The sequence below is a fragment of the Heteronotia binoei genome, chromosome 19 (assembly GCF_032191835.1).
Source record: "Heteronotia binoei isolate CCM8104 ecotype False Entrance Well chromosome 19, APGP_CSIRO_Hbin_v1, whole genome shotgun sequence".
Taxonomy (NCBI): Eukaryota; Metazoa; Chordata; class Lepidosauria; order Squamata; family Gekkonidae; genus Heteronotia; species Heteronotia binoei.
This window is the reverse complement of record NC_083241.1, coordinates 6,736,760-6,801,255: the sequence shown is the minus strand read 5'-3', so window position 1 is coordinate 6,801,255 and position 64,496 is coordinate 6,736,760. Positions and strand designations below refer to the sequence as shown.

At 48.2% G+C, this 64,496-nt stretch overlaps 2 protein-coding genes across 2 annotated transcripts in view; both read right to left on the bottom strand.

Annotated features, from left to right (window-relative positions):
• LOC132587955 (alpha-2,8-sialyltransferase 8B-like) overlaps nt 1–367 on the bottom strand; it is a 10,071-nt gene extending 9,704 nt beyond the window's left edge. The window contains exon 1 of the mRNA XM_060260369.1: nt 6–367. Coding sequence (XP_060116352.1) covers nt 6–367 — 362 coding nt within the window. The remainder of the gene's footprint in view (nt 1–5) is intronic.
• A 10,465-nt stretch (nt 368–10,832) lies between these two features.
• LOC132587954 (alpha-2,8-sialyltransferase 8B-like) lies at nt 10,833–39,119 on the bottom strand (the record flags this gene model as incomplete). The annotated part of the gene is made up of 5 exons (XM_060260368.1): nt 10,833–11,529; nt 23,135–23,428; nt 32,106–32,363; nt 35,601–35,729; nt 38,992–39,119. Coding segments are annotated over 5 exons (1,095 nt in total), but the record flags the coding sequence as incomplete, so codon positions are not given.
• Nucleotides 39,120–64,496: the final 25,377 nt, after the last annotated feature.

The window sequence follows — 64,496 nt, the reverse complement described above, 5'->3', positions numbered from 1 at the left end:
GGAACGGCTCGTGGAAATCAGAGTGGACTTTCGCCTTGGCCCCGGCCTCCACATCCACGGAGTCACCGGGACCATCACGGTTCAAGTGCACTATTTTGAGGATGGCAACGTCCATCTGACTGTCACACGGGATGTGGAGGAGACGCTGTTGGTCACAGACGAGGCCCAGACTGCTCAAGACTTTGTGAAGCTCGTGAAGAAAGCAGAGAACCAAGTCCAGAACGGGCTGATGGAAGAGTATCAGAAAATGAACGACACATATGTGAAATCTTTCCGGAGGCAGCTGCCCATCATCCACACCACCCTGGACTGGGAGAGGATGACGACGGCGAAGATCGTGGAGGCCCATGGGATCCAGTGAAACCATATCAGCAGGATGGATGGGGAATCCCCTGGGAAAGGGGGACTGTTGGAATAATCTCACAAAAGAAATAGTAAAGGGGGAGGGAGAAAAGAAACGGAGGAGAAGAGTGCAATAAAGAGGGATCGTGATTGTGGCTGCGTAGCTCTTTTGAATGTTCACAGCACCTCCTAGGGTTGCCAAGCCTCCGGGTGGGGCTGGAGACCCCCCACTTTTCCAACTGATCTCCAGCTGGCAGAGATCAGCTCCGCTGGAGAAAATGGCTGCTTGGAAGGGGTGGACTCTGTGGCATTGGAGCATGCTGAGGCCTCTCCCCTCCCCAAACCCCACCTTCTCCTGCATCTACCTCCAAAGTTTCCAGGTATTTTCCGACACAGACCCGGCAACCCTAGTTGATGAGTACCATGGACTTGAAGGTAGTAGAAAGATCTTTTGTAGAAAGATCTGCCTCATCTGTTCAAGGCTCCCAATTCCAAATTTAAGTATCTACAGAGCTGGCTTTTAAAGGTATCTGGCAAGGACAAGGAGATAGGGTTGCCAGCCTCCAGGTGGGGCCTGGAGATCTCCCTCTTTTACAGCTAATCTCCAGCTAGCAGAGATCAGCTCTCCTGGAGAAAATGGATGCTGTGGAGAGTGGACCCCACTGAGGTCTCTGTCCTCCCCAGACTCTCCCCCGCAAAATCTCCAGGAGTTCCCCAACTTGGAGCTGGCAACCTTTGACAGGGGTGGAATTCTAGCAGGAGCTCCTTTGCATATTAGGCCACACTCCCTGAAGTAGCCAATCCTCTAAGAGCTTACAGGGGTCTTAGTGCAGGACTCAAGGAGGATTGGCTACATCAGGGGGTGTAGCCTAATATGCAAAGGAACTCCTGGACATATGAACATATGAAGCTGCCTTATACTGAATCAGACCCTTGGTCCATCAAAGTCAGTCTTGTCTACTCGGACTGGCAGCAGCTCTCCAGGGTCTCAAGCGGAGGTTTTTTCACGCCTACTTCCCTGGACCCTTTTTTGGAGATGCCAGGGGATTGAACCTGGGACCTTCTGCTTACCAAGCAGATGCTCTACCACTGAGCCACTGTCCCTCCCGCTAGAATGGATGTCCTGCTAGAATTCCACCCCTGAAGTGCCGAAGAAGATGAGCTACATTTTCCACCTCTCCGTTATAAGCCGCTTTACCCAGCCAATCAACCAACCACCTACATCCTTTACACCTCTTCTGCCTGTTTCTTCCTTTTTGGTAGGGTTGCCTTGGAGGGGGGGGTGGGAAATTGGCCTGCCCTGTTAAATAGAAGCTTCATGGACGTCATTTTTCAGCTGATTTTAACGACCTCTGTGCCATGAAAATTGTCACATTTCCACATCTGAAGCCTCTAAAGGAGACGGGATTTTTTTTTTTCCAACTGGGTGCTCACAGCCTTACCTTTTAACAAGCAAGATTTTTTCTCCCATGACACCTGGAAGCTACAGACCTTTGGGGAATCGAACACACGGTGGGAATGGACCAGATCTAGCTCCTTGACTGTCTTTGCCCACAGCCCCGACAAATTCTGGAGGAGTCACTCCAACAGAGCTCAGGGTCTGCGGTGAGTCTCTCCAAGAAAGACCAGCTGTTCACAGTTCAACTCCTACGTATCCTGGTTCCTAATTCATCTTGGCAAGACGCAGTGGAGTGACTCGCCTCCTCTTGAGAAGGGTGGAAATGGGCACCGGTCTGCCATCAGTCTCTTCCTGCGTTTGCAGCCATTCAAAATGGCTGCAGTCACTTCTCTCTTCTGGGAGCCCTGGTCGGTGTCCCAGTTTCGCCAGTTTGGTGTAGTGGTTCAGAGCAGCAGACTTGAGATCCTGGCTTGATTCCTCACTCCTCCTCCCCCATGATGCCAGCTGGGAGACCTTGGGTCCGTCACACTTCTCTCAGAGCTGTTTCTGCTCAAGAGCAGTTTTCTCAGAGCTCTCTCAGTCCCACCTTCCTCACAGGGTGTCTGTTGTGGGGAGAGGAAGAAGAAGAAGACGACGACGTTGGATTTATATTCCGCCCTCTGCCCTGAATCTCAGAGTCTCAGAGCGGCTCACAATCTCCTATATCTTCCCACCCCCCAACAGACACCCTGTGAGGTGGGTGGGCCTGAGAGGACTCTCATAGCAGCTGCCCTTTCAAGGACAACCTCTGCCAGAGCTAAGGCTGACCCAAGGCCCTTCCAGCAGGTGCAAGTGGAGAAGTGGGGAATCAAACCTGGTTTTCCCACATAAGAGTCCGTGCACTTAACCACTACACCGAACTGGGAAGAAGATTGTAAGACTCCAAGTGAAGGGCAGGGTATATATCCTCCTCCTCTTCCCTCCTCCTCCTCCTCCTCCTCCTCTCCTCCTCCTCCTCCTTCTCTTCTTCTTCTTCTTCTTCTTCTTCTTCTTCTTCTTCTTCTTCTTCCTTCTCCTCCTCCTCCTCCTTCTCCTTCTCCTTCTCCTTCTCCTCCTTCTCCCTTCTCCTTCTCCTCTCCTCCTCCGGCTCAAAATGTTTGTCTATACTTAGGATGCTCTGGCACCCACAAGTTCAACTCCACTCTTGTTCACCTGTTGCAAAGAGAGATCTGGTTTTTCAGCAGACTATCTCAGGGGTCCCAGACCTTTTTGAACCTGTGGGTCCTTTGGAATTCTGATGCAGTGCTGGTGTGTGCAGCCATGACATGGCTGCCATGACACGGTGGCTGCAGGAGGTGGAGCCAGCCACAAAATGGCTGCCTCAGCTTCGCTTCAGTCACACAGTGAAGATCTTTGCGCAGTTATGTCAGCGGCTGCCAAAGCAATTAAAAAAAAATCTGTACAGCCAATCAAATCTCCAGTGGCCTACCAGAACCCTCACTGGGCAAAAGCCCCACATGGTCTTGCCCACTTTCTAAACACCAGGGGTCATTTCATAGAAAAAGAGGTGCCAGAGCTCATTAGCACAGCGTCATTTGCATATGCCGCACACCCCTGACATCACCAGAAGGTGGACTCAATTATTGTCAGTTCAGCATCTCCCTCCAAATGCTTCTTGAATTAGAATTGTCATCATAAAACCGTCCATGAATGCACAGGAACACACGGGAATGCAGTTCTGACTGGCTTGGCGTCTGTCAGGCTCTGTAACTCTCTCAAGCTGAAATTATAAAATACTAACCAAGTGGACTTTTCTATACTAACACCTAGTCCACGTGCATATCAAAGGGGAACATTTGAAGTGCTAACTATGTTTAGGTGAAGAGGGAGCAAAGGAATGTAGCCGTTATTAGATACGGCTGCTGGCTAGCATCTTCCCAGGGGCCAAAAGATAAGCAGGAGCTCTCGTGTGAAAGTTTGCACCTCTACTCCCTTTTGTTTTGAGAATAATGTCTTTGTTTAGATACCGCTTTGATGTAGATTCCATAAGACCCAGAAACACTCATACCCAGGTATTAGTCTCAATCTTTGTTTCAAGCTATGCGTTTCCAAGAAAGTATCACATTTTTAAAATGAATACAGCCTTAAGTCTCCATCGCCTGACAGCGTCGAGGAGTGTGGCTTAATATGCAAATGAGTTCAATGCTGGGCTTTTTCTATGAAAATGCCCTGTGCGAAACAATGGTGATGTCGGGGGGTGTGGCCTAATATGCAAATGAGTTTCTGCTGGCTTTTCCCACAAAAGTGCTTTGCGTGAAACCAGGTGATGCCAGGGGTGTGTGGCCTAATATGCAAATGAGTCCCTGCTGGCCTTTTTTTCTACAAAAAAGCCCTGTAAACACTCGTCCCGTTCTTTTTTCCTGTCTTCGGTATAGGTAGGAATCGTTCCTTTTTTTGTAGAAAAAAGCCCAGCAGGAACTCATTTGCATATTAAGCCACACCTTCTGACATCACCATTGTTTCGCACAGGGCTTTTTTTGGTAGAAAAAGCTTAGCAGGGACTCATTTACATATTAGGCCACACCCCCTGATGCGGAGCCAGCCGGAACTGCGTACCTGCGCAAAAAAACCCCCGAGTGTTTAAAAGGAGACAGAAAAGAGCTTGTGCCTTTGGCCATGGAACTCCCGTGGCCTGCTCATCTTCTCTGTACCTAACCAACCTCACAAGATCCTTGTGAGGAGAAAGTAGATTGCAGTCACTTAGGGTTGCGAGGTCCAACTCTGGAAATATCTCCAGGGAATGGATGCTTGAAAATTTGCTACCCCCCCGTTGAAGGATTTTGATGGATTATATGCCTCGCTGCGGAGATTCCTTTAAGAACGACTCCACGGGTCGACGGTTTTTGTTAGAGGTTTGAATACATCCAGAGACGTCAACCCACAAGAATTCATTGAAAGTGACGTTGAAAAAAGACAAGATGCTGTTTAAATTTTTTTTATTTGTACTTTAAAGAATCAGCACCAGCACTGTCGCTGAGATTGGAATATATTTGAAGGATTGTTATTTTTGCACTGGAAAGAACTTATATGCACTGCATTTGGAGTCACTGAAGGACCGTTACTTATGTACTGGAAAGAGCTATATGCATTGCATTTGGAATAATTATGCATACTGCACTTTATTATTCACCGTGCTTATAATGTATTGGTATGAACTGTTCTAGTTCATATTGAAATCGATATAGAATGCATTTGCTATTCGTATTCACAGCTGATTGTTTGGGTGTATTTTCTCCAGGGGAGCTGATCTCTGCTAGCTGGAGATCAGTCGTAAAAGCGGGAGATCTCCAGGCCTCACCTGGAGGCTGGCACTCTCAAAAGCTCTGCATGTTCTACTATATGCCCCCCGAAGTTATCCATTCCGGCGGAAGAAAGACAGGTGGTCCCCTTTCTGAATCCCAGTGCCGGCTTCTGAAATGTACGCTTCAGACAAAGCACTTGTGAGCACAGGCTATTTAGAATCAATGCTGAAACAATATGGTTTAGAGAATGAAACCTTTGTGGAAAAATACAAAATGGTGTCCAAGGTTGTTCCTCATTTCACCTAAGCTTTTCTCAAAACCACGTATTGTTGCCAGAGAAGAGGATTGGAGGACTCAGTGCCTGAGGAAAAAACAGCTTAATGGCTAATACGTTCTAGAAATCATAATTGAATTGGATTTTGTACGGCTGTACCTTGTAAATAAGCTATTTGTTGTCTGAGGAAATTGTAGTTTTGATAAAAGCGAAGCTGGAACGAGGAGCGACCTTGGGCTACCTGCAGCCGAAGCCAAAGTTTAAAACGGAGGACATGTTCTATCGAAGTCGAAATTTCCAATCTAAAAGCTAATTGCTGTGAACAATATTGTGGACTTTATAATTCATGGTGTTTGGCTATTGTAAAGACTGAATGCAAGAGTACTCTATATTTAATAGGAGATACTTTTTAAAAAGGTGTTTTAAAAACCATTGTGTATTTTTCATAAAGGGTTCATTTTCATGTAAATTTCATTGCTTCCGGTGGTTTTTCTGTTATTTCCCTGGGAGAAAATGGCTGCTTTGAAGGGTGGACTCTATGTCAGGGGTGTCAAACATGTGGCCAGGGGGCTGAATCAGGCCTCTGGAAGGCTCCTATCAGGCCCCCGAGCCAGCTGGCTATTATCTCCTTCCTTCTCCCTATCTCTTGCTTCCTTCTACATAACAGCTTGCTTTGCAAGGCTTGCTCTATCTCACAGGAGCTACAGAACAAACCTATTTTCTCCATTGGCAGAGGGGAAGGCAGAGCTTGTTTTTCCAGGCTCTCTCAATCACACAGCAGAGCTACTGAGCCAAGCCACTCTTCCTTCCCGCCTCCTGGTCCCCTGGGGAAGGAAGGAAGGAAGGAAGGAAGGAAGGAAGGAAGGAAGGAAGGAAGGAAGGAAGGAAGGAAGGAAGGAAGGAAGGAAGGAAGGAAGGAAGGAAGGAAGGAAGGAAGGAAGGAAGGAAGGAAGGAAGGAGCTTCCTTTGCCCAGTTCCCTGGATCCCATAGAAAGCACCTTTAATGCCAACAAGTCCTAAAGTTTCTAGCATGCCCCCCCCCAACGATTGAGGTCATTTTAAATATGTTTAAGGGTTTTTTTTAAAAGTAATTTTGTTTGTCTGTGTCCTTCATCAAGTTTATATTTCTGCTACCTAATCTTAAATAGGTATACACTTGGCCAGGCCCGACATGGCCCAGCCCAACTAACACGACCTGGCCCGACAAAGTTTCATTTAGATCAGATCCAGCCCTCATAACAAATGAGTTTGACACCCCTGCTCTATGGCTCCTCCCCTCCCCAAACCACGCTCCTCCTCTGGCTCCACCCCCAAAGTCTCCAGGTATTTTCCAACACAGACCTGGCAGCCCTGGGCTCCAGTCACCCTCCCGGAGCACAAGGGGGGAAAAGGAAGAAAAGATTTTAAAAGTCAGCTTCTGGAAGGGGGAGGGTCACCTTGACCAACTAGCTCCTCCCTCCCTTCACGCACGAATCCCCAAGAAGGCTGCTCTTTGAATGCCCGTTAATGAAATCATTAATTCCACGGTCTCGCTGATCATTACATGGCAAGGAGTTTTGGTGGCCGTTCGCATCGTTTTCATTGATGTTCCTCCTCTGCTCCGCAAACATGCAATCCATCACGCTCCAGCTGCGAAGACTCAAGGTTGCCGTAAACTCACCTCAACGGGGAAGTTGACTCAGTCAACAAAGCCGGATGGTAACTTTTTGTTCAGCTGCTGCTGCTGCAGGCGTGTGGGCATCGCCAAAGGTTGCCAGACCCCGGGTGGGGCCTGGAGACCTCCCAGAATTACAGCTCTTCTCCAGTTAAGATTCGAATCCGGTACTTCTAAGGGGCTACTGGGCTTGAATTTAATTGCCCTACCGCAGACTGACATGGCTACCCTCTGAAATTCTTTTCCAGACTGCAGAGATCAGCTCCCCTGGAGAAAATGGTTGCTGTGGGGGGGTGGGGTGGAGTCTATGGCATGGTACCCTTCTGAGGCCTCCCTCCCCAGCCCCCCCCTCCCCAGGCTCCACCCCCAAATTTCCAGGCATCTTCCAACTTAGACCACGCAACCCTCGTTGCCCATTAAAACACTCCTCCAGTTAAAGAATCATCCCTGCGTACAGATGACGAGCAAGACAGAGAGCGTTGTGTGCCTACAGTTTTCCTTGGCGTGCTACTTTTCTGCGTGCAGGGAAGGGAGGGTCGGGTGTAAACAATTCATACCCACAACTTTTGCCCACATGTAGGCTGAGCTGGAATTGACAGGAAAAACACTGCTCTGTTATCCCTACATCTTTCCCATCTATGTGCACTGACAGGGCTTTTTTAATAGCAGGAACTGATTTGCATATTAGGCCACGCCTCCCCGATGTAGCCAGTCCTCCAAGAGCTTACAGGGCTCTTCGTACAGGGCCTACTGTAAGCTGCAGGAGGATTGGCTACATCAGGGGTGTGCGGCCCAGGGACAGTTTTCTAGCAAGAGCTCCTTTGCATATTAGGCCACACACCCCTGATGTAGCCAATCCTCCAAGAGCTTACAGGGCTCTTCTTACAGGGCCTGCTGTAAGCTGCAGGAGGATTGGCTACATCAGGGCTGTGCGGCCCAGGGACAGTTTTCTAGCAAGAGCTCCTTTGCATATTAGGCCACACACCCCTGATGTAGCCGATCCTCCAAGAGCTTACAGGGCTCTTCTTACAGGGCCTGCTGTAAGCTGCAGGAGGATTGGCTACATCAGGGGTGTGCGGCCCAGGGACGGAATTCTAGCAAGAGCTCCTTTGCATATTAGGCCACACACCCCTGATGTAGCCAATCCTCCAAGAGCTTACAGGGCTCTTCGTACAGGGCCTGCTGTAAGCTCCAGGAGGATCGGCTACACCGGGGATGTGTGGCCTAATATGCAAAGGAATTCCTGCAACAAAAAAAGCCCTGTGTACTGGAGATGTCAGATCCAGGGTGCCAAGAAACAAGGGTCTCCTCGGTTGATGGGAGATCCCAAGCAAGCACAAGTCCCGAGGGAAATATCAATGCTATTGATAAATATATATTATCACCATGGAACAAGATCAGAATGCACAGCGCATATCATTAATGCACGACAGTTCCAACGATATAGAACATAACAATCCTAAATCCACTCGGAGACAAGGGCGATGAGACCGTGACATCTGCTTTCATTTTCTTGTCTTCTTGGGTCTGGTGTTTTTGGATCCTGACAGGGAAGAATTATAGCAGGAGCTCCTTTGCATATTAGGCCACACACCCCGAGGTAGCCAATCTGCCAAGAGCTTTCAAGGCTCTTTTTCGTAAGCTCTTGGAGGACTGGCTACATTAGGGAGTGTGGCCTAATATGCAAAGGAGCTTCTTCTAGAATTCCACCCCTGGATACTGATGTTTCTGGAACTTAATTTTTTACACCTCTGGACTCATGGTCAAAGACCTTGTTTGTCTCTGTGTGGATTTAGGGTTGTGTGTTCTATATTGTTAGATCCAGGATGCAGCCAAGATGGCGTTCGAAGGGTTTGCCGCCCTTCTTCCCAGCCTCCGTTTTGCTTAACCTAAGAATTTTTAAGGAGAAAAAGAGTCACTTACTACCTGAAAGTTTCCATTAAAGAATGAAGAAGAAGAAGACTGCAGATTTATACCCCGCTCTTCTCTCTGAAGCAGAGGCTCAGAGTGGCTTACAATCTCCTTTGTCTCCTTCCCCCACAACAGACACCCTGTGAGGTGGGTGGGGCTGAGAGAGCTCTGACAGAAGCTGCCCTTTCAAGGGCAACTCCTGAGATAGCTATGGCTAACCCAAGGCCATTCCAGCTTGTGTGTGGTGATAAAAATCACACCACACATGCCATCTTTGAGGGCTGCCATCTTTGAGAAAGTCTTGGGAATTTGGGCAGTCTGGGGCGGGGGAGTAGAGTGACCTCAGCAGGGTATAATCATACAGTCCATCCTCCAGAACAGACATTTTCTCCAGGGGATGGAATGCAAAAACAACTGTATGAATTCCAAATAAAACTTCAATTACAAATGAATCAGTCATTTTCATTCCTGTACAACCACAGCTGCAGAACATGGAATGCTCCAAAATATACAATGCAATATTCACAAAAATGAACAGATTCAAGGTAAGTAACAAAAAAGGTCGGTTTGGATGAGAACTAGGTCCAACAGCAATAGAAGCATTGGATGCTTAAAAGAGAATTTGGACTTTAAAGTTCCATCCATTATTAGACTTTGGATTTTGGCTACTGTGGACTATCGGTTCTGCCATTTACCTTGAACTTATTCATTTTTGTGACTATTGTATATTTTGGAGCATTCCATGTTCTTTCGTTGTGGTTGTACAGGAATGAAAATTACTGATTATTTGTAATGGAAGTTGTATTTAGAATTCATACAGTTGTTTTTGAATTCCATTGTACTTATACTGTGTGGCCACTTGTGATTGTTCTTTTCTTCAGGGGAGCTGATCTCTGAGAGCCAGTTTGGTGTAGTGGTTAAGTGTGCGAACTCTTATCTGGAAGAACCGGGTTTGATTCCCCACTCCTCCACTTGCACCTGCTGGCATGGCTTTGAGTCAACCATAGTTCTGGCAGAGCTGTCCTTGAAAGGGCAGCTGCTGTGAGCGTCCTCTCAGCCCCACCCACCTCACAGGGTGTCTGTTGTGGGGGAGGAAGATAAAGGAGGTTGTGAGCCACTCTGAGATTCGGAGTGGAGGGTGGGATATAAATCCAATATCATCATCATCTCTATCATCTGGATATAAGTTGTAATTTGGGAAGATCCCCAGTTCAGACCGTACCCTCCCCCCTGCCTCCCCGCATAGTATTAGAACAGGAAAAGGAAACAATGGCCTCCTTGACCACCACCACCCCATACCAACAGCCCCCTGCCCCCAACTATGATCTTCAGGGTACCTACAGGTTGTTCCCACACAAAAGAAAAACAGAACGCTCAATTAAAACTATCTGGTTTATTAAGAAACCAGTCAAACCACAATAAATCCAGTCAGTTGTAAAATGAAAAAGAAAAATCGGCTGGTTTTCACCTTTGAGGTTTGGTTCAGCTCTGAGCGGTATCAGAAGAATAGTCTCCATCGAAGTCGAAATCCTTGATACCAACAGCTTTGGTTGGCAGCCTCCAACTTCCTAGATCCATAAGGACGTTCCCAGTTCCTCCTGCCCCGCAAGACATTTCTTAACAAGGGAAAAAATTCAAAAGCCAAGCTACAGTCTTAAATCCTTTAAATCTTTTTTTTCTTCTTAAAAGTCATAGTTTTCTTGAGGTCCTGACGTTTTCTCTCATCGTAGATATATATAAAAAAGACAAACTCGTCTCCGGTTGTCTCTCTCAACCGAAAAAAAATGGTAGCCAGTCTCAGAAAGAAATGTCACTGTCCGCGGAATGTTTCTGAAACAGTTCAAAACTGGAGTTGTGTGATTCAGCGGATGCCTCAGGAAGCAAACTCTTCCAGAGAATAGTCCCCAGCTGCTTTCTCGTGAGTCCAGTCCCTCTTTGCTTTTTCGCCGGATTACGGAATCCATCCCACCACCCCCAAGTCCCTCTTCAATACCACTAAGCAAGAACACAACACGAGCCGGAAGCCCGGCTTGCCGGCCAAACGGATCCTAGCTACCAATTCTAGACCACTCACAACACGGGCCTAACATTAACTCGTCACGCTAAAAGTACCCATACAGACCACATCGACTTTCCAAGCTTCGGGGGAAGGCCGCAAGAACCGAGTTCTTCTCCTGCACCAAACCGCCTTCCCTCTCCTGGGCTGCGTCCCCCTGGCTCTTCCCTTTATGAACCCCAAAGACGTACAATGGTACCATGTCTATATACTTGGGTCCCCATTCTCTGTGTCACGAAAACCATTTCCACCCATCACTGCTCCCTCCGGGCTCCCCCTCCTCAGACCTCTTGTCAAGAAAAGCGAGCCCCACGTGGACCCCATCTCTACGTGGCCCCCTCGCACTCGCCCACTGTGAGTTTCAAAGCGCCCTGTTGGTGCAGGGCCTTCAAAGCTTTGAACTCCAAGGGCATGGTGTGCGGGCTGGCTTGCGACGTGTAGCCATATTTCAAGCTGTCGTAGTAGTGGTATTTGACGGGGTTTTGGTCTTGGTCCCGGGGAAAAGGCCAGAAGCCGTAGAGGTGAATCCTGTTACAGAAGCGAGTCGCCAGGGTGTACATCAGCAAGCCGGTGGTGGGGCGTTTAATATACACTTTGTTAGTCAGCCAATACCTGTGAGGGGAAAGCAAACACAACATCAGGGGGAGTGGAGTTCTGCTAGCCCTGTGTGCCCCCAACAGCGGAGGGCATCCTACATTCAGTCAGTCAGTCAAAAATTTATTGTGTGTTACAAAACAAAACAGAACCCGAACAACCAAGTTCCCAATTAACACCTTAAAAGTCCCGCAGAACGGCCAGCCTCAAGAAGTTACAGCATTTTATATTACTCTTGCTCTTATCTTCTTAGCTGCAAGGGCAAACGAAGAGACTCTATAGGACACGTGAGCATCATTGTCAGATAACAGAAATACAGGAGTCAAGTTGTACCTTTAAGACCAACCACGTTTTATTGAGAATGTAAGCTCTCGTGTGCTCCCTAAGCACATTTTATCAGACGAGGGGATCAGGTAAGCTGACGTTCTCAATAAAACTCGGTTGGTCTTAAAGGTACAACTTGACTCCGGCTTTGTTCAACTGCTTCAGACCAACACGGCTGCCCTCTTGGATCTAGATAACAGAAATATAATCTTTTCAGTTTCCGAACGTGCTTTTAAGGAGGTTAGTACTCCGGACAGAAATTTAATTCTGGGGGCAATTGTAGAGTGGACAGGATAGAATATAATGGGGGAGGTCCGCTATCACAGGTGAACCACAATTGCAAAAACACGGTTCTGTTGGGAGGTGGGAATATCGACCAATTAACAGAGTTGTTTGCATAGTCTGAAAGTGGAGAGCTGTGAAGGATGTTCTGATTTTAAATCTGAAAATATTAACCAGGTATGGGGATCTCAGATGATCAGATTTGATTAGTCTGAACCGGGGGCTACTTTAGATTTTAAGATTAGAGAATGATCTAGTAACACATCTGAAAAATATATCCACTCCCTAAACTGAGAATTGTCATTTTGGGCATCCTACATACATCTCCATGTTTGTACATGTGAGGTTTGCAGAGGTCTCCACATTTGCCAAAAGAGTGGTAAAAAGGTAAAGCACCAGTGGTTTTCGACTCTGGGGTGATGTTGTTTTCACGGCAGACTTTTTATGGGGTGGTTTGCCATTGCCTTCCCCAGTCATGCACATTTTCCCGCCAGCAAGCTGGGTACTCATTTTACCGACCTCGGAAGGATGGAAGGCTGAGTCAACCTCGAGCCGGCTACCTGAACCAGCTTCTGCTGGGATCGAACTCAGGTCGTGAGCAGAGAGCTCGGACTGCAGTACTGCGGCTTCACCACTCTGTGCCACGGGGCTGCTGTAAAAGAGTGGTACCCTTCAGTATATTTTATTTTTGATTTTATTTAGGAAATTAATTGGGTTAGAACAGATTAAAAAGTCGGGTTAGAATGGACAAAAGAAAGTACGACTTCACCCAAAGAGTGATTAATACATGGAATTCACTGCCACAGGAGGTGGCGGCAGCTATATGCATAGACAGATTCAAGAGGGGATTGGACAAACATCTGGAGCAGAGGTTCAACAGTGGCTATTAGCCACAGCTTATCGTTGGAACTCTCTGTCTGGGGCAGTGATGCTCTGTATTCTTGGTGCTTGGGGGGCACAGTGGGAGGGTTTCTAGTGCCCTGACTCCACTGGTGGACCTCCTGATGGCACTTGAGTTTTTTCGGACTGTGTGACAGAGTGTTGGACTGGATGGGCCACTGGCCTGATCCAACACGGCTTCTCTTCTATTCTTCTGTTCTTATGACTTGGCAATTTGAGAGAAACATCGGAGGGTTTCCTGCCAGGGGCCTGCCTCTCCAGGAGAGCCAGTTTGGTGTAGTGGTTAAGTGTGCGGACTCTTATCTGGGAGAACCAGGTTTGATTCCCCACTCCTCCACTTGCACCTGCTGGAATGGCCTTGGGTCAGCCATTGCTCTGGCAGAGGTTGTCCTTGAAAGAGCAGCTGCTGGGAGAGCCCTCTCCAGCCCCACCCACCTCACAGGGTGTCTGTTGTGGGGGCGGAAGGGAAAGGAGATTGTGAGCCGCTCTGAGACTCTTCGGAGTGGAGGGCGGGATATAAATCCAGTATCTTCATCTACCTCACAGGGTGTCTGTTGTGGGGGAGGAAGGGAAAGGAGATTGAGAGCCGCTCTGAGACTCTTCGGAGTGGAGGGCGGGATATAAATCCAATATCTTCATCTACCTCACAGGGTGTCTGTTGTGGGGGAGGAAGGGAAAGGAGATTGTGAGCCGCTCTGAGACTCTTCGGAGTGGAGGGCGGGATATAAATCCAGTATCTTCATCTACCTCACAGGGTGTCTGTTGTGGGGGAGGAAGGGAGAGGAGATTGTGAGCCGCTCTGAGACTCTTCGGAGTGGAGGGCGGGATATAAATCCAATATCTTCATCTACCTCACAGGGTGTCTGTTGTGGGGGAGGAAGGGAAAGGAGATTGTGAGCCGCTCTGAGACTCTTCGGAGTGGAGGGCGGGATATAAATCCAATATCTTCTTCTACCTCACAGGGTGTCTGTTGTGGGGGAGGAAGGTAAAGGAGATTGTGAGCTGCTCTGAGACTCTTCGGAGTGGAGGGCGGGATATAAATCCAATATCTTCTTCTACCTCACAGGGTGTCTGTTGTGGGGGAGGAAGGGAAAGGAGATTGTGAGCCGCTCTGAGACTCTTCGGAGTGGAGGGCGGGATATAAATCCAATATCTTCTTCTACCTCACAGGGTGTCTGTTGTGGGGGAGGAAGGTAAAGGAGATTGTGAGCCGCTCTGAGACTCTTCGGAGTGGAGGGCGGGATATAAATCCAATATCTTCTTCTACCTCACAGGGTGTCTGTTGTGGGGGAGGAAGGGAAAGGAGATTGTGAGCCGCTCTGAGACTCTTCGGAGTGGAGGGCGGGATATAAATCCAATATCTTCTTCTACCTCACAGGGTGTCTGTTGTGGGGGAGGAAGGGAAAGGAGATTGTGAGCCGCTCTGAGACTCTTCGGAGTGGAGGGCGGGATATAAATCCAATATCTTCATCTACCTCACAGGGTGTCTGTTGTGGGGGAGGAAGGGAGAGGAGATTGTGAGCCGCTCTGAGACTCTTCGGAGTGGAGAGCGGGATATAAATCCAATATCTTCTTCATGCAACGCAGGCACACGGGGAGGCAGAACGTCTCAGGTTGATCATGGAAACAGGGCATAAACTGCCGCAAGATTGCTTTCTCCACTCTCGGGTCAACTGTGACAACATCTGCCCCGCCTCCCAGCACGCCGCCTTCTGTTTTGCAACCCAGCCGGGGACCGTAACAAAATCTGATTAATTCTGCAAACTGAACTAAGGTTGCATTAAGTGCACGCGAGATGCCACATTAGCGGCGCACCTACAGCGTGCGAGACTCCGGGTTTTAATTAGAAGGTGAGGCAATCTTGAGAAAGGCCGTAATTATGTTTTCTCTCTCTCTCTCTCTCTCTGCCACCAAATTGGCGACACCAATCGGCTTCGTTATTAAGGGCACGATTTGTATGGGCTCAGGCAGGCATGAAGAGCAAACAGACAAGCCCATGACTTGGTAGCGCTCTGTAGAGAGTCGGAGTGCCAGACCAGACCAACGAAACAGCACTCGCGGAAAGAAATGTTAAGGCAGGGATCTAACCAGGGGCTTGCAAGAGATATTGTAAGGAGCAGGGGAGAATACAATGAAGAGGGGGAAAGTATCTTGAGCGGGGACCATTTTGTAGAAGAATAGGTGGCGGAGTTCATAAGCATAACTCGTTAGCATATGCTGCCACCCCCCACCAGCCAAAAGCAATCTGATGCAAGGAAGGAGAGCCAAGGGCGAGCGAGGCCTGCTTGAGCTAGCTAGAGCTCTAGCCAGCCTAAGCAGGCCTCGCTCACCTGGGGCTCTCTTTGGCCACCCACCCCGCCACAATCAAAAGTTCAGCAAGCCACCTGCCACCTAAAATCACATAAGAAGTGGTGGTGCAGGCTTCTCCAAAGGTTAACGAGGGCTGCTGGGGGCGTGGCTGGCTGCCCGCTCTCCTAATCCAGGGATTGTTATGAAGCTGCACCGACTATTCAATGAACAAGGTAGGTGCGGAGGAGGAGGGGGGTTATCAGAGAAGTTGAGAAACTGTGCTCCTGTAAGCTCCTGCTGAATCTGAGGCCTGATCCTGAAGCTCAAATGATATGGGACAAAAGCATGGGGAGGGACGGTGGCTCAGTGGTAGAGCATCTGCTTGGGAAGCAGAAGGTCCCAGGTTCAATCCCTGGCATCTCCAAAAAAGGGTCCAGGCAAATAGGTGTAAAAAGCCTCAGCTTGAGCCTTGAGACCCTGGAGAGCCGCTGCCAGTCTGAGCAGACAATACTGACTTTGATGGACCAAAGGTCTGATTCAGTATAAGGCAGCTTCATATGTTCATATGTTCACGCTTGCCTGTTGAAACTCAGGTCTGCCTCAACAAAGGTGGGGGAATCCAATTTTAAGACAAAAAAAGGGACAGGAAGTGAGAAGATCCCAGCTGTGGAAGGAGCGTGGCTCAGGCATAAAGCATCTGCTCGGTGCACTGAAGGTCACAGGTTCAATCCCCGGCATCTCCAGATGAAAGGACTAGGCGATGAAACAAACCACAGCCTGACACCCTGGAGAGCTGCTGTGGTCTGAGTAGACCTTGATGGACCAAGGGTGATTCATTTTGACATAGCTTTATTGTGTTTACGTATTTTTGGAGGGTTTTCACATGATGTGTTATAGCTTTGATATTGGTCTATGACTGTAATAAAGTTTATTCATTCATAGCTTTGTGTGATGAGGAACCCATAAGATCACCGTTTATGTCAGGGGCATCAAACATGCAGCCCGAGAGCCGGAGCAGGCTCCTGAAAAGCTCCTATCAGGCCCGCGAGCAACTAATCTACTTCCTTCTCTCTCTCTTGCTTCCTTCTGCCTCACAGCTCGCTTTGCCTTGCTTCCTCAATTGCGCATGAGACACAGAGGAAAGCCTCTATTTTCTCCATTGGCTGAGGCTCCTCCCTTGGGGAGGAGGGGCAGCTCGGTTTCCCAAGCTCGCTCAATCGCACAGCAAGAGCTGCTGAGCCAAGCCTCTCCCCCATCTATTGACTGAGGCTCCTCCTTCTCCTGGTCCCCTGAGGAAGGAAGGAAAGAGCCAGAGCTTCCTTTGCCCAGTTCCCTGGATCCCATGGGAGAGATAAAAAGAAAGCACCTTTAAGACCAACAAGTACTAATGTTTTAAGCATGTTTTAAGATTTGCTTTTTTGAAACAAAAAATCTTTTAATTGTGTTTGTCTGTGTCCTTTATAAAGTTTATCTCTCTGCTACCTAATCTTAAATAGGAACACACATGAAGAAATGAAAATTAGTAAAGGTACTAGACAAGGTTGTCCGCTTTCACCATTGTTGTTTATAATGACTCTTGAAATTTTATTGATGCAGATTCAAGAAGAAAAAGATATGGAAGGTTTACGAATAAAAAGATGTACCGTATTTTTCGGACCATAAGACGCACTCCCCCCCCCCCCAAAAAAAAGTGGGGGGAAAAGTGTGTGCGTCTTATGGTCCGAAGGTACGTACCTTCCGGGGGGGAGGGCGATCCGCTGCCTCTTCCTCCGATCCGGCACTTCCCCCGCGCCTGCCTGCCTGGCTCCATCTTCTTCAGGCAAGCGCTGGGATCGCTCCACGTGGCCCCACCGCAAACCCAGCACTTCGCAAGCGCCGGCTTCTTCCTTGCCTGTGTGCCTAGCTTCAGCTGTGATGTTTAAAGCAAGCGCTGGGATCGCTCCCTCCACCCTCCGATCCCAGCGCTTGCTTTAAACATCACAGCTGAAGCCAGGCACACAGGCAAGGAGAAAGCACGCTGCCCTCTCCACAGCCGGCGCTTGCTAAGTGCTGGGTTTGCGGTGGGGCCACGTGGAGCAATCCCAGCGCTTGCCTGAAGAAGATGGAGCCAGGCAGGCAGGCGCGGGGGAAGCGCCGGATCGGAGGCAGAGGCAGCAGATCGCCCCCCAGGAGGAAGGTGCGTCCTATCCTCCGGAGCGCCTTATGGTGCGAAAAATATGGTACTTACAAATATAGAGCATTTGCTGATGATATAATGTTTATAAATGAAAACCCCATACAAGTTACACCTTTGTTGTTAATGAAAATACAAGAATATGGGGAGTTGGCGGGACTTTCTATAAATAGAAAAATCAAAAATTTTGTGTCAGAATATGCAGTTGAATAGACAACAAGAATTACAAAGATTAACAGGCTGTGAAGTTACCTCTAAGGTAAAGTACCTAGGGGTGGAGATAACAATGAAAAACATTGATCTGTTTTAAAAAAATTATGAGAAGTTATGGCATAAAATGGATGAAGATATGCTAAAATGGAACAAGCTTAATTTGTCATTGCTGGGTAGAATAGCTGCAATAAAAATGAATATTCTACCAAGGATAATGTATTTGTTTCAAACTATTCCTATTGTGAAGGATGCCAAACAATTTGATAAATGGCGTAGGAAAATTTCAGAATTTGTGTGGGCCGGGAAGAAGCCAAGGATTAAAATGAAAATTCTTTCAGATGCAAAAGAGAGAGGCAGATTTCAACTACCAGATTTAAAATTATATCATGAAGCAGTTTGTTTAGTATGGATGAAAGAATGGATAACACTGTTAAACAAAAAACTTTTAGTGTTGGAAGGCCACGGAAATAAATTTGGCTGGCATGCATATTTGTATTATGGAAAAAAGAGGATGGATGGTCTTTTCTCTCACCATTATATAAGGAGCAATTTATTAAATACATGGATAAAATATAAGAAATATGGAGATGAGAGAAGACCTTTATGGATTGTGCCAGCTGAAGTGATAAAGATAACGGATAAGGCAGGCGAAGAAAAATGGCTGTCATATAATCAATTATTAAAAATACAAAATGGGAAAATAGAACTGAAGACTGCTGAAGAATTGAATCATAAATATGATTGGTTTCAAATGCAACAAATAAAAAGCTTGGTGGAGAACGACATCAAAACTGAAGGAATAAGGAAAGAACAAACAGAAATGGAAAAAGTTCTGCTTGGAGACAATGAGAAACTAATTTCAAAAGTATATAAATTACTTTTACAATGGTCTACAGAAGATGAAGTAGTGAAATCTCAAATGATAAAATGGACAATCAATGTAAATAAAGAAATAAAGATGGACTCTTGGGAATATTTGTGGAAGAACTCTATGAAACTCGCAACATGTCAAAGTATTAAAGAAAACTGTTTTAAGGTGATGTATAGATGGTATATGACTCCTAAAAAATTAGCAAAAATGAATAACAAGATGCCAGACAGGTGTTGGAAATGTAAAAAGCATGAAGGTTCTTTCTACCTTATGTGGTGGAGTTGTGAAAGAGCTAAAACGTTTTGGCAGATGATCCAGCAAGAGATGTCTAATATCTTGGGATATGAGTTTAACAAAGTTGCAGAGACTTTTCTGTTGGGATTACAAATGGGAAAAATTTCCAAAAGAAGATAGAACTTTAATCTGGTACTTGCTCTCAGATGCTAGGACATTGTATGCGCAGTTGTGGAAGCAAGAAAAAATACCAGAGAAATGGGACTGGATTATAAAAGTTATGTCATGGAGTGAAATGGACAAATTAACAAGAATATTAAGAGACTATGATTTAGAACTTTTTAAGTTGGAGTGGAAGAAGTTCAGAAGATACGTAGAAAAAGAGTAGAAAATAAAGGGACGCTGGACAATCTTTGATAATGATTAAGTTTTTAAAATAAGAGTATAACTTTTGGTTCTTTAATAGTTAAGGGTACCTTTAATATTTGTTTTTCCTTAAGTAAATAACACTGGCGGGGGGTCAAGTAACGAGGGGAGGGGTGGGAGAAAAGTAAGATATGGGGTAGATACATTTTTCTTTTTTAAGTTGTAAGATATAGATATAGTTTTGCTACCATATGTTACTAATAAAAATTGTGTATAATTAAATAGGAACACACATGGCCCAGCCCAACCTGACATAGCCCAACCCAACAAGGTCTCACTCATGGCAGATCCGGCCCTCATAACAAATGAGTTTGACACCCCTGATTTAGGTTGTCCTGAGCTTCATGTGTGCCTGCAGAACAGATGCAGAAGTCTGGGGAGGGGCCAGTGGTCTGGCGGCAGAGCGTCTGCTTGGCATGCAGAAGGTCCCAAGTTCTGAACGCCTCCAACGTGAGACAACATGCCACAGTTCCCGGTCTGCCCCCTCCATGTTGGAGGGCTGCGCAGGGGAGCGGGGCAACGTGTAAGATTGGCAGTCAGGATTTGTGATGACAATTCTAATTCAAGAAGCATTTTAAGGTAGATGCTGAGCTGATATAACTGAGTACACCTCCCGGTGATATCAGAGGTGTGTGGCCTATAGAAATAAGTTAAGAACATAAGAGAAGCCATGTTGGATCAGGCCAGTGGCCCCTCCAGTCCATCACTCTGAGTCACATAAGAACATAAGAGAAGCCATGTTGGATCAGGCCAGTGGCCCCTCCAGTCCATCACTCTGTGTCACATAAGAACATAAGAGAAGCCATGTTGGATCAGGCCAATGGCCCATAAAGTCCAACACTCTGTGTCACATAAGAACATAAGAGAAGCCCTGTTGGATCAGGCCAGTGACCCATCCAGTCCAACACTCTGTGTTGCATAAGAACATAAGAGAAGCCCTGTTGGAACAGGCCAATGGTCCATCCAGTCCAACACTCTGTGTCGCATAAGAACATAAGAGAAGCCATGTTGGATCAGGCCAGTGGCCCATCCAGTCCAATACTCTGTGTCACACAGTGGCAAAAAAAAAATATTTATATACACACACACACTGTGGCTAATAGCCACTGATGGACCTCTGCTCCATATTTTTATCTAACCCCCTCTTGAAGGTGGCTATGCTTGTGGCCGCCACCACCTCCTGTGGCAGTGAATTCCACATGTTAATCCCCCTGTGGGTGAAGAAGGACTTCCTTTTATCCGTTCCCAAGTTATGCAAATGTCATGCTAACGAGCTCCAGCACCTCCTTTTCTACAAAACGACCCTGGACTCCTCTATAGCTCAGTCTGGCATACAGAGGCCAATGCTCAGCATGACAGACCCCGCCTGCCTTACGCAGCTACCTAACAAGCAGAAGCTCTTCCTGACCTTCGCGTCGCTTAGCGTTGCCCTTGCAGTTTCAGAGTCCTCTGGCTGAAACCGCGGCAGCCTCTTGGTGGCTGGGAAGCAGCCTTCCCTGCTCATTAATTAACCATCATAATTCCGACTGTCCCATCTGGGGGAAGAGCGCTCCGTGGGGCGAGCCATATGGCCGGTCAGCCTATGGCCTTTTTGGCTGACTGCTGGAGCCTCTCCGTGGCTTAGAGCTATCATGGAATCTGTGCCGCTCGGCACCAGCTGTTGACTCTCTCTTTCTGTCTCATTTGCTGCAGCAACACGTGTCTTTAGAATGGAACAATCCTCCGTTCATCTCTTATCGCGTGACCTGGACACCTGCACACCTCCCCGCTCTTTTGAGCAAATCTGCCAATGAACCAAAAAACCTTCCACTCTGTAAGGCAAAAAAAAAAGCTAGTCCCCTGTGCAAGCACCAGTCGTTTCCAACTCTGGGGTGAAGTTGCTTTCACAACGTTTTTACGGCAGACTTTTTACGGGGGTGAGGGGTTGCCCTTGCCTTCCCCAGTCATCTACGCTTTCCCCCCAGCAAACTGGGGATTCCTTTGACCGACCTCGGAAGGATGGAAGGCTGAGTCAACCTCGAGCCGGCTACCTGAAAACCCAGCTTCTGCCGGGGATCGAACTCAGAGCAGAGAGCTCAGACTGCAGTACTTCAGTGAGCATTTGCCAATTTAAGCTGGTTATGGTGCCCCCAAAATTCCCAAACTGGATGCAGAAAACCAATCTTGTGCTGCTAACTTTGCTGGCTGGTATAGTTCCCAAAAGTAGGAGGGGAGGAGGAGGAGAAAAAGAAAAAAGAAAAAGAGGAGGAGGAAGAAGAGGAGGAGACTGGATTTATACCCTACCCTTCACTTGTAGTAGTTTACAATCTCCTTTCCTTCCTCTCCCCACAACAGACACCCTGTGAGGTAGGTGGGGCTGAGAGAGCTCTGAGAGAACTGAGACTGACCCAAGGCCATTCCAGCAGCTGCAAGTGGAGGAGTGGGGAATCAAACCCGTTTCTCCAAGATAAGAGAGCTCTGGCCGACCCAAGGCCATTCCAGCAGCTGCAAGTGGAGGAGTGGGGAATCAAACCCGTTTCTCCAAGATAAGAGAGCTCTGGCTGACCCAAGGCCATTTCAGCAGCTGCACGTGGAAGAGTGGGGAATCAAACCTGGTTCTCCAGATTAGAGTCCACTGCTCTTAACCTCTACACCAGACTGGCAGAAATAAAAAAAGGAACTGTCATAAGAAAAGATTCCACACTTGAATTTTATACCAACCGCTCTTATAAGCACGGAAGTACTACTAGAAAAGAAACCGGTATACCCTCGTCAGTATGTACTGTAATTTTTACCCTTTGGCTTGGCAACCGCTCCAGAATGTTTCCAAAACTTTTGTTGTTGTTGTTCAGTCGCAGCGTCGAGTCTGACTCTTTGCAATCCCATGGACAAAGTCACGCAGGCCCTCCTGTCTTCCGCCATCCTCCGAAGTCTGCTCAAATTCGTGTTCGTTACATCAGTAACGCTGTCCAGCCATCTCCTCTTTTGCTGTCCCCTTCTTCTTTTGCCTTCTGTCTTTCCCAGCATCAGGGTCTTCTCCAGGGAGCGCTCCCTTCTCATTTGGGGGCCAAAGGATTTGAGCTTCAGCTTAGCATCTGACCTTCCAGGGAACAGTCTGGGTTGATTTCCCTTAGGACTGACTGACTGGATCTTCTTGCAGTCCAAGGGACTCTCAAGAGTCTTCTCCAGCACCACAGCTCGAACGCATCTATTCTTCTGCGCTCGGCCTTCCTTATGGTCCAGCTCTCACAGCCATGCATTGCTACTGGGAATACCGTTGCTTTGAGTATACAGACTTTTGTTGGCAGGGTGATGCCTCTACTTTTTATTATACTGCCCAAGTTCGCCATAGCTGTCCTCCCAAGGAGCAAACGTCTTTTAATTTCATAGCTACCGTCACCATCTGCAGTGATCTTGGACCCCAGAAATGTGAAGTCTGTCACTACTTCCATGTCTCCCCCTTCTATTTGCCAAGGTGTGATGGGGCCAGATGCCATGATCCTGGTTTTTTTCAAAATTTTCCAAAGCTTATGGATGAGCAAATATACCATACAGCAAGAGTAAGAAAGAGGAAGCTGATTGTTGGAGAGGTTAGATCAGGGGTGGCCAAACTGCAGCTCAGGAGCCACACGTGGCTCTTTCACATGTATTATGTGGCTCTCAAAGCCCCCACTCTACAGGCTGGCTCGGAGAAGACGTTTGTCTCTTTAAATCACTTCTCCAAGCCAAGCCAGCCAGCAGCTCGGAAGATGCATTTAATGTTAGCTTTCTTTCTACCTCTACCTTCCCCATCCATTTGCCTCCCTGCTTCCCTCCCTCCCTTCTTTCTTGCAGCTCTCAAACACCTGCTATTTCTTCTATGCGGCTCTTAACATTAAGCAAGTTTGGTTACCCCAGGTGAGATCCAGACCAGAATAACCCAAGCGACTCACCCTCGGACGGCGTGCAAGAGGCGCAGAGAAGGGTAGGCGGTGCGGACGTTGATGTGGTGCTTGAGGATCAGCTCGTTGACCCACTCCACCCGCTCCTTGCCCCCTTTCGCCATGAAGGCTGGGATCCAGAGGATGCTGCCGTTGAGGCTGTGGAGGCGCTGCAGCAGCTTCTCCCGCCAGGTGTCGTTCACCAGGTCCTCGAAGGCCCGTTGGATGACCGAGGGGTTCATCGTCACCAGGTCCGTCTTCATCCCGACATCCTGGGTGTACTCTTGCACCGGAGCAAGGTTGCATCTGGAAGAGGAAAGGATGGGCAGCGCAAGTTCAGAAAGGATGGAGGCTCACTTGCAGGCAGGGCTCTTTTGGAAGCAGGAGCTCCTTTGCATATTAGGCCACACCTCCCCCTGATGTAGTGGCCCCGTGGCACAGAGTGGTAAAGCAGCAGTACTGCAGTACTGTGGTCTGAACTCTCTGTTCACGACCTGAGTTCGATTCCGGCAGAAGCTGGATTCAGGTAGCGGGCCCAAGGTTGACTCAGCCTTCCATCCTTCTGAGGACGGTAAAATGAGTAACCAACTTGCTGGGGGGAAAGTGTAAAAGACTGAGGAAGGCAATGGCAAACCACCCCATAAAAAGTCTGCCATGAAAACGGTGAAAGCAGCATCACCCCAGAGTCGGAAACGACTGGTGCTTGCACAGGGAACCTTTCCTTCCTTTCCCCCTGATGTAGCCAATCCTCCTGGAGCTTACAGCAGGCCCTGTAAGAAGAGCCCTGTAAGCTCTTGGAGGATTGGCTGCATCAGGGGTGTGTGGCCTAATATGCAAAGGAGCTCTTGCTAGAATTCCAAGCTCTTGGGGGATTGGCTACATCAGGGGTGTGTGGCCTAATATGCAAAGGAGCTCTTGCTAGAATTCCTTCCCTGGGCCGCACACCCCTGATGTAGCCAATTCTCCTGGAGCTTACAGCAGGCCCTGTACTAAAAGCTCTTGGAGGATTGGCTGCATCAGGGGGATGGGGCCTAATATGCAAAGGAGCTCCTGCTACAGAAAAAGTCCTGGCTGCAGGACACTTGTCTGGCTTGCTGAAGGTTACTGGTTCAATTCCCGACTCTTCTGATGAAAAGAGATCAGGGGATGGGGGATGTGAAAGACTTTTGCCTAAATCCCTGGAGAGCCTCCACCAGTCAGAGGAGAGAATACTGACCCTGATTCGGTATAAGGCAGTGTCATTTGTTCATCATATCATTATATTTTGAGAAAATTGGAACACAACGTTGCACAAAAATACATCTTACAAAAACAGCAAACAACAGCAGGAGTAAACTCATTAAGCGGAAACATCTGAATTATTCAAGAGAGTGAAATTTGTAAGCCAAGTCGAAGAGATGTACACGAAAATGTACACGTTTATAAGACAAGTATAGAACGCGTATATTCTTGCAACAACAAAAAAAGAGTTTCTAGTGTTAATATTTTCTAACCGGATATGGACCACTTAGAAGTGATTCATTACTAGAGAGAAAATCAATTACAGGGAACCATGTTTGGATAGAAATAGACATGTCAGGGATATCGTTGCTCTTAGACAACTGATCCTGTATTTTTTCCATTATGTACATATCCCAATGAAGATTGGCAGGCAGTATCTAGTGGTGCGTTTTAGTTCAGACAATTTGATAGGAGCACGTGAGACTCCCATTCAGCATGGTCCCGCCTCCTTCAATGGGCAGTGGTTCACCAAGACCAGGGGTGGCCAAACTTGCTTAACGTAAGAGCCACACAGAATAAATCTCAGATGTTTGAGAGCTGCAAGACAGGGAGGGAGGGAGGGAGGGAGGGAGGAAGGAAGGAAGGAAGGAAGGAAGGAAGGAAGGAAGGAAGGAAGGAAGGAAGGAAGGAAGGAAGGAAGGAAGGAAGGAAGGAAGGAAGGAAGGGAGGGAGGGAGGAAGGGAGGGAGGGAGGAAAACAGATGGGGGAGTGAGAGGTAGAAAGAAAGCAACTTTAACATTAAATGCATTTTCCAAGCAGCCAGCTGGCTTGGAGAAATTATTGAAAGAGAATAATGCTTTCCCCAAGCCAGCCCAATGGCCTGATCCAACATGGCTTCTCTTATGTTCTTATGTGACACAGAGTGTTGGACTGGATGGGCCACTGGCCTGACCCAACATGGCTTCTCTTATGTTCTTCTGTGACACAGAGTGTTGGACTGGATGGGCCACTGGCCTGATCCAACATGGCTTCTCTTATGTTCTTACGTGACACAGAGTGTTGGACTGGGTGGGCCACTGGCCTGATCCAACAGGACTTTTCTTATGTTCTTCTGTGACACAGAGTGTTGGACTGGATGGGCCATTGGCCTGATCCAACATGGCTTCTCTTATGTGACACAGAGTGTTGGACTAGAGGGGCCATTGGCCTGATCCAACATGGCTTCTCTTATGTGACACAGAGTGTTGGACTAGAGGGGCCATTGGCCTGATCCAACATGCCTTCTCTTATGTTCTTCTGTGACACAGTGTTGGACTGGAGGGGCCACTGGCCTGATGCAACATGGCTTCTCTTATGTGACACAGAGTGTTGGACTAGAGGGGCCATTGGCCTGATCCAACAGGGCTTCTCTTATGTGACACAGAGTGTTGGACTGGAGCGGCCATTGGCCTGATCCAACAGGGCTTCTCTTATGTGACACAGAGTGTTGGACTGGATGGGACAGTGGCCTGATCCAACATGGCTTCTCTCATGTTCTTAAGTCACAGGCTACCCCTCAAAGCGAACTTTAGACACTTTGGGCTTGAACCACGAACTTCAAAGTGGGCCAAAACACACCCAGTGCTCAGAGATCTGCATCTGGAGTTCCCAAACTTGCTTCTTTCTCATAGCAGGGGCTACCGGGGGCACTGATTCAGAATAGGGAAGAGGGAAGCTAAGTCTCCCGCTCTAGGAGGAGCCGAGGCTCAGTGGTACAGCATGTGCTTGGCACTCAGAAGGTCCCAGGTTCAATCCCCGGCATCTCCAGTTAAAAAAGGATCTGGCAGAAAGACCTCAGCTTGAGATCCTGGCAGTATGAGTTGGCAATACCGACTCTGATGGACCGAGGGTCTGATTCAGTAGAAGGCAGCTTCATGTGTGTTCATGTGTGCTGCTTACCTGGCCCTCAATGGGCCCATGGAGCAAAGGGCTGGATTAAGAATCAGGCCAAGTAGCCACTGGCCTATGGGCCGCTATACCTTTCCCTCTGCTTTCAGCCCTCCCAGCCTGCACACGCAGCCAGCAACTGAGCCGCTCTTTGCCCGACTTGCCTGGTGCAGCTGCTGCTGGCGTTGTCGCCAAGTTTGCCTCTCTCTGCCTCTCCTCTGCAGCTTCAAAAAGGGGGCTTTTAAAAAGGTGCTGCAGGTTGCAGCAGGGGTTGTGTGCAGCAGATCGGGCCTCCAACTCTGAGATAATTTGCGAGGGCTCCCCCCCCACCCCCATTTTTTTTTTTGACAGCCTAAGTGCCTCCACAGGGTTTAATCTGGCACTGATGGAGCAGCAATATGGAAAAAGAAGAGGAGGAGAGACAAGACTGGATATATACCCCGCCCTTCACTAGCTGAAGGAGTCTCGGAGCGGCTTACAATCTCCTTCCCCTTCCAACAGCGGACATCCTGTGAGGTAGGTGGGGCTGAGAGAGCTCTGACAGAAACGGCTCTTGAGCAGAACAGTTCTGACAGAACTATGACTGACCCAAGGTCACTCCAGCAGCTTCATGTGGAGGAGTGGGGAATCAAACCCGGTTCTCCTAGATAAGAGCCCTGTTCTTGGTCAGGCAAATGGCATGGGAAGGGGGATACTTAACCTATACACTTCCAGGATAGCAGCCCAAGTTGGTGTCCTGTCTACCTGTCATTTTTCTAAAAATACTTGGGAGTTTCGACCCACATGACTCCCTGTTTATTTTGGCCTTCTGATTTTGCATAGTGAGCTACCAACTGGACAGATCTCAAGCCCATCTTGTTCCAGCGGTGGGGAATTCCAACCAAAATTTTGTTCCATCTTCATACTTTCATACATTGGAATCCCCCAAACATTGCAGAGCTTTCACCCTTGCCTGACTTATTGTCCTTCTATCTGTCCTTCTTGATGGGAGATACACCCGTATCCCATTCAAGAAACGTCTCTGTCCATGTCATTCTGGTTGGCAGAAGCAACTGAGAGTCTCTTCTTATACTGTCAGTTTTACCAAAACCCTCCGAATACATCACTCCCTAATGCGCAATTATCCTGATAAATCTAATCAATTTTATATTTTGCTCCTTCTCGGCAATCACTGTAATGAAATTACTTTTAAAGCAGTTAGATTCTGTGCCCTGGCATGTTTAACAAGGCAGAAAAACATGGCTCCATTTTGACAAATTTTAATTAAGAGCAGCGTTCGGTGTTTACTGTACCTTTATATTTATGGCATGTATTCGTGGTGTATGCCTGTAGATGCTTCTTATTCTGGCTTCTGATCTTGGATCATAACGAACATTAAGAACATAAGAGAAGCCATGTTGGATCAGGCCAATGGCCCATCCAGTCCAATGCTCTGTGTCACATAAGAACATAAGAGAAGCCCTGTTGGATCAGGACAGTGGCCCATCCAGTCCAACACCCTGTGTCACATAAGAACATAAGAGAAGCCATGTTGGATCAGGCCAATGGCCCATCCAGTCCAACGCTCTGTGTCACATAAGAACATAAGAGAAGCCATGTTGGATCAGGCCAATGGCCCATCCAGTCCAACACCCTGTGTCACACAGTGGCCAAAAAACCAGGTGCCATCAAGAGGTCCACCAGTGGGGCTAGAAGCCCTGCTACTGTGCCCCCCCCACCCCAAGCACCAATAATACAGAGCATCACTGCCCCAGACAGAGAGTTCCAACAATAAGCTGTGGCTAATAGCCACTGATGGACCTCTGCTCCAGATGCTTATCCAATCCCCTCTTGAAGCTGCCTATGCTTGTAGCCGCCACCACCTTCTGTGGCAGTGAATTCCGCATGTTAATCTCCCTTTGGGCAAAGAAGGACTTCCTTTTATCAGTTCTAACCCGACTGCTCAGCAATTTCAAGGAGTGCCCACGAGTTCTTGTATTGTGAGAAAGGGAGAAAAGTACGAGCTGATGAACAAAACCTCTCCCTTTCCTCTCATGCCTTGTCTTTCATCCTTACAAGTCCCCTCATAACCCTCGATCAGGGCTTTTTTTGTAGCACGCACTCGTTTGCATATTAGGCCACCCCCCCCCTCCCGGAGCTTACAAGGCTCTTCTTACGGGGCCTACTGGAAGCTCCAGGAGGATTGGCTACATCAGGGGTGTGCGGCCCAGGGATGGAATTCTAGCAAGAGCTCCTTTGCATATTAGGCCACACACCCCTGATGTAGCCAATCCTCCAAGAGCTTACAGGACTCTTCTTACAGGGCCTGCTGTAAGCTCCAGGAGGATTGGCTACATCAGGGGTGTGCAGCCCAGGGACGGAATTCTAGCAAGAGCTCCTTTGCATATTAGGCCACACACCCCTGATGTAGCCAATCCTCCAAGAGCTTACAGGACTCTTCTTACAGGGCCTGCTGTAAGCTCCAGGAGGATTGGCTACATCAGGGGTGTGCAGCCCAGGGACGGAATTCTAGCAAGAGCTCCTTTGCATATTAGGCCACACACCCCTGATGTAGCCAATCCTCCAAGAGCTTACAGGACTCTTCTTACAGGGCCTGCTGTAAGCTCCAGGAGGATTGGCTACATCAGGGGTGTGCAGCCCAGGGACGGAATTCTAGCAAGAGCTCCTTTGCATATTAGGCCACACACCCCTGATGTAGCCAATCCTCCAAGGGCTTACAGGGCTCTTCTTACAGGGCCTACTGGAAACTCCAGGAGGATTGGCTACATCAGGGGTTTGTGTGGCCTAATATGCAAAGGAGTCCCTGCTACAAAAAAAAGCCCTGATCAAGGGATATGAAGGGACTTGTAAGGATAGAACACAAGGCACGAGAGGAAAGGGAGAGGTTTTGCCCATCCATCCATTTCTCTATTTCCGTGCCACTTTTCCCAAGTTCTCTGGGGTGCATCCAAGCTGTCTGCCAGTTGTCGGGTTGGTTCAAATACCCTTCCTTTGTCGCTGGGTCATTTGGCTCCAATATGTCGCTGCCCTGAAAAAAAGGTCTCTCCGTGTGATGAATCGGCACAGAGGGAATTAAAAAGCCTCTCCCAGCAATTAACACAGGTGCCATCAGCTGGGAAGTTCTCCCACTCAATCCTGCCAGAAAAGAGTGTCTCACAACAGGGCTTGCAAAGGAAAATGTGCGGCTGGATCCAGCCGGATTGCATGTTGAAGGAGGACCAAAGGAATCCTCCTTCCCCAAGGGGTTTTAACCCCTGCCGCACTCACCAAGACTCCACTAAGCCCTTCTTCTCCAGTGTGAACAGCAAGGGACTTCCTCCACTCTCAATTCCGATGAGCTTATGCAACTGCATAGTTTTGGGGAGCAAAACTTAGGCAGAGCCTCCACCAGGGCTGATTTGGGGCAGGAGCTCACAGGAGTGGAGCTCCGGAACGTCTAAATTTTATTGTACTCTTTCTTTCTTAACCTGCCACCCCCCCAATACCCGCCCCCTGTGAGAATTTTGCAGAACTCAAAGATTTGACAAACTTTCTACTATGTTTCCCCACCAAAAATGGGAAAAGTAACCAAAACATACAGTATAAAGCAGACAGATGGAAATCTTCCTCATGCTGCTGTGGCCACAGAGGAGAAAGTTAATTTTAAAACTATGATGGGAGTAAGGTTTGATGCGAGTAAGGTTTTTAAAAGTATGATGGGAGTAAGGTTTGATGGGAGTAAGGTTTTTAAAAGTATGATGGGAGCAAGGTTTTATGACAACAATTTTAATTCAAGAAGCATTTTAAGGTAGATGCCGAGCTGATATAATTGAGTCCACCTCCCAGTGATGTCAGGGGTGTGGCATATGCAGATGAGTTATGCAAATGATTTGCGCTAAGGAGCTCCCGCACCTCTTTTTCTACTAAACGACCCCTGGTCTCCATTGATATTTGGAACAGGAAGTGAGGAGTGTTTTGAGTTCAGGAAAAAGCAGCTGAAGCGCATAATTCAGATTAGGAAGTGTCCCTTGCGATCAGGTGGAGATGGCAGATGGAGCAGGCCCCTGGTCGCCTGCATTTCAGGCTGGGTTGTCAGGGTGAGCCTGCTAACTGGCAGAAGTGGAAAGGGGCATGGTGGAAAGGCCAGAAATCATGAGCACGATGACATCACTTCTGGGGAGAACGATATGAATTTCCAGCAATTCCTAGAGCTGCCCTAAGTCACTTCCAGGTTTTCCTGGAACTGACATCGTGGTGCAATTCAGACTTGCGACACCAATGAGTTAAAAAAAAACAACCTCCACTGCCATTTGGTGTAGCAGAAGGAAGCAGGAGCTCGAGGTGGGGAGATGACCCTCTCCAACTGGGAATATGGTAGTCCCTAGGGTTGCCAAGGCCAATTCAAGAAATCTCTGGGGACTTTGGGGGTGGAGCTAGGAGACACTGGGGGTGGAGTCAGGAGCAAGGGTGTGACGAGCATCGTTGAACTCCAAGGAGAGTTCTGGCCATCACACTTAAAGGGACTGCACACCTTTTAAATGCCTTCCTTCCACTGGAAATAATGAAGAATAGGGGCACCTTCTTTTGGGGCTCATAGAATTGGACCCCCTGGTCCAATCTTTTTAAAATTTGGGGGATATTTTGAGGAGAAGCACCAGATGCTATGCTGAAAATTTGGTGCCTCTACCTCAAAAAACAGACATCCCCCCAGAGCCCTAGATACCCACAGATCAATTCTCCATTATTTCCTATGGGAATAAGTCTCCCTAGGGAAGAACGGAATACCCAGCAGACATTTCCCTCCCCTCCCCCCACTTTCTGATGACCCTGAAGTGGGGGGAAGGCCTCCAAACCAGGGAATCCCCTGCCGCTACCTGGGGATTGGCAACCCTAGTAGTCCTGCTTGTGAGAACAGCACCCACAATTTGAGATTCTTGGTGCTTGTGGGGCAATAGTGTGAGAGGGTTTCTGGAGTTCTGGCCCCACTGGTGGATTTCCTGATGGTTTTGGTCACTGTATGACACAGAATGTTGGACTGGATGGGCCACTGGCCTGATCCAACATGGCTTCTCTTATGTTCTTATGTGACACAGAGTGTTGGACTGGATGGGCCACTGGCCTGACCCAACATGGCTTCTCTTATGTTCTTATGTGACACAGAGTGTTGGACTGGATGGGCCACTGGCCTCATCCAACATGGCTTCTCTTATGTTCTTATGTGACACAGAGTGTTGGACTGGATGGGCCACTGGCCTGATCCAACATGGCTTCTCTTATGTTCTTATGTGACACAGAGTGTTGGACTGGATGGGCCACTGGCCTGACCCAACATGGCTTCTCTTATGTTCTTATGTGACACAGAGTGTTGGACTGGATGGGCCACTGGCCTCATCCAACATGGCTTCTCTGATGTTCTTATGTGACCCAGAGTGTTGGACTGGATGGGCCACTGGCCTGACCCAACATGGCTTCTCTTATGTGACACAGAGTGTTGGACTGGATGGGCCACTGGCCTGACCCAACATGGCTTCCCTTAGGATCTTAATACCAAGGGGGGACTTGGAGTTTTCCTGTAATGATATCTGGACTACAAAGAACATTGTTAAGCTTCTGGGAGGGCTCTCTGAGCCCCACCTCCTTCACAGGGTGTCTGTTGTGGGGGAGGAAGGTAAAGGAGATTGAAAGCCACTTTGAGGTTCAGAGTGAAGGGCGGAGTATAAATCAAATTTCTTCTTCTTCTAGAGGAACTTAAAGATGCCCTCCAAAACCAAATCAAAAAATATTTTTTTTAAAAAAGTTCACATTGAATTTCCAACACAAGACTGAACAAAACCTCAGTCTCCTTCCAGCCCATTACCTTATCACAAAGTTATGAGCATCGATTTCCGCCCCGCAGGCGCTGTTGAGGAGAATGCCCGAGTTGCCTACAATTGCACACGTTCGGAAGTGCTTGCCCTTCAGTGGTGAGGTTCTGGGCAGAAGCGCATAGAGGTTTTGGGAAACATTCATGGTGCTGTCCCGGTCAAAGACGTAGTGAATGATATCTCCAGGTTTCAGAGTTCCTTTCAGCACTGAAATGTCTTTCTCCGCATCCAGAAACTTCAAGATGTGTTTTCTGACAACGAAAAACGCAGACACAAGCTCTAGTAAATGTGATGATTATTATGATATTGGATTTATATCCCACCCTCCACTCTGAATCTCAGAGTCTCACAGTTTCCTTCCCCCATAACACAACAAACACCCTGTGAGGTGGGTGGGGCTGAGAGAGCTCTCCCAGAAGCTGCCTTTTCAAAGACAACTCCTGTGAGAGCTATGCTGACCCAAGGCCATTCCAGCAGCTGCAAGTGGAGGAGTGGGGAATCAAACCGGGTTCTTCCAGATAAGAGCCCACGCACTTAACCACTACACCAAACTGGCTCTCTGACTCCCTCAGGGAAAAGGTGTCATACATTAGGTCACACACTCATGATGTAGCCAATCCTCCAAGAGCTTACAAGACTCTTAGTACAGGGCCTCCTGTAAGCTCCAGAAGGATTGGCTACATCAGGGGGGTGCGGCCCAGGGACGGAATTCTAGCAAGAGCTCCTTTGCATATTAGGCCACACACCCCTGCTGTAGCCAATCCTCCAAGAGCTTACAGGGCTCTTCTTACAGGGCCTGCTGTAAGCTGCAGGAGGATTGGCTACATCAGGGGTGTGCGGCCCAAGGACGGAATTCTAGCAAGAGCTCCTTTGCATATTAGGCCACACACCCCTGCTGTAGCCAATCCTCCAAGATCTTACAAGGCTCTTAGTACAGGGCCTCCTGTAAGCTCCAGAAGGATTGGCTACATCAGGGGTGTGTGACCTAATACGCAGAGGAGCTCCCGCTAGAATTCCACCCCTGCTGGGAAGGTTTCTGAGGGGTGGCTACCCCAAAAGCGGTTAGCAGCCAGATGTAAGCCCAGCCAAGGGGCCCCCATTGGGTGGCAGCCGTTCAGGAGTTGTGCAAGATAGGCCAGGAGGACACTGGCCCAGCTCTGATGCACGTTCGAATTCTGTTTCACTAGCAGCTCAGTCTGCATTTCTTTCAGACAAGGCTAGCTCAAGATAATTTTTCCTCTCAAACGAAGTACAAACAGCCCCTCCCAGGCTGAAGCCAATTCCTACAGCATATGTCTCCAACACTGTGTCACACAGTGGCCAAAGCCCAGGGGCTATCAGGAGTCCACCAGCTTGGCCACAACTCCAGAAACCCTCCCACTGTTGACCCCCAAGCACAAAGAAGACAAAGCATCACTGCCCGGATGTAAGAGCAGAAGAGAAGCCATGTTGGATCAGGCCAGTGGCTCAACCAGTCCAACCCTCTGTGTCACACAATAGCCAAAATCCAGTGGCCATCAGGAGGTCCACCAGCACAGCCAGAACTTCAGATGCCCTCCAACATAAGAGAAGCCATGTTGGATCAGGCCAATGGCTCATCCAGTCCAACACTCTGTGACACATAAGAACATAAGAGAAGCCATGTTGGATCAGGCCAATGGCTCATCCAGTTCAACACTCTGTGTCACATAAGAACATAAGAGAAGCCATGTTGGATCAGGCCAATGGCCCATCCAGTCCAACACTCTGTGTCACAGAAGAACATCAGAGAAGCCATGTTGGATCAGGCCAATGGCCCATCCAGTCCAACACTCTGTGTCACATAAGAACATAAGAGAAGCTATGTTGGATCAGGCCAGTGGCCCATCCAGTCCAACACTCTGTGACACATAAGAACATAAGAGAAGCCATGTTGGATCAGGCCAATGGCTCATCCAGTTCAACACTCTGTGTCACATAAGAACATAAGAGAAGCCATGTTGGATCAGGCCAATGGCCCATCCAGTCCAACACTCTGTGTCACCCAGTGGCCAAAACCCAGGGGCCATCTGTAGGTCCAGCAGGGGACCAGAACTCCAGAGGTTCTCCCACTGTTGCCCCCAAACACCAAAAAGACAGAGCATCATGGCTGCAGACATAAGGACATAAGAGAAACTATGTTGGATCAGACCAGTGGCCCATTCAGTCCAACACTGTGTCACCCAGTGGCCAAAACCCAGGGGCCATCAGGAGGTCCAGCAGAATATTTTCTTGTACATCACCTAGAGCCTGACATTGGCTGGGATGAGGTGATTCATAAATTTAATAAATAATAACAACTCCCAAAGCCCTCCCACTGTTGCCCCCCAAGAACCAAGAAGGCAGAGCATCACAGCCCCAGACAGAAAGACATAAGAGAAGCCATGTTGGATCAGGCCAATGGTCCATCTGTGTCACACAGTGGCCAAACCCCAGGGGCCATCAGGAGGTCCACCAGCAGGGCCCGAACTCCAGAAGCTCTCCCACTGTGGCCCTCCAAGGAGAAAAGAACAATATTATAAGCCACTTTGGGCTCCTATTGGGGAGAAAAACAAAGTATAAAGAGAAGAATAAAACTATTTAATACATTCTGAAGGCCTGATCAGCAAACCTATTGTTGTTGCCACCACCATGGTGTAAGCCACACAGCTCCTGAACTGCTGCCACCCAATGGGGGCCCCTTGACTTGGCTTACATCTGGCTGCTAACCGCTTTTGGGGTAGCCACCCCTCAGAAACCTTCCCAGCAGGGGTGGGAATTCTAGCGGGAGCTCCTCTGCGTATTAGGTCACACACCCCTGATGTAGCCAATCCTTCTGGAGCTTACAGCAGGCCCTGTAAGAAGAGCCCTGTAAGCTCTTGGAGGATTGGCTACATCAGGGGTGTGTGGCCTAATATGCAAAGGAGCTCTTGCTAGAATTCCGTCCCTGGGCCGCACACCCCTGATGTAACCAATCCTCCTGCAGCTTACAGCAGGCCCTGTAAGAAGAGCCCTGTAAGCTGCAGGAGGATTGGCTACATCAGGGGTGTGTGGCCTAATATGCAAAGGAGCTCTTGCTAGAATTTCGTCCCTGGGCCGCACACCCCTGATGTAGCCAATCCTCCTGCAGCTTACAGCAGGCCCTGTACTAAGAGCCTTGTAAGCTCTTGGAGGATTGGCTACAGCAGGGGTGTGTGACCTAATATGCAAAGGAGCTCTTGCTAGAATTCCATCCCCGCTTCCCAGAAAGGTCCATCATGGACCACTCCTGATTCTTCATTTCTTTGCTTCCCGTTTCTTCTTAAATCCTGCCAGAGATGAGCTCAGACTTCACTTTTGAGCTATCATTTATGGATCTCAAGCCAGGCTGGCAGGGGGGCCAAAGGATTTATTGCTTTCTGGACTACTTTTGAAGGACCCGGAGAGAGACAATTTGCCGGCTTTTCTCGGCAGGACCCAAGAGTTGCCTCTCTAGGTAATTTACCCAGTACCTGATCTTCAAAGAGAGCGTCTGGTTGTGTTTCCATTTGGACAGGCCCAGCCGAACATGATGTTTAATGCTTTCATTACTTCTGTCAACAGCAGCTGGAGGCAAAGAGCCATTTATTCCCACTTCAGCTCTGGAGGGGGGGAAAAGAGAGACAGGGCAGGGATGGGGGAGTTGTCGGAGGCAACCTTGACAGCATCAGAAGCCGCTCTGCTGTGCTGGCTGGTTTCTTCTAGAGAAGGGAGCTTGCCACCGGTACGCCAATTAAAAGAGAACTACGGCTTGAGATAGTATTTTTTGAAACATGCCCCAGGTTCACCCAACCCAACTGTCGTTCCCGGCACTCAGAGAACAGCTGCGGGCAACTTATTCCCCAAGCATTGTAGAAGCCAGATTTGGATGACGAAGAAGAAGAGATTGGATTTATATCCTGTCCTCCACTCTGAATCTCAGAGCGGCTCACAATCTCCTTTACCTTCCTCCCCCACAACAGACACCCTGTGAGATAGATGAAGACACCTCCACTCTGAAGAGTCTCAGAGCGGCTCACATTCTCCTTTACCTTCCTCCCCCACAACAGACACCCTGTAAGGTAGGTGGGGCTGAGAGAGCTCTGACAGAAGCTGCCCTTTCAAGGACAACTTTGCAAGAGTTATGCCTGAAAGGCCATTCCAGCAGCTGCAAGTGGAGGAGTGGGGAATCAAACCCAGTTGTCCCAGAGAAAAGTCTGCCCACTTAAGCACTACACCAAACTGGCTCTCAAATATGGGAAGGAAACAAATGCATGCTAGCATAAAAACACAAGAAGAATAAGAATATGATGATATTGGATTTATATCCCACCCTATACTCTGAATCTCAGAGTGTCAGAGCGGTCACAATCTCTTTTACCATCCTCCCACCCACAACAGACACCCTGTGAGGTGGGTGGGGCTGAGAGAGCTCTCCCAGAAGCTTTCAAGGACAGCTCTGCCAGAGCTATGGCTGACCCAAGGCCATTCCAGCAGCTGGGAGTGGAGTGGGGAATGAAATCCGGTTCTCCCAGGTAAGAGTCCCTGCACTTAATCACAACACCAAACTGCAGTACAAGGAAGAACAGACTTTATCAGACCCTCGGTACCGTTTTCCAACCCAGAACGGCCCCTCGACACCATTTTCCAGCCCAAAATTTGTCCTGTGGTAGATTGCATGTGACATCACCCCAGAGTCGAAAATAACTGGTGCTTGCACGGGGGACTTTTTTTTTTTTTAGACTGCACGTTAAGCTTGCCAACTCCAGGTTGGGAAATTCCTGGAGAGTTGGGGGCAGAAACTGGGGATGGCAGGGTCTGCGGGAGGGAGGGATCTCAATAGGGTGTAATGCCAAAGGCTCCACCCTCCAAAGCCGCCATTTTCTCCAGGGGAACGGATTTCTGCAGATCAGTTGTCATTCCAGGGGACCCCCAGGCTCTGCCTGGAAGTTGGTAACTCAGTGCTCTGCAACCACTCTATGACTTTTGGGAATGACAACCTCCATCCAACTAATCAGAATCTGCCACATCTACTTTGAGCCCCAAAAGTCCGGTTCATGTGTGCAACTAAGTTTTATTCAGAATGTAAGCTTTCGTGTGCTCCTAAGCAGACGTCATCAGACAAAATGGGAACGAGAAGCAGCAATTCTTAATATAAGTGGACAGTGTAGAATCCTGGGAATGTTTTTAGCAGATTCCCATGATTCTACACTGCCCACTTATATTAAGAATTGCTGCTTCCGTTCCCATTTTGTCTGACGAAGTCGGCTTAAGAGCACACGAAAGCGTACATTCTGAATAAAACTTAGTTGGTCTTAAAGGTGAACTTGTCTACTGCTTTCTTCTATTGCTTCAGACCAACACGGCTGCCGACTGGGATCTGTTCTTTATGCAGTTCATTTGCCAGGAAATCATAGAACCAGCTCTATGGCTGGTTACAGACGGGTCGTTTAAGCTGCCCCGGGGACAACAGGTTATTATTCTACTCAGGGCTCACTTTCTAGCAGGAACTCCTTTGCATATTAGGCCACACACCCCCTGATGTAGCCAATCCTCCAAGAGCTTACAGGGCTCTTCTTTCACGGCCTGCTGTAAGCTCTTGGAGGATTGGCTGCATCAGGGGTGTTCGGCCTAATAAGCAAAGGAGCTCCTGCTAGAAAGTGAGCCCTGATTCTAGCGTAGAAACTCGCCAGGGTTTAAAGGACTAGTGCGGAACTGGGTGGAGTCCTGAATGTGCGAATGAGCCAACTTGCGCCAGCTGCCGCAGGCGAAACCAGCCGACCGGTGCGCATGGCATTTGAGGCAGTGGAGTCGGCTCAATTCAACCTCTGCTCACAAAACACTGCACCGTGGATGCATGGAGTGTATTATGCAAACACAGATGGATGAATGCAAAAGTTAAGCACAGTCACTGTGGCGTATGTGGGAATGGGAAGAGGCATGCTTTAGAAGTCAGTGGAATCCATCTCTTGTATTTGCGTGTGTGTGTGCGTGACAGAGGGGGGGGGGAGAGAGAGAGTTAGTTCTAAGCATATTTCCTCATGAGATGGAACCAAGCCCAGAACATTGACTCATGCAAAGATACAGAAGACAGCCTCTCCCTCGCCCCCCCTTTTTTTAGTTGTGCATGTGTGTGTGTGTGTGTGTGTGCTTGCATACCTGGAAGTCACAGCTGATTTCTGGCAACCACTACTGGGGCTTGGATGTTTTCAGAGAGGTGGCTTGGATATTGCCTGCCTTTGCATCCCAGTCTTGGTATTCCTTTGGAGGTCTCCCATCCAAGTACTTGCCAGGATCAGCCCTCCTTAGCTTCTGAGATCTGACAAGATCACCTGGTCTATTCAAGTCAGGGCAGAAGTCATCCTCTCTCTCTCTTGAGAACGGACAGTCCGTCCCTCTGCTTTTCTGTACTGCACTTGACTTAGAAAGGGGACAGAATTGCTCTTCCCTGTGAAGGCTGATTGGAAGGGGGGGGGGCAAGGCCGGAACCTTTATTCATGCAGAGACACACGAGGCAGCCTCCTCTGAGGACTGGGTGGCTTACGGCTCCTCGGATCCCTCAATTATTTCATTTCTTTGTTCCTCGCGATGCACCACGATGCGCGGTAAGTAAAACAGACATTTTCATTCTGTGGTTCTCGCCGCGAGGTAGAGCCTGTCTGTCACCGGCGAACGATTATCGCTGCCAAACGAGGAGAGGGAGGTGGGGGGGAGGGAGGGGAAGAGGGATGATTAAGAAAATCCCAAGCAGGGGCGGAAAGAAACTGATCTGCGAGCTAAGTGGAAAGAGCACCATCCCACAAAAGAGACAGGGAGAAAGAGTGAAGCAGATTAATAGCCGCCTTAAAGCCAAAAACAAATGAACACAAAATCTAATTTACAAACCTATTAGATTTGCTATGTAAGCTGCTCGCCGCCGATCGGATGGCCCCTCTGCCTCCAGAATTCCTACAAGACAAAGGAAATACATTATTTATAATCCGGGTGCCTCTCTGCGATGCGGCGCTCGACAGTCAAGGCGATCCATTCCCAGCTTCAGGTGGCAGAACTTTGTACTAAATTGACTACCGCTGCGGCCCTTTTAGGGTCCCGCTCCTCACGCGCCTGGAGACAATTCTCTTTTCTTCGACCCTCCAAAGCCTCAGTTAAGCCCCTTTGATGACAGAGAGGGTAATCGATCCCTTTCTCTATATGACAACTGTCGCCTGGGATCGATATCAAATGGAAATTGATTGAGCGTGCTAAGTCTATTAAGCCACGACCTGGCTTTAAGAATCGTGACCTCTAGTGAAATCATGCCAGGAACCACAGCTGCTCGGAGGGCTTCGAAAACACGGTTGGGAAACAGCAGCCCCCTTAACGGATCAGCTCGATTCGAGTCCAGTAGCACCAAAAACACCATCAAGGTTTTCAGGGTCTAAGCCGGGGTGGCCAAATGGTGGCTTGAGAGCCACACGTGAATCTTTCACACACATTGTGTGGCTCTCGAAGCTCCCACTGCCCCATTGGCCAGCTTGGAGAAGACACTTCTCTCTTTAAGTTAGTTCTCCAAGCCAAGCCAGCTGGTGGCGTGGAGAAGGCATTTAAATTTAAAGTTGCTTTCTTTCCACCTCTCCCTCCGCCATCTATGTGACTTCCTTCCTTCCTTCCCTCAAACACTTGATGTTCATTTTTTTGCAGCTGGGCTCTCAAACATCTGACATTTATCCTACGCAAATCTTACATTAAGCAAGATCCAAGCGGGCAGCCGTCTTGGTCTGAAGCGGCAGAACAAAGCAGGAGTCAAGTGGCACCTTTAAGACCAACGAAGTTTTATTCGGAATGTAAGCTTTCGTGTGCTCGAAGCACACTTCATCAGACTTCCATACTATTGTCTGATGAAGTGTGCTTAGAGCACACGGAAGCTGACATGCCGAATAAAACTTTGCTGGTCTTAAAGGTAATACTTGACTCCTGCTTTGTTTCCCATTAAGCACATTTGGCCATCCCTGGACTAGCGCCTCTACCTGTCTGCACCTCTGGACATTTTAGCTGGAGAAAAAACGAAACCTGGCTTTCTCTGGACGCCAGGAGGAAATGCAGGGAAGCTGTGGCATCCGTTGAGATGTTCTATCTGTAGCCACTGGGCAAGGCAGAACCGAGCCCCAGTTCCCAACAGCTCCACCACAGCCATCCATTCCCCACCCCATTTTCAGGGACAGAGGAAGGGGGCTTCCAGGCTGAAGGAGACTCGACTTTCCCAGCTGCTCTTCTGAGCAGGTGCGACAAGGAAAGAAGGAGCAGCGCTTGGGACTCGGCAGCAGACAGATGTGCTTCCGTCGCTGTTCCCACCTGCTGCTGATCTAGCCAGGATGTATTTTTTCAGACCTCCCCCCCCCCATCAGGAAACATTTGCTCTGCTCACTAGCTTCTCGCTTCTTTCACGCCTTTTATCGCTGGAATACCTTCCCTGCATTAAACCTCCTAAACAAACTCTAATAATACGGTGGAGGAAAATGTCGTTGAGGCGCAGTCGACTTCTGGTGAACCTGTAGGATTTTCAAGGCAAGAGGTTTGCCATGGCTCGCCTCTGTGTTGCGACCCTGGACTTCCTTGGTGGTCTCCCATCCAAGGACCTGGCAGGGCCAAACCTGCCTTGCTTCCAACATCTGAGGAGACTGGGATAGCCAGGTCTGGGCCATAATTTGGGAAAACCTTGCATCCTTCTGTGATAGCTGGTAGCAGCAGATGAGAGCATGCGTTGATCTATGTTACAGAAAATAGAGCTGTGGCTCTGTGTAACGTTGGGGGGAAAAGGCTGAAGAAGAACTCATAAGCGAAACCGTGAAGTTTCCTTTCAAAAGTGGTTTCTTGTTCTCTCCATACCTTCACGAGTGGAACACTAAGAGACTTAAAGACTCCACCCATATCTACACTACAATTACTTTGAAGAGGCAGTTGCCCTTAAAAGACTGATGTAGAGATTTGGTGGGGTTTTTTCTAATCGGTGTTCCTTTGTTTTGTCTTATTTTAGCTTGCACTAAACAGAACGCATTTACACATGATTGGTGTGAAAGTTTCATTGCTTCCGGTGGTTTTTCACATAGTCTTCTATATATACCAGTTCCAGTTGCCTTTATCAATGGAGAAAATAGAGGCTTTGCTCTGTCGCTCCTGTGCGATTGAGTAAGCCTGGCAGAGCAAGCTGTGATGCAAGAGAGAGGGAGAAGGAAGCAGACTTGCTTGCGGGCCTGATAGGAACCGTTCGGGGCCCTGATCCGCACCCTGGGCCGCATGTTTGACACCCCTGCTCTATGGCATTCTATCTCACTGAGGTCCCTCCCCAAACCTCAACCTTCCTCAGGCCACACCCTCAAAATCTCCAGGTATTTCCCAAGCCAGAGATGACAACCCTACATCTTAAGAGACCAACTGGAGTTTCACCCTGAAACTATTGTTGGTCTCTTAAGGTGCTACTCAGCTAACACTAACAGCCGCTCGTCAGCATTTCAAGCCGAAGCTGTGTTTCATAGGATGCCTTTTAAAACGAACGTTTCGTTTAGAAACATTTCCTCGCTTTAACCCAGTGTCAGTTTGGGAGAGTTTCTCTCAAAAGCCTCAAGAATGATGGCTGAGTGACATTTGATATTTCCTTCACCTGCTTCCGACCTCACTCTGGGACCGTTTGGTACGCCTGCTATTTTCCAGCATCAACATTTGAACAGCTGCCCTTCGAGACATTTGGCACTTGCTATAAAGAAAGGCTGTGGTGGAGGAGGGGAGAACGGCACAAAAAAACACATTTCAAAGGAATCTAGGGAGAAAACCATCCCCTACCCCGCCAGGGAAGCTGGGCTCTCATGTTCCGGAGACTTTTTTGAGCTCTCTCTCTCTCTCTCTCTCTCTCTCTCTCTCACACACACACACATATATATATGTTTTGAGAGAAAAACATTTTATTGTTATAGATTCAACCTTTTACATTCCATCTTTCTCATTACAATCCATTTTCTATCCTGTATCTAAATCAACTTACGTTGATTTATGCGATAAAAAAGGCCAACGCCATGCTGGGAATTATTAGGAAGGGAATTGAAAATAAATCAGCCAGTATCATAATGCCCCTGTATAAATCGATGGTGCGGTCTCATTTGGAATATTGTGTGCAATTCTGGTCACCGCATCTCAAAAAGGATATTATATACGGTTGCCAAGTCCAATTCAAGAAATATCTGGGGACTTTGGGGGTGGAGTCAGGAGACCTTGGGGGTGGAGCCAGGAGAAATTGGGGGCGGAGCTAGGAACAAGGGTGTGACAAGCATAATTGACCTCCAAAGGGAGTTTTGGCCATCACATTTCAAGGGACTGCACATCTTTTAAATGCCTTCCTTCCATAGGAAATAATGAAGGATTGGGGCACCTTCTTTGGGGGCTCATAGAATTGGACCCCCTAGTCCAATCTTTTTGAAACTTAGGAAGTATTTTGGGGAGAGCCACTGGATACTATACTGAAAAATTGGTACCTTACCTCAAAAAACAGGGGCCCCAGAGCCCCAGATACCCGTGGATAAATTCTCCATTATTTTCTATGGGAATAAATCTCCATAGGGAATAACAGAGTTCCCAGCAGACATTCCCCTCCCCTCCCCCCGCTTTCCGATTACCCTGAAGCAGGGGAAGGGCCTCCAAACCGGGGGATCCCCTGACCCCTGCCCCCAGCTGGGGATTGGCAGCCCTAATATTATAGCATTGGAAAAAGTGCAGAAAAGGGCAACTAGAATGATTAAAGATTTGGAACACTTTCCCTATGAAGAAAGGTTAAAACGCTTGGGGCTCTTTAGCTTGGAGAAATGTCGACTGTGAGGTGACATGATAGAGGTTTACAAGATTATGCATGGGATGGAGAAGGTAGAGAAAGAAGTACTTTTCTCCCTTTCTCACAATACAAGAACTCGTGGGCATTCGATGAAATTGCTGAGCAGTCGGGTTAGAACGGATAAAAGGAGGTACTTCTTCACACAAAGGGTGATCAACATGTGGAATTCACTGCCACAGGAGGTGGTAGCAGCTACAAACATAGCCAGCTTCAAGAGGGGGTTAGATAAAAATATGGAGCAGAGGTCCATCAGTGGCTATTAGTCACAGTGTGTGTGTGTGTATGTGTGTGTATATATATATATAAATTTTTGGGCCACTGTGTGACACAGAGTGTTGGACTGGATGGGTCATTGGCCTAATCCAACATGGCTTCTCTTATGTTCTTATATAATAAAAAGTTATTTTTACAAATTTAAATGTCTATGAAAACCTCAAAATTATTAAAACAGAAAGCAGAGGTGGGTTACATCATATATTTGTACATTAATTAATATTCATACATTCTTACCTATCTCTTTTTATTTATATTGTCTCTATAATTCTTTTCTTTCTCATTTTGATCCACTACTTTCCTCATATTTGACTCTATTTTGAATCCACTCATATAGTTTTTCCCATTTTTTATTAGCCAATATTTTTGGTTTCCCTTTCAGTATCGCAGTAAGTATATCAGCTTCTGCAGCTTGTAAAACCTTTTCTATTAATTCTCCCAAACTCGGGATTTTCTCTTGTCTCCAATATTTTGCGTATAGGATTCTTGCGGCTGTTAGAGTGTGAATTATCAAGTGTGCATCTTCTTTAACCACCTCTTTCCTCACCATAGATAGTAATATGACTTCAGGCTTAAATTGAATTCTGCTTTTCAACATTCCTTGCAGAAATTCACATATAGATGCTTAAAATCTCACCCGTTTGCTGTTGTCACACCTTGGCAACTTCTTGCGTGCCTCAACGCTTTCCCCTTTAACTCGCAGGTGCTATTTTTGGGACAGTTAAATTCCTTTTTTTAAAACCTTGGCAGTGAATTCCGGCGACAGCGTCTCTGCCAATAATGTCAAGGAATTTCTTTTCCTGTTCCCAGCACCAGAGGGCTTGTCGTTTGTGTGGAGCTAGTTAATGGGGGTGGAAGTAGAGGAGAACAGCCTGTAGTCTTAAACACGAAGTCCCATTTCCAGGAAACAGGGTTGCTTGCCAACTCCAGGCTGAGAAGTAGGGTTGCCAATCCCCAGGTGGGGGCAGGGGATCCCCCGGTTTGGAGGCCCTCCCCCCGCTTCAGGGTCGTCAGAAAGCAGGGGGAGGGGAGGGAAATGTCTGCTGGGAACTCTGTTATTCCCTATGGAGATTTATTCCCATAGAAAATCATGGAGAATTGATCCGCGGGTATCTGGGGCTCTGGGGGGGGCTGTCTTTTGGGGTAGAGGCACCAAATTTTCAGTATAGAATCTAGTGCCTCTCCCCAAAATACCCTCCAAGTTTCAAAAAGATTGGACCAGGGGGTCCAATTCTATGAGCCCCCATAGAAGGTACCCCTATCCTTCATTATTTCCATTGGAGGGAAGGCATTGAAAAGATGTGCCGTCCCTTTAAATGTGATGGCCAGAACTCCCTTTGGAGTTCAATTATGCTTGTCACACCCTTGCTCCTGGCTCCACCCCTAATGTCTCCTGGCTCCACCCTCAAAGTCTCCTGGCTCCACCCCCAAAGTCCCCAGATATTTCTTAAATTGGACTTGGCAACCCTACTGAGAAGTGCCTAGAGATTGGGGAGGTGGTGGGGGGAGAGAGCCTGAGGAGGGGGCGCTTTGGGGAAGGGAGAGACTTCAACGGGGGAAGGGTATCACGCCAGCCAGCAGGGGTGTCGAACTAAGGGCTGGATCTAGGGTTGCCAAGTTCAATTCAAGAAATATCTGGGGACTTTGGGGGTGGAGCCAGGAGACTTTGGGGGTGCAGCCAGGAGACATTGGGGTGGAGCCAAGATCAAGGCTGTCACAAGCATAACTGAACTCCAAAGGGAGTTCTGGCCATCACATTTAAAGGGACAGCACACCTTTTCAATGCCTTCCTTCCATAGGAAATAATGAAGGATAGGGGCACCTTCTTTGGGGGCTCATAGAATTGGACCCCCTAGTCCAATCATTTTGAAACTTGAGGGGTATTTTGGGGAGAGGCACTAGATGCTGTATGTAAACTTTGGTGCCTCTACCTCAAAAAACAGCCCCCCGCCCAGAGCCCCAGATACCCGCAGATCAATTCTCCGTTATTTTCTATGGGAATAAATCTCTATAGGGAATAACAGAGTTCCCAGCAGACATTTCCCTTCTCTCCCCTCCCCCTGCTTTCTGATAATCCTGAAGTGGGGGGAGGGTCTCCAAACCGGGAGATCCCCTGCCCTCACCTGGGGATTGGCAACCCTAGCTGGATCTCACACAAAGGAGACTTTGCATAGCCAGCTTCAAGAGGGGTCTGGATCAGCATCTGGAGCAGAGGCCCATCAGTGACTCTTAGCCACAGCATATTGTTGGAACTCTCTGTCTGGGGCAGGGATGCTCTGTGTTCCATATTGGGCAGCGATCCAATATGGCTTCTCTTATGTCTGGGGCAGTGCTGCTCTGTATTTTTGATGCTTGGGAGGGCCAACATTGGGAGGGCTTCTAGTGTTCTGGCCCCACTGATGGACCTCCTGATGGCACCTGGGTTTTTGGGCCACTGTATGACACAGAGTGTTGGACAGGATGGGCCATTGGCCTCATCCAACATGGCTTCTCTTATGTTCTCATGTGACACAGAGTGTTGGACTGGAGGGGCCATTGGCCTGATCCAACATGGCTTCTCTTGTGTTCTCATGTGACACAGAGTGTTGGACAGGATGGGCCATTGGCCTCATCCAACATGGCTTCTCTTATGTTCTCATGTGACACAGAGTGTTGGACTGGAGGGGCCATTGGCCTGATCCAACATGGCTTCTCTTATGTTCTCATGTGACACAGAGTGTTGGACTGGATGGGCCATTGGCCTGATCCAACAGGGCTTCTCTTATGTCCTTATGTGACACAGAGTGTTGGACAGGATGGGCCATTGGCCTGATCCAACATGGCTTCTCTTATGTTCTCATGTGACACAGAGTGTTGGACTGGATGGGCCATTGGCCTGATCCAACAGGGCTTCTCTTATGTCCTTATGTGACACAGAGTGTTGGACAGGATGGGCCATTGGCCTCATCCAACATGGCTTCTCTGATTTTCTTATGTTCTTGTCAGGCTGGGCCATGTGTGTCATGTAAATATGTAATGTCAGGAAGCAGAGCTTTGTAAAGGACACAGATAGACACAATTAAAGATTTTTTTTTTTTAAAAAACCCAATATGCTTAAAAGATTAGCACTCTTGCAATATTTTGTTTATTTAACAGTTTCTGATAACTGACACCTCTTGCTCTGAATCTGGAGACAATGTCTGTGCTGTAGCAATCCTCAGGATGCTGTTCAGGTGTGTGTGTGTATAAATCACAAACCTACTTTTGATTTATTGACATTCATTACAGAAATCTCACAGTCAATGCTTTGAGCCTAAGACTCAGGGGGAAACATGAAATGGCTGGGCATTGTGAGCTTTTGTGCGTAAGTTGCTTCATGTGCCAGTCAACCAATGGAGAAAACAGAGGCTTTGCTCTGTAGCTCCTGTGCGATTGAGCAAGCCTGGCAAAGCAAGCTGTGATGCAGAAGGAAGCAAGAGAGAGAGAAGGAAGCAGATGACAGTGAGTTGTTCATGGGCCTGGTAGGAGTCCTCTGGGAGGCCTGATCCGGTCCTCGGGCCACATGTTTGACACCCCTGCCATAGAATCCACCTTCCAAAGTACCCATTTTTTTCTGGGGCAACTGATCTCTGCCACTTGGCAATCACCTGTAATCCCAAGAGATCTTCAGCTACCACCTGGACGATGACAAACCCTACTAAGAAAGGAAAAATCAGGTGTAGCAGTCTCAAATCGCAGGTGGCAAACCACCCCTCCTGGTTGAACTAGCCAGGTGATAAGGGGATGGAGATCTGATAGAAGGAAGCAGCTGCAAAGGTAGTTTGGCTAGAGAACTGGCCCTGATCCTGGGATACTAGATCTACTCCTGAGAATGATTTATGGCTATTTATCAAATAGGATCAGGTGAACAGGTCTGTAAAGCAAACAGAGGCGGTGGGGGGAGGGGAAGGGGCAGCTGTCACAAGCAGTGATTACCAGCACAGCCCCAGCAGAGCACATCTGGAAGGAGAAATGACAGAGGGACCTGCATAGAAAACTGCCATGTTTGCATCTCCATTGTCAACAAGCATGCCGCTAAATCCATGCCTTAGTTATATATATATATATGTAAGCTGGACTACTGCAATGCACACTATTTGGGACCGTCCTTGAAGAGAGTTCAGAAGCTGCAGCTAGTGCAGAACGCTGCGACAGACTGTTGGTCAGGGTACGGTTGCCAATCCCCAGGTGAGTAATACCAAGTAAACTCACCGTGCTAGCAAATTAGTATATCTATTAAATAGTATAGAATTCTTCACAGTTTTATAAACACCTCAGTATTTTAACACAACAGCTTTCGGATAACAACTGTGTAACAGACACTTAACAATGGTTACAAACAGTTTTCCCAAAGAGCCGTGGCAATGGTATATGAGCACGTGGCTTCAAGATGGTCGCAAAAGCACCGCAGCCTCCCTCGACGTTGCAGGCCCGATGATGTCACCCGCGAGTGAGGTCATCACGCTGGGGACGTCCTGCGCCAGCCGCTCTAGGCATTTCGGGGAAAACTCTTTCCCCAGATTTCCCAGATTGGAGAGCCAATTTGGTGTAGTGGTTAAGTGTGTGGACTCTTATCTGGGAGAACCGGGTTTGATTCCCCACTCCTCCACTTGCACCTGCTGGAATGGCCTTGGGTCAGCCATAGCTCTGGCAGGAGTTGTCCTTGAAAGGGCAGCTTCTGGGAGAGCTCTCTCCAGCCCCACCCACCTCACAGGGTGTCTGTTGTGGGGGAGGAAGGGAAAGGAGATTGTGAGCCGCGAGTGGAGGGCGGGATATAAATCCAATATCTTCATCTACCTCACAGGGTGTCTGTTGTGGGGGAATCAGATCCCAGTCGGAATTCACTGCCACAGGAGGTGGTGGCAGCTACAAGCATAGCCAGCTTCAAGAGGGGGTTAGATAAAAATATGGAGCAGAGGTCCATCAGTGGCTATTAGCCACAGTGTGTATATATATAAATTTTTGGCCACTGTGTGATACAGAGTGTTGGACTGGATGGGCCATTGGCCTGATCCAACATGGCTTCTCTTATGTTCTTAGGTTCTCTTGTAGGAGTTGTCCTTGAAAGGGCCGCTTCTGTCAGAGCTCTCTCAGCCCCACCCACCACAAAGGTTGTCTGTCTGGGGGAAGAAGATAAAGGAGATTATAAACTGCTTTGAGACTCTGATTAAGAGAAAAGGGCGGGGTAAAAAGCTGCAATTCTTCTTCTTCTTAATGAGTAGCCAAGACAATGTGTATTTTGCTTTTCTTCTAAACTTCTTTGATTGCCCTCCCTGTTTCAGCAGTAGGGTTTCATGAAATCCTGGGAGTTTAGGCCAGTTAGGACCTTGTTAAACAATCAATACCCCTTTTGAGGGTTAAGGGCAGAGGTGGCCAAACTGCGGCTCGGAAGTCACATGTGGTTTTTTCACACATATTGTGTGGCCCTTGAAGCCCCCACCGCCCTATCGGCAAGCTTGGAGAAAGCATTTGTCTCTTTAAATCACATCTCCAAGCCAAGCCAGCAGCTTGGAGAATGCATTTAAAGTTAACGTTGCTTTCCTTCCACCTCTCTCTCTTCACCGGGTCACTTCGCCTGGAGAAAATGGTTGCTTTGGAGGGTGGTGTCCGGGGCATTTGCCCCTGCTGAGAGCTCTCCCTCAAAGTCTCCAGGAATTTCCCAACCCAGAGTTGGCAACCACACCTATCAACAATGCTTACCCTCTTTTTTTTTTCTATTCAACTGCAAGCCCCCCCCCTTCCCCAAACCACAAGGTTTATAATCCTGCTCTAATTGGGCAGAAAAGGCCAGATAACAAATGCTGTAAAGAAAGAACCCCATTTCCCTCCCGCCGGTTCTTATGCAGGCGAGGCTGTTGAGTCCCCCCACGGAACACTCTCCGCAGCCAAAGATTGGCGCCGAATGATCCTTCACAGGGACTAGATACCCCCCCTCCTGCAAATTTGTGGCCCCCGTGCTTATAGGAAGGCCAGGGGTGGGCAGGGAGGAGAGAATTACGAGAAACTGTTCTCAGAGAAGGTTAAACGAACAAATGGGAGAAAGCCCTCGACGAAGAAGGGAAGCAAAGGAGTTTTCTGAAAAGCAGGCTTCAAAGATGAACCACGAGATGAAGCAGGAGAAAAAGAAAGGGGGAGGGAAAGGGATCGAAGCTACATGAGAAGAGGCAGTGTTATCATTAGAGTGGAGCTGTTGGACCAGACCGGGCAGGGGTCCATTACTTTGCCAGGGGTTGGTCCTGGTTAATTCCAAGGGAGCGGATTATCTCTCGGACCACCTCCACCACCCAAACGTCATCCTTCTTACTGCAGGGCACCAGAATACCAGGAGGAAGGTGATGGATTATTTTTTAAAAAAGAAACCCTCGCCAGCTGTGCGTTCGGTGTTTGCTTGGAAGATGCCCTATGGTGTTTGCAAGCGCCGTTGTTAAGCGTATCGATCCGGCAGCAAATGGGCCTTTTATTTACTTATTTTTCTCATAATAATCTAGAAGCGAAAGAAGGGCGTCTCTCCCTAGGTAGTCTAAGAGAAGCCCTAGAGAGGTTAGGCTTCAGAAAGTAAGAACGGCCTTGCTGGATTGAGCTAGAGGTCCGTTGGTTGCTACCAGCAGTCAGCTAGATACCTGCAGGTGCAATGCAAGAACTGCCACCCCGGCGTCCTACAGAGATCAACTGCCAGTGAGGTGTTGTAGCAAACCTAGGCAGTATAAGTAGAGGCATCACCCTGCCAACAAAAGTCCGTATAGTCAAAGTGATGGTATTCGCAGTAGTAATGTATGGCTGTGAGAGCTGGACCATAAGGAAGGCCGAGTGCAGAAGGATAGATGCTTTTGAGATGTGATGCTGGAGAAGAATCTCGAGAGTCCCTTGGACTGCAAGAAGATCCAATCCGACAGTCCTAAGGGAAATCAACACAGACTGTTCCCTGGAAGGTCAGATGCTGAAGCTGAAGCTCAAATATTTTGGCCACCCAATGAGAAGGGAGCCCTCCCTGGAGAAGACCCTGATGCTGGGAAAGACAGAAGGCAAAAGAAGAAGGGGACGGCAAAAGAGGAGATGGCTGGACAGCGTTACTGATGCAACTAACATGAATTTGAGCAGACTTCGGAGGATGGTGGAAGACAGGAGAGAGAGCCTGGTGTGACTTGGTCCATGGGGTCGCAAAGAGTCAGACTCAATTGTGCTAATGAACAACAAAGAATACAGGAGATCCAGGTCTGAATATGTACACTGCCACAAACACTCACTGGAAGGCCTGGGACCAGTTACCCACTCTCAGCCTAGCCTACCTTGCAAGATGGTTGTGAGGATAAAAAGAGCAAGAAGACTGCTGTCAATGCTTTCAGGTCCCCCACTGGGTATAAATACTGGAATAAATAATTGCAGAAACTCACAGCAAATAGCTGCTGCTAGATGTCAGCTTCTTTTAATTCCTTTTTTTAAAAAAAAACTATATTGTCTGGCTATCTCTGAGTTAGCGTGGTACTGAATATTATCAGGTAATGACATGCCATGGGAAGTAGTTCTTTCTTTAGTCACCCTTGAATTTAGGATCTGATCAGCTGTCTGTAGAATGCCTGAGAAGATACGCCGAAAGTAGGCGCCAACTCCTAGAAGTTCATGCAGAACCTTTACAGCCATTGAAACAAGGCCTTCAGTTACGTTAAACCAATGGCAAAATAAACTCTGGGAATCTTTTGTGCATGGCAAGATCTCAAAAAATGCCTCAAAGCCAAATCTAGTAACTTATCAACAAGAATTTCAAGCTCTTTGGTACCCCGTAGTGGAGTACCTGACAAATCATAATGTCATTCCAAAAAATGCTGACTATCGAGATTTGCTTTACTTCTAATGTTTTGACATGCAACTTTGTATTTATTTTAGCAAACCAGACCTTTTCATTCATTCTTATGTATTACTGTAATGAAGATACTCTGATGTATATGGTTGTTTGTTTTTTTTATTTTTTCATTGAAATGACTTCTTTATTTTGCTATCCCTTTTGTTGTAACCTCTATTTATTTCAATAAAGTTTGATTTATGTGCAAAAAAAAAAAAATACGTTAAACCAGAGTCAAAAGCACAGCATGTAAGTTTTTGGAGTCAGCGGGGCCTGGATCTGACGGGATTTCAACTGATTCTCAGGTAACAAAGATCTCTTTCCCTGCTTTGGAGGGTGGTCTCTACGGCACAGTGTACTTGCTGACATCCCTCCGCTCCCTGAAACCCCTCCCTTGCCAGCCTCCACCTTCCAATCTCCAGGTGTTTCTCAACTCCATTGCCCCCTGGATATTAGTTGTAATCCTGGGATATCTCCAGCCCTTTCCTGGAGCTTGGCAATCTTACTTAGAACCTCCTGAGGCTTTATTCGGTCTCGGACCAACCATGTTTTGCCAGCTCTTGAGGCCAGGAGCAGAAGAATAAAGGATTCAGCCTCCTTTCCCTACATGCTGTTTTCTGTAAAACAGAGATCCTCACCTCCTGCTTTACATATGAAAAGGGAGTTATTGTCAGGCCTCATTTTGGGCAGGAGCTCACAGGAGCGGAGGTCCGGAACCTCTAAATGTTATTGTGCCCCATGGTGCAGAGTGTTAAAGCTGCAGTACTGCAGTCCTAAGCTCTGCTCACGACCTGAGTTTGATCCCCGGCGGAAGCTGGGATTCAGGTAGCCAGCTCCAGGTTGACTCAGCCTTCCATCCTTCCGAGGTCGGTAAAATGAGTACACAGCTTGCTGGGGGGAAAGTGTAAATGACTGGGGAAGGCAATGGTAAACCACCCCGTAAAAAGTCTGCCATGAAAATGTTGTGAGAGCAACGTCACCTCAGAGTCAGAAACGACTGGTGCTTGCACAGGGGACCTTTCCTTTTTTCCTTCTTTCTTAAACCCACCCCTGCAAAAAAAATTCTTGCTTCTGGGCTCCATTGTTCAAATTCCCTGTGAGATTTTTGCTGAACTCTTAAGATTTGACAAACTTTCTCATATTCCCCCCCCCCCAAAAAAGGGAAAATAATCAAACCATCTAAAGCAGACAGATGGGAATCTTCCTCATGCCACTGTGGCCACATAGGAGAAAGTAATTTAAGAAGTATGATGGGAGCAAGGTTTTATTATGACCGTTATAATTCAAGAAGCATGTGAAGGTAGATGCTGAGCTGATCCAATCTGGTACACCTCCCGGTGATGTGCGGGGTGCGTGCAGGGCTTTTTATGTAGAAAAATCCGAGCAGGAACTCATCTGCATATTAGGCCACACCCCCTGGCACCGAGCCAGCCGGAACTGTGTTCCTGTGCATTCCTGCTCAAAAAAGCCCTGGGTGTGTGGCATATGCAAATAAGTGGTGCTAATGAGCTCCAGCTCCTCTTTTTCTGTGAAATGACCCCTGGTTATTGTGAATAAATACATGCGGGTTCCTAGGATTGCCTGGCCACCAGTGGGGGATGGGAGGGTAGGGTTGGGAGACCCCTGGAGGGTTGGGGGTGGAGCCTGGGGAGGCCAGTGGCTTCAGTGGGGGACAATGCCACAAAGTCTACCCTTCAAAGCAGCCATTTTCTCCAGGGGTGCTGATCTCGGTAGTCTGGAGATGAGCTGTCATTCTAGGGGATCTCCAGGTCCCACCTGGAGGCCAGAAGAAGGAGATATTGGATTTATATCCCGCCCTCCACTCCGAAGAGTCTCAGAGTGGCTCACAATCTCCTTTACCTTCCTTCCCCACAACAGACACCCTGTGAGGTAGATGAAGATATGGATTTATATCCCGCCCTCCACTCCGAAAAGTCTCAGAGCGGCTCACAATCTCCTTTCCCTTCCTCCCCCACAACAGACACCCTGTGAGGCTGGAGAGGGCTCTCACAGCAGCTGCCCTTTCAAGGACAACCTCTGCCAGAGCTATGGCTGACCCAAGGCCATTCCAGCAGGTGCAAGTGGAGGAGTGGGGAATCGAACCCGGTTCTCCCAGATAAGAGTCCTCACACTTAACCACTACACCAGACTGGCTCTCCCTATGTGTTCCCCATCCAATCTAGTATAGGCCTTATCGAGAAGTAGAAGGAGGCCCTTCTGGGATTCAAAAGCTTGCCTCCTGCACTTTACTATTTGCTCTTCCAGCACACTTTCTTCATCTGAATCTCGTTTTTTTAAAAAAGACAATTAAAAAGTTAATAATAATGAAAGGGCACAGATAAAACTGAAGAAAGTGACACAATGTTCTGCCTACAGGGAAAAGTAATAAAGATTACTCAGCCTTCCATCCTTCCGAGGTCGGTAAAATGAGCATCCAGCTTGCTGGGGGTAAAATGTAGAGGACTGGGGAAGGCAATGGCAAACCACCTCGTAAAAAGTCTGCTGTGAAAACATTGTGATGCGACGTCACCCCGGAGTAGGAAACGACTGGTGCTTGCACAGGGGACTACCTTTATCTTTATAGCAGCCCCGCGGCACAGAGTGGTAAAGCTGCAGTACTGCAGTCCAAGCTCTGCTCACAGCTTGAGTTCGATCCCGGCGGAAACTGGGTTCAGCTTGCTGGTTCAAGGTTGACTCAGCCTTCCATCCTTCCGAGGTCGGTAAAATGAGTCCCCAGCTTGCTGAAGGGGAAGTGTAGATGACTGGGGAAGGCAATGGCAAACCACCCCGTAAAAAGGTCTGCCGTGAAAACATGGTGAAAGCAACGTCACCCCAGAGTCGGAAACGACTGGTGCTTGCACAGGGGACTACCTTTTACCTTTAACAACAACTACTACCACTATCTACTATCAGTATTATTATTAGCTCATTTACTAGCACTAACATTATTAATATTACTTCATTTATACCCTTCCTTTTCTCCCCAGCCGGGGGCCGAAAGTAGGTCACATAACTTTATCCTCAAAACAACCATGTGAGAGCACGTGACGGGTCCGAGGTCATCCGGCGAGCTTCCGGGACCAAGTGGTAAATCGAACCTGGGTCTCCCAGCGCCTTGAATGTCACTCAAACCGCTAAGGTTATGGATGATGAGAGAGAAAGTCCCAAGGGCAATCAAAAAGTATTCTAGCAGTAAGAAACTTGGATATTTCAAGGGAAAACTAATTATTAAAGTAACGCCCAAGGCAATGTCAATCTAAACCTACGTCTTCTCCCTGTTAAATCCAGGCTGGAATGCTTCTGCATCGGAAAGCAGATTCATCCTCTTGTTTTGATCAAACCGAAGCAGCCTTCCCTGCCCCCATTTGACGCCCACACTCTTGTGTGTCTGCGCAAGCTTCTCTTCCAGGGGACTTCGAATCATAGAATCATAGAGTTGGAAGGGACCTCGAGAGGTCATCTAGTCCACCCCCCTGCAGAATGCAGGAAACTCACAAATACCTCTCCCTAAATTCACAGGATCCTCATTGCTGTCAGATGGCCACCTAGCCTCTGTTTAAAAGCCTCCAAGGAAGGAGAGCCCACCACCTCCCGAGGGAGCCTGTTCCAATGAGGAATCGCTCTAACGGTCAGGAAGTTCTTCCTAATGTTGAACCGGAAACTCTTTCGATTTAATTTCAACCCATTGGTTCTGGTCCTACTTCTGAGGCCACAGAAAGCAATTCTACACTATCCCTCTAACGGAAGGAGGCAAGGCCAGAGCAGGGACTCACACAGAGATGTAACAGAGATGTGACCCTCTAAGGGTCAGCAGCTGTGCTTGTGCCTATACCTCGGAAGTGGTCGACCCACACCCGATGCAAAGTCCCCACAGAGTTCTCAGCAAAGGCCAGATGGATGGAAGCAAGGGAGGAGCAGAGACTCACACAGAGATGCAACAGTCTGTGAGCCTTTTTAAAATTTCTTCCCCTCCCAGTGGTACAGCTTTCGAGTGGCCCATCTCTCTACTTCGATTTACACTAAACTAATAATTTTACTTAATCCTGCTCAGGATTCACACCCCTACACCCCCAACTTGGACCTTCCATCCTCAGAGAGCCGGCAAGATGCATTGGTGAGATTCGGGCTGGAGAAAATCTTTCAACTCCTCCCCACCCCTGCCAAGAAGCTCAGTGAGTGACTCTTTGCCAGTCTAAACCTACCTCACTGGGTTGTTGTGAGTTTGGTTGCCAATCCCCAGGTGGGGGCAGGGTAGGGTTGCCAAGGCCAGTTCAAGAAATATCTGGGGACTTTGGGGGTGGAGCCAGGAGACATTAGGGATGGAGCCAAGATCAAGGCTGTGACAAGCATAATTGAACTCCAAAGGGAGTTCTGGCCATCACATTTAAAGGGACGGCACACCTTTTCAATTCCTTCCTTCCATAGGAAATAATTGATAGGGGCACCTTTTTGGGGGGCTCACAGAATTGGATCCCCTGGTCCAATCTTTTTGAAACTTGGGGGGTATCTTGGGGAGAGGCACTAGATGCTATATGCAAAATTTGGTGCCTCTACCCCGAAAAACAGCCCCCCCCCCAGAGCCCCAGATACCCACAGATCAATTCTCCATGATTTTCTATGGGAATAATCTCCATAGGGAATAATAGAGTTCCCAGCAGACATTTCCCTCCCCTCCCCCTGCTTTCTGATGGCCCTGAAGCGGGGGGAGGGCCTCCAAACTGGGGGATCCCCTGCCCCCACCTGGGGATTGGCAACCCTAGGGCAGGGAATCGCCCAGTTTGTAGGCCTTCCCCTCGCTTCAGGGTCATCAGAAAGCGGGGGGGGGGGGGGGGGAGGCAGAGGGAAATGTCTGCTGGGCACTCCATTATTCCCTATGAAGAACGATTCCCATAAGGTTTAATGGAGAATTGATCTGCAGCTATCTGGGGCTCTGGGAGGGCTGTCATTTGAGGTAAAGGTACCAAATTTTTAGCATAGTATCCGGTACCTCTCCCTGAAAAGCCCTCCAAGTTTCAAAAAAATTGGACCAGGGGATCCAATTCTATCAGCCCTAAAAGAAGGTGCTCCTATTCTTTATTATTTCCCATGGAGGAAAGGCATTGAAAAGGTGTGCAGTCCCTTGAAATGAAGGCCAGAACTCCCTTTGGAGCTCAATTATGCTTGTCACAGCCTTGGTCATGGCTCCACCTCCAAAGCCTCCTGATATTTCTTGAATTGGACTTGGCAACCCTAGTTGTGAGGAAGATTGGAATGCAGAAACACACACACATACACAAGGACGACAGGCAAGACACCACCAGTGGGACAGACAAACCACAAGCCAGTGTGAAATAATAAAGGTAGGAAATAATACATCCCTTCTCCATAATAGCAGATGGTGACCACATCAGTAAGTTCAGTCTCAGAAGGCTGCTTTGACCGAAGCTAACTGATACCACTGCATAAAAGAATCCCAGAACTCACTGCAAAAGACAACAATGCTAGGGAAAGTTGAAAGGGGCAGGAAAAGAGGAATGTTGAGATGGGTTCACCCCAGAAAAGAAGCCACAGCCTTCAGCTTACAAGAGCACTTAATGATGGAATATTTTGGAGGTCATTAATTCATAGGGTCACAATAAACCTCATACACCTTGATGGTACCCGAACCAAACACACCTAGCCTAATATGCTTAAAATTGTTAAGAACATAAGAGAAGCCCTGTTGGATCAGGCCAATGGCCCATCCAGTCCAACACTCTGGGTCACATAAGAACATAAGAGAAGCCATGTTGGATCAGGCCAATGGCCCATCCAGTCCAACACTCTGGGTCACATAAGAACATAAGAGAAGCCCTGTTGGATCAGGCCAATAGCCCATCCAGTCCAACACTCTGTGTCACATTTGAACATAAGAGAAGCCCTGTTGGATCAGGCCAATGGCCCATCCAGTCCAACACTCTATGTCACACAGTGGCCAAAAAACCAGGTGCCATCAGGAGGTCCACCAGTGGGGCCAGGACACTAGAAGCCCTCCCACTGTTGTTCCCCCCCACCCCCCAAGCACCAAGAATACAGAGCATCATTGACCCAGACAGAGAGTTCCAACAATATGCTGTGGCTAAGAGCCACTGATGGACCTCTGCTTCAGATGCTTATCCATATGCTTGTTTAACAGTGTTCTAGTTATTACCTTAATTCATTTAGACCCTGCCTTTGTCCCCAATTGGGAGCTGAAATAGCTTACACACAGGGGCAACCCGAGCAACTGGCTGTCATCTGCTTCCTTCTCCCTCTCTCTTGCTTCCTTTTGCATCACGGCTTGCTTTGCCGGACTTGCCCAATCACACAGGAGCTATGGAGCAAAGCCTCTGTTTTCTCCATTGGCTGAAGCTCCTCCCTTGGGGAGAAAGGGGAAGAGGGAGAGCTTGCTTTGCCAGGCTCTCTCAGTTGCACAGCGGAGCTACTGAGCCAAGCCTCTCTTCCTTCTATTGGCTGCGGCTCCTTCCCCCACACTCCTGGTCACCTGAGGAAGGAAGGAAAGAGCCAGAGCTTCCTTTGCCTAGTACAAAGAAAGCACCATTAAGACCAACCAATGCTAATGTATTAATCATGTTTTAAGTTTTTAAAAAATCTTTAATTGTGTTTGTCTGTGTCCTTTATAAACTATCTATCTCCGTTACCATGACACACATGGCCTGGTCCAACAAGATCTCATTTATGTCAGATTCCTCCGTCATAACGAATGAGTTCAACACCCCCGGTTTACATCATTCTCCTCTCCTCCTTTTCTCCCCACAATAAGGTTAGGCTGAGATTGTGTGACCCACTCAAGGTCCCCAAACCACTTTCCGCAGCAGAGTGGAGGATTTGAACTCGGGCCTCCCACATTCTAGCTCAACTCTCAAGTTACTACAACACTGCAGAATTTTAAAATGTGTGCCTCGTATGTGATCCATTTCAGAGTGGTCGGCTGCAATCTTAAACACGCTTACAAGAGAGTAAAGCCCCCTGAACTCAATAACTCTTCTTAAGCAGGAAACTGTCTGCTACACCGAGGGGAGAAAAAAAAACCTCACAAGTTAAAAGACTTATTGAGACAGAAACTCTTGAGGATCGGAGCCGCAGAATCTGACAGCTAACAGATTGATTGGGGCTGAAGTTCTCTCGGAGAACCAAATTTCCATCTGCAAGAGCGATAAATATGTTCGTCTTTAATGTGCCGCAAGACTCTTTTTCAGTCATTAGTTATCCCAATGTCTTTCCAGAGTACTGGAAAGCTCGAAGAGCTTTATTCTAAGTGAGCAGCCAGAAATATTACCTGCACGCTTTCATTTTCCTTATATTTCACTGGTAAGAGGGCCGTGAAACTCACTTCCTGCAAGGGAACCCAGAATATCCAGGAAAGAGGCTCAGAATATCTCCAAAGGCCAGAGGAGACGGAGACTATAAACGCATGAAGCTGCATCACACATCAATAAAACCCTTGGCTCTGGGGTTTAGAGCTGCCAATCCCCAAGTGGGGGCAGGGGATCCCCCGGTTTGGAGACCCTCTCCCCGCTTCAGGGTCATCAGAAAGCGGGGGCAGGGAAAGGAAATGTCTGATGGGCACGCCATTATTCCCTATGGAGACCAATTCCCACAGGGAATAATAGAAAATTGATAAGTGGGTATCTGGGACTTTGGGGGGGGGGCTGTTTTTTGAAGTAGAAGCGCCAAACATTCAGCATAGCATTTGGTGACTCTCCTCAAAATACCTTCCAAGTTTCAAAAAGATTGAACCACAGGGTCCAATTCTATGAGCCCCAAAAGAAGGTGCCCCTATCCTTCATTATTTCCTATGGAAGGAAGGCATTGAAAAGGTGTGCCGTCCCTTTAAATGTGATGGCCAGAACTCCCTTTGGAGTTCAATTGTGCGTGCCACAGCCTTGATCTTGGCTGCATCCCCAATGTCTCCTGTCTCCACCCCCAAAATCCCCAGATATTTCTTGGGTTGCCAAGTCTGGGGGAGAGGGAATACTTAGAGATTTGGGGGGTGGAGGCAGGGGAGGGAGGGGTTTGAGGCAGGGAGGGGCTTCAGCAGAGTAAAATGCCACAGAGTCTACCCTCCAAAGCTATTTTCTCCAGGGGAACTAATCACTCTTGGAGATCAATTGTAATAGTGGGAGATCTCCAGGTCCCACCTGGAGGTTGACAACCCTACTTGGTCCATCAAGCTCAGTATTTGTCTATTCAGACTAGCAGCTGGTCTCCAAGTGTTGTGTACTGGACTTTATGTGTAGCTTTCGCACACCCGGGCTTCCGCAGGAATGCTAGTGACGCTGAGATACATTATGTGTTTTGGACTCTAATAGGGAATCAATCGCTGGAGAAGACTCTTGAGAGTCCCTTGGACTGCAAGAAGATCTAGTCAGTCAGTCCTAAGGGAAATCAACCCAGACTGTTCCCTGGAAGGTCAGATGCTGAAGCTGAAGCTCAAATACTTCAGGGCACCAAATGAGAAGGGAGCACTCCCCGGAGAAGACCCTGATGCTGGGAAAGACAGAAGGCAAAAGAAGAAGGGGACGGCAAAAGATGAGATGGCTGGACAGCATTACTGATGTAACCAACACAAATTTGAGCAGATTTCCGAGGATGGCGGAAGACAGGAGGGCCTGGTGTGACTTGGTCCATGGGGGCGCAAAGAGCCGGACTCGACTGTGTGACTGAACAACAACAAAAGGGAACCAATCAGCAATTCTGGCATGAAGCCTGACTGCTGTGATTTGGTATGAGGATCTGAGGGGGGTGGTTCTTCTGCATGCATATAAGCGAGGTTGTGGCCCCACCATTTTGTCTTAGTATGTAGTGATCGATAAAGCATGCGTCCTGTTCCACCATGATGCATCGAACCCAGAATTTTACACTAGGGTTTCAGGCAGAGTGTTAAAGCTTCAGTACTGCAGTCCTAAGCTCTCCTCACGACCTGAGTTCGATCCCTGGCGGAAGCTGGGTTTCCAGGTAGCTGCTCAAGGTTGACTCAGCTGTCCATCCTTCCTGGGGGGAAAGTGGAGATGACTGGGGAAGGCAATGGCAAACCACCCCGTAAAAAGTCTGCTGTGAAAACGTTGTGAAAGCAACATCACCCCAAAGTCGGAAACGACTGGTGCTTGCACGGGGGACATGGAGAGCCAGTTTGGTGTAGTGGTTAAGTGTGCGGACTCTTATGTGGGAGAACCGGGTTTGATTCCCCACTCCTCCACTTGCACCTGCTAGCATGGCCTTGGGTCAGCCATAGCTCTGGCAGAGGTTGTCCTTGAAAGGGCAGCTGCTGTGAGAGCCCTCTCCAGCCCCACCCACCTCACAGGGTTTCTGTTGTGGGGGAGGAAGGTAAAGGAGATTGAGAGCCGCTCTGAGACTCTTCGGAGTGGAGGGCGGGATATAAATCCAATATCTTCATCTACCTCACAGGGTTTCTGTTGTGGGGAGGAAGGTAAAGGAGATTGAGAGCCGCTCTGAGACTCTTCGGAGTGGAGGGCGGGATATAAATCCAATATCTTCATCTTCTTCATCTTCTTTCCTTTTCCTTTCCTTCAGGCACAGGCCTTTTCTAAAAACATCTGAGATCCTTTGAATGGGAGATGCCAGGGATTGAACCTGGGACATTCTGCATGCCAAGCAGATGCTCTGCCACTGAGCCACAGCCCTTTGCAACATCCCAGGAGCGAGCCTAGGTAAGCAGCGCCTGCAGAGCTCATTCGGACCCAGAAGGCTGACAACACACTCGCTACTTCCTCTGGTGCTGTCACCAGCCAGCCCTGCGAGGTAGGACCACGGGGGAAACGGCCACCTACTGTGATCGGAGCCCTGGTTCGCCCAAGCCGAATGGCCCTTAGAGAACAGCCACGGCCCACCAGAAGCAAAAAATCCATACCGCCCCTGTCTGAGGGGCTCTTTGTAACTGCAGCCCCAGTCCTAATGTGTCTAACCCAGGGCTGCCCAAACTTGCTTCGTGTAAAAGCCACCTAGAATAAATGTCAGATGTCTGAGAGCTACAAGACATGAAAGTGAGATGTTTCAGAGAAGGAAGGAAGGAAGGAAGGAAGGAAGGAAGGAAGGAAGGAAGGAAGGAAGGAAGGAAGGAAGGAAGGAAGGAAGGAAGGAAGGAAGGAAGGAAGGAAAGAAGGAAGGAAGGAAGGAAGAAAGATTGGGGAGGGGAGGGAAGGAAGGAAGGAAGGAAGATAGATTGGGGAGGGAGGGGAGGAAGGAAGGAAGGAAGGAAGGAAGGAAGGAAGGAAGGAAGGAAGGAAGGAAAATTGGGGAGGGGAGGGAAGGAAGGAAGGAAGATAGATTGGGGAGGGAGGGGAGGAAGGAAGGGAGGGAGGGAGGAAGGAAGGAAGGAAGGAAGGAAGGAAGGAAGGAAAGAAGGAAGGAAGGAAGGAAGATAGATTGGGGAGGGAGGGGAGGAAGGGAGGGAGGGAGGAAGGAAGGAAGGAAGGAAGGAAGGAAGGAAGGAAGGAAGGAAGGAAGAAAGATAGATTGGGGAGGGAGGGGAGGAAGGAAGGAAGGAAGGAAGGAAGGAAGGAAGGAAGGAAGGAAGGAAGGAAGGAAGGAAGGAAGGAAGGAAGGAAGATAGATTGGGGAGGGAGGGGAGGAAGGGAGGGAGGGAGGAAGGAAGGAAGGAAGGAAGGAAGGAAGGAAGGAAGGAAGGAAGGAAGGAAGGAAGGAAGGAAGGAAGGAAGGAAAGAAAATAGATGGGAGAGGGAGAGATGGAAATAAAGCAACTTTAACTTTACATGCATTCTCCAAGCTGCTGGCTGGCTTGGCAAAGTGATTTAAAGAGAAATGCCTTCTCCAAGCTGGTCAAGTGCAGGTTTCAAGAGCCACATGTGGATCCCAAGCCACAGTTTTGCTACCCCTGGTATAAACTCATCTTCCTAACTTCCATGGACTCTGAAAATTACTGACTCTGCCTGGGGCCAATCAAGTTTCTTTGGACAGGCCAAGTTGGGACCTTTCATGTTCCCTCCCTCCAGCTTTTAAAAGTCCTTTCAGCCTACCTGGCTGGGGCCTACCCAGCCCCCTCCCCATTTTAGCTTGACCCATGGCAAGCCATCTGAATTCCAGCTGCTCCTGTTAGCTCTTTAAACGACACAACTGAAAGGATCCAGCAAGAGAGCCATCTTGTTCTCTGTTTTGTTTCCCTTCTAGGTACTTCTGCAGGCAAAGGATGAAGTTGATTGTCCTCCAGTTACTGTTTGCCCCAGCTACTGCTATTCAGGGGTAGACTGCCCCTGGATAAGGAGGCTCTGCTTAACACGCACAGGTAAGAACGCTGCTAAATCAGACCAAGATCGGATTCGTTCAGTGGGTCCAACACCCTGTTGCCAACACACATGCGAAATGGGAGAGTTTCGTGGGCCTTCTGATTTCCTTTAAGTCCAGGTAGTTCCCTAGACCCTGTCAGTGGACTAGGCCAGCCCAATCTGACAGATCTCAGAAGCTAAGAAGGGTTGGTCGTAAGAACATAATCGCATAATTGCCTAGAGCACGGGTGTCAAATATTTATTTATTTACGTTATATTTATATCCCGCCCATTCTATGCAGACTTAAGGCTGCTAGCGACTTCACATGCACAAGAAACAAGAAGCAATATTAAAACAATAAAACAATTGAATAAACTGCAACGGTGCTACTTCAGGCAGATCCTGTCATATTTTCCTTTCTCAACGTGTACAGATCCTAGGCATAGAACAAAGCAGTAGACAAGCGGCACCTTTAAGACCAGCATACGGAAGCTTACCTTCTCCCTGGGGAGGGGCGGTGGCTCAGTGGTAGAGTATCTGCTTGGGAAGCAGAAGGTCCCAGGTTCAATCCCCGGCATCTCCAAAAAAGGGTCCAGGCAAAGAGGTGTGAAAAACCTCAGCTTGAGACCCTGGAGAGCCGCTGTCAGTTTGAGAAGACAAGACCAGGTACTTCCCTAAACCCTGCCAGTGGACTAGGCCAGCCCAGTCTGACAGATCTCAGAAGCTAAGAAGGGTTGGTCGTAAGAACTTCAAAGGATGAAGTTGATTGTCCTCCAGTTACTGTTTGCCCCAGCTACTGCTATTCAGGGGTGGACTGCCCCTGGATAAGGAGGCTCTGCTTAACACGCACAGGTAAGAACGCTGCTAAATCAGACCAAGATCGGATTCATTCAGTGGGTCCAACACCCTGTTGCCAACACACATGCGAAATGGGAGAGTTTCGTGGGCCTTCTGATTTCCTTTAAGTCCAGGTACTTCCCTAAACCCTGCCAGTGGACTAGGCCAGCCCAGTCTGACAGATCTCAGAAGCTAAGAAGGGTTGGTCGTAAGAACAAACCCTAAAGACAAGACTGACTTTGATGGACCAAGGAGGGTCCGATTCAGTAGAAGGCAGCTTCATATGTTCATATGTTCTTCTGAATAAAACTTAGTTGGTCTTAAAGGTGCAACTTGTCTACGACTTTGTTCTAGTGCTTCAGTCCAACACAGTTGGCCACTTAGATCCTAGGCAGTTAGTACTAAAGCGTGAAAGATCCAGATGTGGCGGCAGCCCTCTCCCACATGTGGCCCAGGAGCCGAATCAGGCCCCAAGAGGGCTCCTATCAGGCCCCTAAGCAACTGGCTTTTGTCTGTCTCCTTCTCCCTTTGTCTCGCTTCCTTCTGCATCACAGCTTGCTCTGCCAGGCTTGCTCAATCGCATAGGAGCTACAGCGCAAAACTTCTATTTACTCCATTGGCTGAGGCTCCTTCCTTAGGGAGGAGGCAGAGCTTGCTTCGCCGGGCCTCTCCACCGCACAGTAGAGCTACTGAGCCAAGCCTCTCTTCCTTCTGTTGGCTGAGTTTCCCTCCCTCCTGGTCCCCTGGGGAAGGAAGGAAAGAGCCAGAGCTTCCGTTGCCCAGTTTCCTGGATCCCATGGGAGAGATACAAAGAAAGCACTGTTAAGACCAATGGGTGCTAATGTTTAAAACGTATTTCAAGTTTGTTTGTTTGTTTTTAAAAAAAACTGTAATTGTGTTCATCTTTGTCCTTTATAAAGTTTATATCTTGCTACCTAATCTTAAATAGGAACACACACGCCCCAGACTGAGAAGAGTCTCATTTATCAAAGATTTCAGGTTTTCACGGCTGGTAACATCATTAGGGTTTGTAGAATCTTTCGAGCTCAAGTGCCGTGTTCTACTGGAGAAAGTTTTCCTTCCAGACGTTTCGTTCTCAGCTGCGGAGAACATCCTCAGTGGCGTTGCAGCCGGAGCAGGCGCTCTGACCTTCTTGGCTGCTGTACGTCGAGTGGGGCCAGGGCTGCTGGAGAGCTGCTATTTCTAGGCTGGAGGGGGTGTGGTGAAAGGGCAATTGGTTTGTGGATGTGCCCATTGTTTGGTGGGGCTTCCTGGAAGGGTAGTGATAAGGAAACTCATTTATGTCAG